This window comes from Lathyrus oleraceus, chromosome 3 (assembly GCF_024323335.1).
Source record: "Lathyrus oleraceus cultivar Zhongwan6 chromosome 3, CAAS_Psat_ZW6_1.0, whole genome shotgun sequence".
NCBI classification, from domain to species: Eukaryota; Viridiplantae; Streptophyta; class Magnoliopsida; order Fabales; family Fabaceae; genus Lathyrus; species Lathyrus oleraceus.
Window position 1 is genome coordinate 213,304,033 of NC_066581.1, and position 66,123 is coordinate 213,370,155.

Sequence of the window (66,123 nt, forward strand, 5' to 3'; positions counted from 1 at the left end):
TTTTGTCTGTTGGTGTAAGCCCTAAAGGCCAATATTTTTGGTACTTGTATCGAATTATTTTTAATAATAAAAGGCTTTTTCTTTATTATGTTTGTTTAATAAACTCCCTAGAATAGCTAGTCCTTTTAATGTATCAAGTGTAACTTAATCATGAGATCCCATTAAACATAAGGACATTATTCTTACAGTATTCGTAGTCGAGCTTTATTGTGAAGTGGGATAACATTAAAGCATTAAGACTATTATGTATATAGACTGATGATCACATCTCATGTATCATGGATAAGGAGTTATCAAGTCTTAAACACAAGTATGAATATTGAGAGTAATATGTATACTAGATTGACTCGCTATGAGAATACTATTAGAATGTTATACTAAGTGTCATAAGTTATCTCATGGTGATAATGGTGTATTGTTATGCCCAAAAGTGCTTATTTGAGCTATCATATGTGGGCATCTTTCACTCTTTTTCCTTGCTAAAACTGTCAAAACCACATTTGTTTTACATGGAATGCATTACATTGATAAACAAGCTTGGTGCCTTTGATTTGTGTGTTATTGTGCAGGAAAGACATGAACTAATTTAAAATAAAGACACAAGAAAATTGGCAAAGGAACCAAAGAATACAAGCATTTCATCAGCCTGCTCGCTAGGCGAGGCTGTGGCGAAGCATTGGTTCGCTAGGCGAGTTCCAGGCGAACAGCTCCAGTAAATTGTCAAATTAATTCGCTAGGCGAGCTGAAGGCGAAGGTGGTAGCGAGTTCATTCTGTTTTGGTGAAAAAACGCAGTCAGCACTCACTCGCTAGGCGAAGCTCTAGCGAGTCCCCAGCGAGCATTCCAGTAGCAAACCTCTCAACCTCGCTGGGGCGAAGGTTGAAGCGTGTCCTTCGCTAGGCGAAGGTATGTTCGCTAGGCGAACATGACAGTTCAGCAGGCCCTGTTTTCTCTCTGGCGCAGGGGCCTTTTGTGCCCATTTTAGACCCTCGCTAGGCGAGCCATTCTGCTCGCCTAGCGAACATGACAGACCAGCTGAGGTCTATAAGTAGCAGGTGCCACTTTTGAGCACCATACCTCATTTTTACCAACTTTTTCCACTTTTGTACTTTCTTCTAGATATTTTTGCAGCATTGTTCTTGGGATCTTTATGCCCTAGTTTCATTTCTCTTCATCTTAGAACCATCTTCTACAAAAAGAAGGTGGATTCCCATCCAACTTCGATTATCCGACTAGGATGTTGATCAACCTTCTTTCCTTACTTGCCGACCAAGCTACCATGAAAATGAGTAGCTAAGTCATCCATTTGTCAAGGTTAGATGTAGGTGATTACTAGCTTTGTGTGTAAATGTAAGGATCCTCATATGTAAACTCTTTAACGGTAAATATATGATGAAAACTTTGTTTCTATTTAAAACTCTTTGTGTTGGTTTATGATCGAGAGATGTTTACCGACTCTTGACCTAGGTTTTCATCCAAACTTGTTTGTTAGCTAGAGATAGTAACGAATGATTTTGTTCACCATAAGGTTGAACCAAAAGTTGTCATTTTGATAGATTGTGTTCGAGAGAAACAATGGATCAAAATGGCAAAACTCACAATAGTGTTCGAGAGAAACATATTGAGAGGACTTTGTGAAATGATTTATCATCTAAAGGAGTTTATAAGATTGTTGACCGAGCAAATACATGCAAAGTGATCATTGAAACCTAACTTTGACAATATTTCTCATTTAATCAAACCATAACTTTTACCGAAACTTATTACTTTTTATGCAAGATAACTTGATTAAAACCAAACCCTATTGTTACATTGAGCTACGATTAATACAACCATCGAACGGCGGTGATATCTTACAATCCCTGTGGATACGATAACAAAAACCCGACACGAAAAATACATTTCAACAAAATGGCGCCGTTGCCGGGGATTGTAAATTGATATTGCAAGCATCGCAATGGTTGTTTAAGTTTTAGCTTGTGAATTTTTGACTTGTGCTTGTAATTTGTTTGGTTTAGTGTGCAGCTTACGTTTTATGCGAGGGCAAATCCCTGTGGACCAACTTCTTTTTGATCCTGAGATCGAGAGAACCGCAAGGAGGCTCAATAGCAAAACGAGACGTAGGAGGCAACAGGCTAGACAACGCCAAGAGCAAGGAGAAAGTTCTTCAACCACAAATCCACACCCATTCATACCAAACATGGAGCCACAACCACCACCACCTATTTCTACTCCATGTATCAATAGTCCAAGGAACACCGCTCAGTTTGTCAACCACACAGGAAGGCAAGCTGAGATGAAGACGGGAACTCTGAATTTATTATATGGGAGTCCATTCACCGGAATGGACCATGAAGACCCATTTGCTTTTCTCACAAAATTTTATGAGATAGCATTGGCTGCCGGAGTGGATCAGGCTCAGGAGCTTCCGTTGTTCAGACGATTATTTCCCCACGCTTTGCTCGGTAAAGCAAAGGATTGGTATCTCGATCAAACACCAGCCGTAATGACAGACTGGAACGTGTTAGAAGAGAAATTCATTGAAAGATTTTTCTCCCATAACCGATTCATGGAATCAAAGACGGCCATCTCGGTGTTTTCTCAAGGAACCAGTGAATCTTTGAATGAAGCGTGGGAGAGATTCAAGTCCATGCTTAGGAAATGTAAAGGGCATGGATTTGATGAATTAACTCAAATCCATATCTTCAGAAATGGACTTCAACCAAACTGCAAGACGTTGTTGGATGCCACCTCGGGTGGCTCGTTGATGTCAAAAAGTGCCGAAGAAGCCACCAACATTATCAATCGAATGGCTTTGAATGATCTTCAGAGTCAAAGTCGTGGAAATTCTTTGAAGAAGGCGGGAGTGCTTGAGTTAGGGACGAATGATGCCATCCTTGCCCAAAACAAGCTCATCTCACAACAAGTGGAACTCTTAACGCAACAAATCAAAGAGTTAAGAGAACCGTCAAAAGCTAAACAAATAGCTTGTTGTGAACTTTGTAAAGGTGAACATGACACCGGATTTTGTCCACCTCCCGGTTTTGACGAAGTAAACTACATGGCCAATCAACGGGACTATCAACCGAGACAACAACAACCTTATCAACCGCACCCTCAACAACAACAACAACAACAATTCCAAGGGAACCAAGGGTTCCAACCTAGAAGCAACTATTATCATAACCAAGGTTATGGAGGTGGTTCTTCTAGCCGTCAAAACCCTCCCCAAAATCCGTATCAATCTCAACAACCGCCGGTCGTCAATTCTAAATTGGAAGAGACATTGACGCAATTCATGCAAATGTCAATGGCCAATCAAAAGAGTAATGACGCGGCCATAAAAAATCTTGAAACTCAAGTTGGGCAACTTGCCAAGCAACTCGCTGAACAACAAACCGGTCCTTCTTTTTCGGCTAATACGCAAACAAATCCTAAGGAGCATTGTAAGGCGATTATGACGAGAAGTGGGAGGGAGTTGGGTAGTGAGAATGAAAAAAGAGTTGAGAGTGAACAAAGAGAGAAAGAGAAAGAAATTGAGGAGGAAATAGTGGAGGAAAATGTTGATGGTGAAATAGGAGTGTGGAGTGATGAGGAAGTAGTTGAAAAGAATAAAAATAATGGTGAAGTTGAAAAAGAAAAAGGTGTGGAGATTGAGGAAAATAAGAGTGATGAGGTAATAAGGGAGGTAGTGAAGAAGCCTAGATGGAAAAGTGCTAGAATTGCAAAGGGAAAGGAGGTAGTGAGCGCTACTCCGGTCCAAAATCTTCCTTATCCTCATGCTCCTTCCAAAAGGGAGAATGAACGGCATTACGCCCGGTTCATGGATATTTTTAAACAGTTGCAAATCAACATTCCGTTTGCTGAAGCCTTGGAACAAATGCCAAAGTATGCCAAATTCATGAAGGACATACTAACCAAAAAGCGGAGGTATACGGAACCGGAGACCATCGTCCTTGATGCGAGCTGTAGTGCCATTATTCAAAGGACGCTTCCTAAGAAAGAGGTTGATCCGGGAAGAGTTACATTGCCGGTTAAAATTGGTGACGTTTATGTCGGGAAGGGACTTATTGACTTGGGGTCGAGCATTAATCTTATACCTTTGTCAATTATCAAGAGGCTTGGCAACATCGAGATTAAGTCCATCCGAATGACGTTGCAATTGGCGGATAAGTCGACGACCCATCCTCATGGCGTAGCCCAAGATGTGTTGGTGAAGGTCGACAAATTCTTTTTCCCGGTGGATTTTATTGTAATTGATATGGAGGAAGATGATGATGCTCCGCTCATATTGGGCCGACCATTCATGAAGACCGCAAGAATGATGATAGATGTTGATGACGGTTTAATGAAGGTGCGGGTTCAAAATGAGGAGGTCACATTTGATCTATTCGAGGCGATGAAGCATTCCAAGGATAGAAATGATAGCTTTCGCATCGATGTGATCGAAGACGCTATTATAGAGGTTTCAAAGCATATTCATGAGATATCTCCTATGGAGTTAGCTCTTGACGACTCATTGGAGTTTTTCACTGTTGAAGAGGAGCTAGCTCTTGAGGAATGCTTAAAGGAACTTGATAGTTTGGAAGACCTACAACCGTGGGAAGTAGAGGAAGAAAACTTGAAGAAGGAGGTCATTGACGAGAAAGCGCCAATTGAATTAAAAGAGTTACCTTCGACTTTGAAATATGTGTTTCTAGATGAGACCGAGGCAAAGCCGGTCATCATAAGCGACCTCTTGACAAAAGAAGAAGAAGCCCGTCTAATCATTGTGCTAAAAACCAATCAAGAAGCTATGGGTTGGACTCTTTCCGATCTAAAAGGAATAAGTCCATCCTATTGTATGCACAAGATTTTGATGGAGGAGGATTTCAAGCCGGTAGCTCAACCACAACGCCGTTTAAATCCTACCATGAAAGAGGTTGTTCGAAAGGAAGTTGTGAAGCTATTGGATGCGGGAATGACTTACCCGATCTCGGATAGTCCATGGGTTAGTCCTGTGCACGTGGTTCCGAAGAAGGGTGGAATGACCGTAATCCGAAATGACAAAGACGAATTGATCCCGACTAAAGTTGCCACGGGGTGGAGAATGTGTATAGATTATAGACGGTTGAATACCGCGACTCGTAAGGACCATTTCCCACTCCCATTTATGGATCAAATGCTTGAAAGACTATCGGGCCAACAATACTATTGTTTTTTGGATGGCTACTCCGGGTACAACCAAATTGCGGTTGACCCGGTTGATCATGAGAAGACGGCTTTCACGTGTCCGTTTGGAGTGTTCGCATACAGAAAAATGCCCTTTGGGCTGTGCAATGCACCGGCGACCTTTCAACGATGTATCCAAGCCATTTTTGCCGATCTGATAGAGAAAACAATGGAAGTCTTCATGGATGACTTCTCGGTATTTGGTGGGACGTTTAGTCTATGCTTGGCAAATTTGAAGACGGTGTTGGAAAGGTGTGTGAAGACCAATTTGGTGCTAAATTGGGAAAAGTGTCACTTCATGGTGACCGAGGGGATCGTGCTAGGCCACAAAGTCTCTAAAAGGGGGCTTGAAGTGGATAGAGCTAAGGTTGAAGTAATTGAAAAATTACCCCCTCCGGTGAATGTGAAGGGCATCCGTAGCTTTTTGGGGCACGCGGGGTTCTACCGGCGCTTCATCAAGGACTTCTCAAAGGTGGCTAAACCTTTGAGCAATTTGCTCGCCAAAGTCCAGGTATTTCTCTTCACCGAAGATTGTTTGCAAGCTTTTGAGGTTTTAAAAGAAAAATTGGTTACCGCTCCAATAATAGTCGCTCCCGATTGGAATGAAAATTTTGAACTAATGTGTGACGCGAGTGACTATGCTGTTGGAGCGGTACTTGGCCAAAGAAAAGACAAAACTTTTCATGCGATACATTATGCGAGTAAGGTTCTTAACGAGGCTCAAATAAATTATGCCACAACGGAAAAAGAACTACTCGCAATAGTGTATGCGCTAGAAAAGTTTAGGTCTTATCTTATAGGGTCTAAAGTCGTTGTGTATACCGACCACGCGGCGATTAAGTATCTGCTAACCAAGCCGGATTCGAAGCAAAGGCTCATCCGTTGGATCCTCTTGTTACAAGAATTCGATGTCGAAATCAAAGACAAGAAGGGGTCGGAAAACTTGGTAGCGGATCATTTATCCCGTTTAGTGAATGTCGAGGTTACCGCATCTGAAAAGGAAATCCGGGAAGAATTTCCTGATGAAAAACTGTTTAAGGTTCAAGTTAGGCCGTGGTTTGCAGACTTTGCAAACCACAAGGCTAGTGGTTTTGTGCCCGCCGACCTAACTTCGAACCAAAAGAGGAAGTTCCTTTCGGATGCGAAGTATTATGTTTGGGATGACCCATACTTGTTTAAGTTGGGTAGCGATAACCTGTTAAGGAGATGCGTAACTGGTGATGAAGCCCGGAGCATCCTTTGGCATTGTCACAACTCGCCTTATGGCGGACATTATAATGGGGTTAGAACGGCCACTAAAATTCTTCAATCGGGATTTTATTGGCCAACTATTTTCAAAGACGCACATATCCATGCGCAAAGTTGTGACAGCTGCCAAAGAAGCGGTGGGATAGGTAAGAGAGATGAGATGCCTCTCCAAAATATCCAAGAAGTGGAAGTGTTTGATTGTTGGGGCATAGATTTCGTAGGACCTTTCCCACCCTCTTATGGGAATGAGTACATGCTTGTTGCTGTTGATTATGTCTCTAAGTGGGTTGAGGCGATTGCCTCACCTCGGGCGGATGCCAAAACGGTGATAAATTTTTTAAAGAAAAACATATTTTCCCGTTTTGGAACTCCCCGAGTGTTGATAAGTGACGGAGGGTCACACTTTTGCAATGCACCTTTGGAAACAATTCTAAAGCATTATGGTGTATCGCATAGGGTGACAACTCCGTACCACCCTCAGGCTAACGGGCAAGCGGAGGTCTCTAGTCGAGAGATTAAGAGAATCCTAGAAAAAACCGTGTCTAATTCTAAAAAAGAGTGGTCCCAAAAATTGGACGAAGCATTATGGGCCTACCGTACGGCCTTTAAAGCTCCAATTGGCCTAACTCCCTTTCAATTGGTATTTGGTAAAACTTGCCATTTGCCGGTTGAATTGGAACACAAGGCCTTGTGGGCCCTAAAGTTTTTAAATTTTGAACATGAGTTGGCCGGTAACAAAAGGAAAGTACAACTACTTGAGTTGGAGGAGATGCGCAATGCCGCATACCACTCAAGTTGGTTGTACAAGGAAAAAGCAAAGAAGTATCACGACAAGAAGATCCGTAACAAAGAATTTGTGCCCGGACAATTGGTCCTATTGTTCAACTCCCGGTTGAAATTGTTTCCCGGGAAGTTGAAATCAAAATGGTCCGGGCCATTTCGGGTGAAAGAAGTAAAAGAGTACGGGGCCATTGTCATTGAAGACATGGACAAGAAAGATAGTTGGACCGTGAATGGCCAACGATTGAAGGTGTATCTCGGCGGTCATGTGGATCGCGAGAGTTGTGCTCAGCCGCTCGATGCTCCTCTGTGAGCATCGCACCGTCGAGCTTAGCCGACGTTAAACAAGCGCTAGTTGGGAGGCACCCCAACATTGTAAGTATTTACTGCTTTATGTTTTATGTTGTATGGAGTATATTGTGCTAAACCCATGCTGGATGACTTGCAAGTGCTGCATTTGCCAATGCACTTGCTGTCATGCTCGCTTGCAGCTCGCTAGGCGAGGCAGTAGCGAGCATGCTCGCTAGCTGCTCGCTAGGCGAGGCAGCAGCGAGCGCTGCAGTACTGTTTACTATTTAAATCTCAGCAGGGCCATTTTGCCCCAAACCTTCAAAAAAAAATTCTGAACGGCTCTGCTGAGGATTTTGTGCTAGGCTTCTCAAACTCTCTCATTTGCATCCTTATCACCGACACTTGCTCGTTTCGGTCGATTGCGAACTCTTCGCACTTCACATTTCCGAATCCGTGTACCTAAGGTTTGCCCTACTACATTTTTCTTTTTGTTTGAACTCTTAATTTCCAAATGTGAATGGCAAATAGGATGAGTGTGGTATGGGAACATTGAGGTTGCATGTGGTATTTTGGAGTTTGCAAATTTTTGGAGATTTAGGTTTTCAAATTGGGGATTTAGTGTTACTTTAGGTTTTGCATGCAATTAGGCAATCCCCAATAGCATAGAACGATTAATTTTCATGAGAAATCATTAGGTTCTGATGTGGGAACCATTAGAGTACGGGTATTGGGGGAAACATCTTTGAAAATGCAGAAAACCCCAAAACCCGTAAGGTTCGCTAGCACTCGCTAGGCGAACCTGGGGCGAGCGTTCGCTGCCACTTCGCTAGGCGAAGCAGCAGCGAGCAAGGCAGTATTTTAAATTATACTTTGTTGGCTAATCTGTTGTTTGGTGTGTGCTGTTTCTTCGTATATTTTGCAGATGGAGTCTAGGTCTGGAGCTGGTAAGAAAAGAAAGGGAGCAGCTACTTCCCGGACCGTGCCTATTCAATTCGATACCGACAAGTTTGTCGGTCCAAAACAGGTTGCACGGTACATCGCTCTGGAGAAGCGAAAGATACTTCCAGAGAAGCGATTTCTGATCAACCCACAGGGCACTTACAGAACTTTCGCCGGGTTGATAGACGCCAAGAAGTGGGATAGGTTGATAAGTCCCATAGAGCATTACGACATTGCGACAGTGCGGGAGTTTTATGCTAACGCACTGCCCGACGACGACGAGCCCTTTACTTGGGTTTCTAGAGTTGCCAGACGTGCAATTCCATTCGACCGGGATGCTATCAACCGAATCCTAGGGGAACCGCTCCAGCTGGGAGCTGACCAGAGAGACCAATACCACACCGACCTCAGGCTTCACCGAGATGTCCCTGCCATTACCGCCGACCTGCTTTTACCTGGGAAATCGGTTGAGCCGAACCCATCTGGGGTTCCAGTGAGGTATCACCGGGAGGACATGACTCCCATGGCTCAGCTGATACTGCTCTTGGTTTTGACCAACATCCAGCCTAAATCACACACCTCTACTGTGCCGATCCCAGTGGCACATTTGGTCCATTCCATCCTCACAAATGTTGAGATAGATGTGGCGAGGATAATCGCCAATGAGCTGAAGACGGTGGTCGAGAGCGGGCTTAAGTCGGGGGCTCGTGTTAATTGTCCCCTGGCTTTCCCGTGTTTGATTATGAGCTTATGTGTTCAGGCAAGGGTGAGACTTCCGTCTCGTGGGCAGGTGAGGATCCCGGCACCTATCGATGATAGGTATGTGGCTAAGTATTGTAGACCTGTTCGCTGTGAATTTTGGCGAACAACCTCTGGTTTACCAAAACTTGTAGAATTGGGTCACTTGCAGGATCAACCACACAAATCCTAGGACATGTGCAAAATCTAGATGGTCTTGAAGATGCCTAGACTCACTTTCATGTATTTCATTTCTGTTCTCTAAGTGTTTTACGTCGAAATATGTTGATTACAATGTTAAGTGGATGTAAATTTAACAAGATAAAGTAAATGGCGGAAAATAACTGACGAAATGTAAAGTGTCGAAAAGGATAAAGTGCAGAAAGATAAATGACTGGAAAACATAAAAGAGATTTGTAAAGAACTTTGAACTTTATAAAATAAACTTTGAAGGAATTGGTGTTTGTTTACACATACATTTTCCAAATATGACTCTTTTCTCTCACACGGGTACTTTGAGTGTTTTCAGGAATTTTGTATAAGTAATTCTTCACACCCTTTTTTAGATAATAACTACCCTATATATACACAAATAACATAACTGTTATTAACGACTAAATCCTAAAACTATGACACATGGCTCTCCTCCTTTCGCCAGATGCTTCCACGCGTCTTCTGCCAAACGTCACAACCTTTTAAATTCAAATTTACTTTTAAGTCGAAATGACGTCTTCCTTCAGGATTTTTGTCGAATTATCAACATACTGCAATGTTCTCCCTATCTGTCAAAAGTGCTTTTCCTAGGTGCAAACATCTTTGTCGAAATGACGAAACTTCCATTTTGTCGAAGTGTCGAACCATACTTATTAATCAAATCGTTTCAACCCATGTCATCATTTGTCGAAAAAATCATTTCTTACACCAAATCTCATGGCGTCGAAAACGCACGTATACAAGTTGCCCCCCAGCAAAGACGTTTCGACCGTTGTTCTGGAGAAACAGTCATTTGTTGTCAATCAGTGTTTTGATGCCATGTCATTTAATCTTCATTAAATGCAAGTCTGATAATCTCAATTCCCAATGCAGGTTCATCATTACACTTTCTCCACAATGTCACGTCTAGCCCACGTTCACAATCTACTTCCATCATTTCCTCACATCATGGTTTCTTTTCAACTTCCACCTCTTTATCATTTCCATCAGAAATGGCCACGTGTCCCACTAACACCATTACCATCTAAAACGTTTCAACATCTTCTTCCTATAAATACCCATAAACCTTTTCTTTAAACCCTTTTACGTTTCAGATTTCCTTCTTTCATACCCATTTCTCAAGCTTTTCACATTTTCTGAGAAATCTTCTTCAGTTTTTTCCAGCAATGGCGCCTCAAAAACCCTTAAGCAGTAAACACTCCAAGAAGAAACAAGACTCATCTTTTCCTCCTGTGCATGATTTAAAAGGGCCAATGACCATTGGAAATCAACAGTATGTTCCGGAACCTCCAAATGAAAAGGAAAAAGACTGCATCTATAAATCTCAGGTACTAATCCCTGTTCTTATTTCTGGAAATTATCACGCTATGTTAGGTCCCCTTCCAAATCCAGAGATTAAACCAGAGCGTTTAAGAGAATTTTTTCCATCTTACTTTCACACAAAACCCATAGGCGCTGGAAGAAAACCTCAGCCTAAAGAGAAAGTTGTAGAACAAAAAGATTCATCGAGTTCGACGGATATTGGAGAGTTGGACTTAACCTATTTGAATTTTCCCAGGATATTTAGAACCTGCCCATGGTCGAAAGATCCTTCTGACTACGTATCTTGGTTAGATAAAGTCAAAAAAGTTAAAGGGTCTTTTTGGAAAGAAGTAGGCATTTTCGACCTTATCCAGTTGTCGAGAGTAGGACCCAATATCTGCCCAAATATGCTTTTGGCTTCTCTCTACTTTTGGGATAGTACTTACAACACCTTTCACCTTCCTTGTGGGATGGTTACGCCTACCCTTTTCGACGCAGCAGCCATTGTTGGTCTTCACCCCAATGGTATAGATTTCGACCCTACTGTCTTAAGTGAAGATACCATTGCTTTCGAGACTAGCCTTGCACCCTACTCCTTATTCATGTCCTATTACCATGATAAGAGTACCACTGAAGTTTTAGATGTCGAACATATAGCCTTTTTGACACTATGGCTGTCCAAATATGTGTTCTGTTCTCGCTCTCTTCAAGTTGCCAAGAGATTTATCACCATAGCCAATCAGCTTCATGCAGGCACGAAACTATGTTTGAGCGAAATGATTCTGGCGAATCTCTATGAATCTCTGAGCGAGAGCGTACATTTCTTAAAGAACACCAAATCCCAAGGGAAAATCAACTTATCAGGACCTTTTTGGCTCTTGCAACTATGGCTCAATGCCACCTTTGAAGCTAGTCTTCCTGTAGCACCAGAAATAGATGAAGAAGAAGTAAACAATAGGACTGTCGAATGGCCAAGATTAGTGCTACTAACGCCAACTGATGAAGGAATCAGCCTTCGACAAGCTTTTAAAAGCTATGTTATGATGTTTGCTAAAAGTCATCAATTTACTTCGACCATGGCACCTTTTGCTGATAGAAAAATCGGACCTAAGTGGTTTACCCAACAACTGCCCTTGGAGATGCAAAAGGACGAAAACACATTTCTGAATGTTTGGGAATCGTTCTTGACCCCTAGGCTCCTTTTTTCTTATCGTAACACCACTAAAAACCAAATTGCTTTGATAGTTTATCAACCCAACCTTGTTTCTAGACAATTTGGTCTAATCCAAATCAAACCTCAACCTATATTCCCCAAAAAGGGGTCCATCATCTTTTATAACTCCCTTCACACTGAAGACGAAGGCAAAGAGCTGTCGAAGAAACTAGCTGATGCTTCTCTCGACATTCGACCAGTTATTTTTCGACCATCATTCTTATGCACTCCTGAGTTTGATGAATGGTGGAAGGATTATTATTCCAACAAATTTTTTGACGTAGCTGCTTTTGCTACACATTTGACAAATGCTTTCGCTTTTGTGCAGGATCGGACCAAAAAAGGTATTCCACGACATATTAAGGAAATACAGAAATTTCAAAAATATTTTGAAACTGCGTATAGACCTGATGATCTTAGTCGAACCATATGCGAAGCAGCGGCCGAATTAAAACGTAAATTGACAGAGAAGTTTAAAAAACTGTCATTGCCTTCCAATCTTTCACCAGAGGCGCGCTATGACCTGGCTTTCAATTGTCATCCACCAAAGTTTCCTCCTTTGCCAACTGCTGACTTTGGGGTGGCGTTTGGTTTTCCACTTCCAGACTGGTTCCTTTGTGGGGATTTTATGAAAATTCTTCGTCAAAAGTATCAAAAACCTGCTGAGCGTGTGGTTCCGACTAAGTATCATCTGGGCGAATATCCAGGACACCTTCATATTGGAATAGAACACGTTCGCGTGGAAGATACCATTCTTGAAGGTGTTCACAGAAAAATATGATTTTTCTTTCTGTTATTCTAACTGTCTTATCATGTATCTCTTATATTTGTTTCTGAATTTTCTTTCTTTCCTTAGCCGTGAAGATCCCTGCTAAGAAAGCTGCTGTCGAAGCGTCGCCCAGTACTGCTAAGAAGCCTTCGACAAAGGTACAACACTTTTTTTTCTTATTATTTTCCTTCCATTATTCAAAACTAACTGGCTTTGGCCTGTATGACTAGGTAAGTCGAAAACCCTCAACAATCCAAAAGAAGAAGAGTGAAGAGGAGAGAAAAGAGGATAAAGTCCCTAGTGAAGAGTCTGGTGATGAATCTCCAAGTTAATCCCTCCCCCTCAGAAGAAAAAGAAACTCACGAAGGTCTCTTCCCAAAGGTCCATTGTTAACCCAATCAGGAAGGATTCTGCCAGTACTTCTCCTGCCAAGCCTCAGTCGAAAGATATGGGGAGTGGGAAATCCGGTTTTAATACTGAAATTCCTGAGGTAATTTTTTTTTTATTTCGACAGCATATGTTTACCTTTCCTACATCTTTTCTTCTAAATCTTAGAATTTATTTTTAGGAACAAGTGGCTGTCGAAAAAACGCCTGAGAAAATTTTGGAGGAAACAGCCCCAGAGGAAGATGTCCCCACAAGTGACCATGATATGCAAACCGTAGAAGAATTCGACACTACAGTGGGTGACGCCTCTGAAGATGAATCTCCTCCTCATCCAGGATTGCATGTTGCACCTCAGGGTGATGATATTGAAATGGAGGTTGTAGTCGAAGATGATCCTGAAGATGGAGCTGCCAGAGATGGGGACAACCAGTCGAAACGAACAGAGGTTGAGCGTATTTCGACGCGAAACACTCCACCTGCTTCTGACCGGGCCCAAGGGAGTGGCAAATCAACTGGTTCGACCAGTTTCTCTCGCGAGGAGCTTGAAAATCTCAAAGTGCAAAGACCTTTGGAGTATCTGAAAGCCATGCTTAGCACCCGTTTTAATTTTCAGGATTCTTCGCAGAGTAGTTCGACCACTTCTGGGGCAACTTCTGAAGCACCATCACTTGGCAGCCTCCTGACCAAGATCAAAACGAAAATCCTTGATGTCGATTTGTTTAAAGTCTTGGAAGAGAATTCCCTTGCTCAAATTGGTCTTAAGAAAATCTTGAAGCAAGTGAATGTTTTGGAAACTTCTGCTGAGATTGGAAGTTTCGTGATGGAGTTGATGACTCTCATTGACTTGGCCACTGCAGATCTCCATCGTCAAAGGGATCTTACCGCTCAAATCTCCTCCAAGTCTGAAACTCAAACTGCTGAATGGGATGCCGTTTCGACTTCGACTGACAAAGTTTCAAAATTGCAAAAGCTCTCTGAAACGTATGTTGAAGAAGTTGCTGCTTGCAATGACAATATTCAAAAATGGAAAACACAGATAGCAGCACTTCAAGAAAAGATCTCTCAAGAGGAGAAACGTAAGGCATCCATTCAGCAACCCAAGCAGAGCGAGATTGACGAAGAATTGAGGGTGGGTATTCGACATGCAGAGAAAGCCCATCAACTTAGTCAGGAGATTGAGACTCTCTCTACTCACAAAAGTCTTTGTGATCATCGACTCCAACTCCAGAGGCAGAAGTTCGCCACTTTGAAGGAAACTTTTGCCAATTTTAATTTTTAGTCGAATTTATTTAGCAACTCTCAGCCCTTTGAGGCTTTCTTTGTAATAACTTTTGAATGCCATTTTTATTTGGCCCATCTTATCACAATTATGTTTTGCACTTATTCTGTTACTACTTTTACTTCCTGCAATATAGGCTTATATTTTTTCAAATACTTGCCATTTATTCTTAGGATTCTCTTATCCTTCTCTATTTCTTCTATTTCATACGCGCCGTTTGAAAATGTTCTCAAGACCTGGAAAGGTCCCTCCCATTTAGGAGACCACTTTCCCATTAATTTATCCTTTCGATCCATAGGAAGGATTACTTTCCACACAAGATCACCTATTAAGAAGGTCTTGAATCTTACTTTCTTGTTGTAAAATCTTTCGACTCTCTCCTTTTGTCTTCTTATTAGGTCTAGCGCGCGCAGCCTTTCTTCGTCTAAATCAACTAGTTCGTCCATCATCATACTCCAATATGTATCTGATGGGATTTCATGATGCCTTTGCACTCTGACTGACTGCAGATATATTTCGACTGGCAAAACTGCATCGTGTCCGTAAGTCAACTTGAATGGAGTCGAATTCGTTGCCTCTTTGGGGGACGTTCGACAAGCCCACAAGGCTTGATCCAAAGTCTTATGCCAATTTCTAGGCTTTTTCCCCACATGCTTCTTAATCAAGTTTATCACTACCTTGTTGGCTGCTTCAACTTGCCCATTTGCTTGAGCGTAGTAAGGTGTCGAAGTAAGGAGCTTAAAACCTGTTTCTTGTGCAAACTTCTGCATGTTTTTACCGGTGAACACAGATCCTTGATCTGTTGTTATTGTCTCAGGTATCCCAAATCTGTAGATTATGTATTTTTGGATAAAGTCTATGACTGCTTCTTGATCCACATTCGCCAATGGTATGGCTTCGGTCCATTTTGTGAAATAGTCTATCCCAACCAAAATGTACCTTTGCCCTTTTGAGGAAGCTGGTCGAATCTCCCCGATCAAGTCCAACGCCCATCCTCTGAATGGCCAAGGTTTTATAATTGAGTGCAACTCACTTGCAGGGACATGAGGTATGCCTGCATGTACTTGACATTCCTGACAACCTTTTGCGAATTCGACACAATCTTTCAGCATTGTTGGCCAATACATTCCTTGTCGAAATAAAAGCCACTTCATTTTGTGACCTGCTTGGTGCGCGCCACACGCTCCACTGTGTACATTCGACAAGGCTATGTAGGCTTCGTCCTCACTCAGGCATTTCAACAAAACTCCTTCTGCAGTCTTTTTGAACAATTCATTTCCCAAAAGTACGTAACTCAAAGCTCTGTATTTTACCTTTCTTTCCGCTTTCTGATTTGGGTCTTGTAGATAATCCTTGACAGGCTTTCTCCAGTCTGTTATTCCTGAATCATCTATGTTGAATATCTCGAAGTTTTCTTCGTCACCGTATCCTAATCTTATTGACTCTAGATCTGATGGGGACAACTTGGTGGACACGACTCTTCCTCTGACTTCAATGGCTTCTTCTAACTTTTCCTTCGACACTTTGTATCCGGACGCTAGTTGAGCAAGATCATTCGCTTCTTGATTCTTCAACCTGGGAATGTGCCTGAAGACGACGTTGTCGAATGCTTTGAGAAGTCTATTGGCTATTACAAAGTACATGATTAAATTTTCTTTCACGCACTTATACTCTTTCGTCAACTGCTTTATTACCAGTTCGGAATCACCCATTATTTCGACTCTCGTTGCCCCCAATTTCAACAAGATTTCAAGTCCAGCGATCAAAGCTTCGTATTCTGCTTCATTATTTGAACACAGACTTTCAACTTTGTACTTGAATTTTGTTGGAATTTTTTCAGGAGAAATAATCAACATCCCAACGCCCGTTCCGTTTTTATGACTGGAACCGTCGAAGTACAGTTTCCAAGGTTCCAGTTCGACGTATTCCACGTCTTCGTTTATAGAGTGGTCCGCTATGAAATCAGCGACCACTTGTCCTTTCACTGCTTTTAAAGGCAGATATTTCAAGGAGTATTCTGTTAAAGCTAAAGCCCACTTTCCAATTCGACTATGTAAAATAGATTTAGATAACATATACTTTATTACGTCGAAATGGGAAGAAATATATACATCGACAGGTTTTATATAATGCTTTAGTTTGATACAAGAGAAATATACACACAGGCATAACTTTTCTATAATGCTATATCTAGTTTCGGCATCGTTCAGGACTCTACTGAGATAATAAATGGCCCTTTCGACGCCATTCTCATCTTCTTGACACAACATACTTCCTAATGTTTTGTCTGATGCCGAAATGTACAATCTCATATTTCTTTTTCTGCAAGGAGACATCAGGATTGGGGGATTAGCCAGGTACTCCTTGATTTTGTCGAAAGCCGCTTGCTGTTCTTGCCCCCATGCGAAGTCTTCTTTCTTTAGTCGAAGTAGAGGAGAGAAAGCTTGTGTCTTCCCACTGAGGTTGGAGATGAATCTTCTGAGAAAGTTGATTTTCCCTAGCAGAGACTGCAACCCCTTTTTGGTTGATGGCGCTTTCGCTTCCATTATGGCCTTGGCTTTATTTTCGTTTATTTCGATCCCCTTCTTATGGACCACAAAGCCTAAGAAATCACCCGCCTGCACACCAAAAGCACATTTAAGTGGGTTCATTTTCAAACCAAACTTCCTCATCCTTTCAAAGGATTGTCGAAGATGATCTATATGATTTTTTCCTGAAACAGACTTAATCACAATGTCGTCAATATACACTTGCATGAAAGTTTCGATGAAATCATGAAAGATGGAATTCATGGCACGTTGGTAAGTCGCTCCAGCGTTCTTTAAACCAAAAGGCATTACTACCCATTCGTACGTTCCTATGGCTCCAGGACAACGGAAAGCCGTTTTAGGAACGTCTTCTTCAGCGATAAAAATTTGGTTATAGCCAGAGTATCCGTCTAGCATACTTAAGTACTCATGGCCGGCTGCAGAATCTATGAGCATTTCTGCCACTGGCATAGGATATTCATCCTTTGGGGTAGCCGAGTTTAAGTCTCGAAAATCAATACATACCCTAAGTTTGCCATTTTTCTTAATTACTGGAACAATATTTGCAATCCATTCGACATACCTGGTTGTGCGGATGAACTTGCATCTTAGAAGTCTTTCGACCTCTTCTTTTATTTTCGACAGGATTTCTGGTGCGAAGCGTCTCGGAGTCTGCTTTACTGGCTTCTTCCCTTCCATTATTGGCAACTGCATTTCGACCAGACTTCTGTCAAGACCAGGCATTTCGTCATAATCCCATGCGAAGCAATCTTTGAATTCTTTCAGCAACTGGACTATTTCGACCTTGAACTGGGGGTCCATTTTTGCGCTTATGTACGTTGGTCTATGTTCTGCCCCCGCTCCTATGTTTATCTCTTCTAAAGGATCCTGCGCCACCATCTTCTCGTTAGTTGACACTGGATCTTTTTCGAACCCCAGAGGTTCGTCGTCGTAAATGGCGTCAAGCTTTTGGTGTTGCCATCCGCCCATTTGGTTGGTGACATGATCTTCCGCAACGTCTTCTTGAGGACATTGTTTGTTGGAGTTCTCTTGGTTGGCTTCGACAGCCATATTTTTTACCTCAGCCTCAAGGGCCTCTTTTAGTTTGTTTTCGGCCATGTAAGCCGTAATCTTTTCGATCGCTGATTGTTCACTCGTCATCGTCAAATTCACTACCCCATCCCGTCGGCGCTATATGAGTGGTTCCCCATATGTAAGTTTCGCCAATCACTTCTTTATCCCACTGGAAACCATGCGTTGGATGTAGGTACATGGAGCAATAGGCATTGTCTGTCGTCTTCAAGTCGAATTCTGCCGGGCTGCAGGGAGGTATATGAGCCAGGTTTTTGTCGAAGCTTTGGCTGTTGACAGTGTTTACCTCGGTCATGAAGTAGCTTTGGTCAGCCTCGATGTTTTCGACGATTCCATCTGGCCTCCATATGGCTATCCGCTGGTGCATTGAAGAGGGTACAGCTCCTACGCCGTGAATCCATTCCCTACCAAGCAGCAGGTTGTAGTTGGCTTTCGAAGCGATGACTATGAACATTGTAGGTCTTGTTATGGTTCCTACAGTTAAGTTCACTTGGATGACTCCCATAGTTGTCCCTATCTTCCCTTCGTAATTCGACAGCACCATGTTGTGAGGCTTCGCGTCCGAATCGTCTTTTCCAATCTTCTTCAGCATGTAGTGGGGCATCAAATTCACTGCCGCTCCCCCGTCCACCAGTATCTTATTCACGCCGACATTTTCCACCTTTCCTTTTATAAACAGAGGTTTCAAATGCGCTTTCATGGAGTCGTCTGGTCTTTCGAAAAAAGCGTTCTGCTCTTCGACGCATCCGTTGTTCATCACATAGTAGCAGACGGGCTTGTGTGCCATTGTTTCTTCCTCCATTTCGTCTCCTTCATCCTCAATTTCCATGACTCTATCATAGTCTCTAGGGAGAACAGAGACCACGTTGCAAATCACGTTGAAGGATGCCTCTGAGTCAGAGTTAAAACTGTCGGTTACTTCATCATCTTCCTGCATCTTCTCTTTCGACGCCACCGATTCGACAACTCTGCTAGGATTGATCTGGAGGGGAGTCTCTTTCCTGCTCCTTGTCTGACGATTGTTGCTAGATTCTGCTTCGTTTGGACCATTCATGTTCTTTTTCGCCATCTCTATTTCTGCCCTCTTCTGCCTTTGGAACCTCCTCCATTGGGACCTGGACATGGGATTTTTGCCTTTGTAATTCTCTGATGGGTATGGTCTTGGCTTGTGTTTTTCCATTTCCTTCTTGCCCTCCATCGACGCGCCTCTCTGAACCTCGAACTTTCCCCATTTCTTCTGCCCCTGGGCGTCCCTAATGGGTTGAACCCATTTGTCGTCCGTCGCTTTGTCAGATGGTTTATAGGTGTTCTGGCGTCTCTCTCCGTGCCTCCACTGGTGGTGATCACTTCTCCTTGGGTCATATCTCACTGTTCCCCAATTCTCTTTCCTTTTGGTCTTATCCACCGCTTCCAGGTTGGTTGCTGCCTTCCTGTCGAAGACTGCGCTGCAGCGTGGGCACAACATCACTTCGGTTTTCATCCTTTGGCACCTCTTGATGAATTCCATTAAGTTTTCCTCCTCTCTAGGGTACGCCAGCCTTTGGTACTCTTTCTGACGACGCTCTTCGCCCTCTTCGACCTGGTCCTTCTGAGATATTTCTACCATATTTACCCCAACATTTTGTTCGTCGGCGATGCTTAATTCGTTCATCTTCCTGATGAGCCTCTCTTCTTCGCCTTCGACGCCTTTTGGTGTCTGGTCGAACTCTTTCTCTGGGCAACAGCACCAAGATATGGTCCTGGGACCATGTTTGCAACAGCATTTGTTCCAATTCCTTCTGGGGTCTTCCATTGTCCTACGCAGAATCCCACTGATCATGGGCTTCGAAGGACCGTTAGCGGCTTCCGCTTTGATTTTTGTGACCTCTTCACTGAAAGGCCCCATGGTGTTGACGCAGTTGGCGATATCACCTTTCTTTGCTTTGTTAGAATCAAGGCCTTCAGCAGCCTTGTTTTCAATCGCTGGGTCTTCAGTAACCCTCCCCTTCGTATTAGGGGCATGCTCAATTGCGTCGACTGTCTCCTCATTGTTTTCTGAAGAGGCATCTCCCCAACCGCTTGGTTGGATTGTGTTGATGTCGATCTGAGAGCTTGCCGGCGCGTTGTACTTCACAAGAAAATCATATTTCCCACTTGGCTGTCCCAAGCGGTCCCAATTCTCCTCTTGTCGAAACTCCACATTCTCGACAGCATTGTCACCGTCCTTCTTGTCGAAACCTTCAGTAGTTTCTATTCTTTTCTGGCTTGCGAGATCATCAGTAATCTCGACCATGTTGACATTTGCGTCGAAGCTTCCAGGGGCTTCCACCATTTCCAAATTGCCATCAGGAGCAACTTCGGCCTCCACCATGTTTACGACGGATGGTTCAGCGTAGTGGGCTTCGACTGCTTGCATAGGATTCGAGTCGATCTTCATCTGTTGTTTTGGTTTGTCACCAAACTTCAGCCTTCCGTCCCGGATAGCATTTTGAACGAGATCCCTGAAAAGGAAACAACGAGACGTCTTATGGCCCAGAAAATTATGGTATTTACAAAAACCTCTCTTTTTCTGTTGTTCCATAGGCGGTTCTTTAGCGCCTGGTGGTTTTATTAATTGACCATCTTTAACCAACAGATCGAAGATTTCGTCACATTTGGTAATGTCGAACGTATAAGTCCTTTTGGGGAACTTATCGTTGGTTTCGACTGGGTTTCCGTTCGACGGAGTTAGTACTTTGCACGAATAAGGTGGCCCTTGTTTTAGTTCTGCTAGGTCGATTTCTTGTTCGTCGAAGCTACTTGGTTCGTGTTCGTCGAACTCATCATCTTGGCGAACCCCTACGTAGGCTACCCTCTCTTTTTTATTCTTATTTGCCCTGAATTTTTCGTCCCTTAACCTTTCGACCTGTCTCACTCTATCCGCTAATTGTGCCATATCCCTCAGATACTGGGTATCTAGTTTCTTCCTTATAGAATAGTCTAGTCCCCCTGCGGCCATTTCGACCAACTCATGTTCTGGCACTGGGGTGAAACATCTAGCCTTTAGCAATCTGAACCTATTTAAATAATCATCTATTGGTTCGGAGTGTTTTCTCTTGACACTGGCTAATTCTTTCAGACTTATTTTTGTTTGTCCCATGTAGAATTGTTCATGGAACAGCCTTTCTAATTGGGTCCACGTGTATACTGAGTTTGCAGGCAAAGATGTAAACCAAGTAAACGCGTTTTTTGTTAAGGAACTAGGGAAATATTTTATTTTCAAATTTTCGTTACGGGCTATCTCCCCTGCCTCGATCAGGTAACGTGCCACATGTTCTATAGTGGACTCACTAGTGTCCCCTGAGAACTTTGTGAACTTAGGGACTTTCCACCTTGGTGGCAATTCTTCTTGCAGAATATATTCTGATAGTGGGGATGCGTAACTAGGCCTTTGTAAACCCATGTTCATCCCATTTTGTGCCATTATCGTTTCGACCATGGCTGCCAAATTATTTTCGACAGGCGGATTATTATACCGCATCCGTTGTTGCAATACAGCATCCGCGTCCTGGCCTCTCTGGATTACTATCCTTCTAGGCTCTTGTGGAATGGGGATTTCGACACGAGGTTGTTCGACTACATCCTCTCGGTTTCTGACGTTCGTTTGAGGATTGTCTAACGGTATCTGGTTTATCGTAGGTTCTTCTTGGATCGCTACCGCTGGGTTATGAACCACTTGTTCTCTGTGTCGAGTTTGAGGGACTCCAAAGAAATCAGCAATGCGCGTCATTTGCGCCGCCAACGCTTAGTTTGTTTGAGTGGTGTTCTGTATCAGTGGATTAAACACCGCTCCCATTTGTTGCGTCAACATTTGGACCATATCATGATTACTCTCGTCCATCTGCTGTCTAATCACTTGCGCCGAATTATTTGTTATCGGCGGCACGTAAAGTGGTTGTTGATTCAGTCTACTCACGTTTCCACCATATCCTGACCCTTGTAAGGGTGAAGACACGTTGGCCATCGAGTCTGAATATATTAACGGGGAGTTATGTAAATTTGCCATCACCGAAGTTGGCATTCCGAAGGGTTGTTCCCTACCAGGCGGAGGCATGGTGAAATTCGTTACAAAAGGCCTAGAAGTGTTTCCCACAGGGGGGTGTCCCAATGGGCATTTGTTGTGCCCTGAAGGACGAACTAGGCGCGTTTTGTGACATCGAAACCGCTGGTATCGACCCCGCTGACGAAGGTACAGCCTCTGACACAGGGACCGATCCTATATTGCCTTCTGTCGAAGGGACAGGGTTAGATACTGGGATGGATTCGTTAGGATTATTTGGCTGGTTCGCCATTTTCCTTACTCTTGTTCTTTTAGGTATTTCTACTTCGGATACGGCTAATTTACCGCTTCTCAGTCTCATACAAATGAAGGACAGATTTTGACTAGCGATTATCTAACTTTCTAAATTTTTGCACAGTCCCACTGGGCGTGCCAATTTGTTCGCTGTGAATTTTGGCGAACAACCTCTGGTTTACCAAAACTTGTAGAATTGGGTCACTTGCAGGATCAACCACACAAATCCTAGGACATGTGCAAATCTAGATGGTCTTGAAGATGCCTAGACTCACTTTCATGTATTTCATTTCTGTTCTCTAAGTGTTTTACGTCGAAATATGTTGATTACAATGTTAAGTGGATGTAAATTTAACAAGATAAAGTAAATGGCGGAAAATAACTGACGAAATGTAAAGTGTCGAAAAGGATAAAGTGCAGAAAGATAAATGACTGGAAAACATAAAAGAGATTTGTAAAGAACTTTGAACTTTATAAAATAAACTTTGAAGGAATTGGTGTTTGTTTACACATACATTTTCCAAATATGACTCTTTTCTCTCACACGGGTACTTTGAGTGTTTTCAGGAATTTTGTATAAGTAATTCTTCACACCCTTTTTTAGATAATAACTACCCTATATATACACAAATAACATAACTGTTATTAACGACTAAATCCTAAAACTATGACACATGGCTCTCCTCCTTTCGCCAGATGCTTCCACGCGTCTTCTGCCAAACGTCACAACCTTTTAAATTCAAATTTACTTTTAAGTCGAAATGACGTCTTCCTTCAGGATTTTTGTCGAATTATCAACATACTGCAATGTTCTCCCTATCTGTCAAAAGTGCTTTTCCTAGGTGCAAACATCTTTGTCGAAATGACGAAACTTCCATTTTGTCGAAGTGTCGAACCATACTTATTAATCAAATCGTTTCAACCCATGTCATCATTTGTCGAAAAAATCATTTCTTACACCAAATCTCATGGCGTCGAAAACGCACGTATACAAGTTGCCCCCCAGCAAAGACGTTTCGACCGTTGTTCTGGAGAAACAGTCATTTGTTGTCAATCAGTGTTTTGATGCCATGTCATTTAATCTTCATTAAATGCAAGTCTGATAATCTCAATTCCCAATGCAGGTTCATCATTACACTTTCTCCACAATGTCACGTCTAGCCCACGTTCACAATCTACTTCCATCATTTCCTCACATCATGGTTTCTTTTCAACTTCCACCTCTTTATCATTTCCATCAGAAATGGCCACGTGTCCCACTAACACCATTACCATCTAAAACGTTTCAACATCTTCTTCCTATAAATACCCATAAACCTTTTCTTTAAACCCTTTTACGTTTCAGATTTCCTTTTTTCATACCCATTTCTCAAGCTTTTCACATTTTCTGAGAAATCTTCTTCAGTTTTTTCCAGCAATGGCGCCTCAAAAACCCTTAAGCAGTAAACACTCCAAGAAGAAACAAGACTCATCTTTTCCTCCTGTGCATGATTTAAAAGGGCCAATGACCATTGGAAATCAACAGTATGTTCCGGAACCTCCAAATGAAAAGGAAAAAGACTGCATCTATAAATCTCAGGTACTAATCCCTGTTCTTATTTCTGGAAATTATCACGCTATGTTAGGTCCCCTTCCAAATCCAGAGATTAAACCAGAGCGTTTAAGAGAATTTTTTCCATCTTACTTTCACACAAAACCCATAGGCGCTGGAAGAAAACCTCAGCCTAAAGAGAAAGTTGTAGAACAAAAAGATTCATCGAGTTCGACGGATATTGGAGAGTTGGACTTAACCTATTTGAATTTTCCCAGGATATTTAGAACCTGCCCATGGTCGAAAGATCCTTCTGACTACGTATCTTGGTTAGATAAAGTCGAAAAAGTTAAAGGGTCTTTTTGGAAAGAAGTAGGCATTTTCGACCTTATCCAGTTGTCGAGAGTAGGACCCAATATCTGCCCAAATATGCTTTTGGCTTCTCTCTACTTTTGGGATAGTACTTACAACACCTTTCACCTTCCTTGTGGGATGGTTACGCCTACCCTTTTCGACGCAGCAGCCATTGTTGGTCTTCACCCCAATGGTATAGATTTCGACCCTACTGTCTTAAGTGAAGATACCATTGCTTTCGAGACTAGCCTTGCACCCTACTCCTTATTCATGTCCTATTACCATGATAAGAGTACCACTGAAGTTTTAGATGTCGAACATATAGCCTTTTTGACACTATGGCTGTCCAAATATGTGTTCTGTTCTCGCTCTCTTCAAGTTGCCAAGAGATTTATCACCATAGCCAATCAGCTTCATGCAGGCACGAAACTATGTTTGAGCGAAATGATTCTGGCGAATCTCTATGAATCTCTGAGCGAGAGCGTACATTTCTTAAAGAACACCAAATCCCAAGGGAAAATCAACTTATCAGGACCTTTTTGGCTCTTGCAACTATGGCTCAATGCCACCTTTGAAGCTAGTCTTCCTGTAGCACCAGAAATAGATGAAGAAGAAGTAAACAATAGGACTGTCGAATGGCCAAGATTAGTGCTACTAACGCCAACTGATGAAGGAATCAGCCTTCGACAAGCTTTTAAAAGCTATGTTATGATGTTTGCTAAAAGTCATCAATTTACTTCGACCATGGCACCTTTTGCTGATAGAAAAATCGGACCTAAGTGGTTTACCCAACAACTGCCCTTGGAGATGCAAAAGGACGAAAACACATTTCTGAATGTTTGGGAATCGTTCTTGACCCCTAGGCTCCTTTTTTCTTATCGTAACACCACTAAAAACCAAATTGCTTTGATAGTTTATCAACCCAACCTTGTTTCTAGACAATTTGGTCTAATCCAAATCAAACCTCAACCTATATTCCCCCAAAAGGGGTCCATCATCTTTTATAACTCCCTTCACACTGAAGACGAAGGCAAAGAGCTGTCGAAGAAACTAGCTGATGCTTCTCTCGACATTCGACCAGTTATTTTTCGACCATCATTCTTATGCACTCCTGAGTTTGATGAATGGTGGAAGGATTATTATTCCAACAAATTTTTTGACGTAGCTGCTTTTGCTACACATTTGACAAATGCTTTCGCTTTTGTGCAGGATCGGACCAAAAAAGGTATTCCACGACATATTAAGGAAATACAGAAATTTCAAAAATATTTTGAAACTGCGTATAGACCTGATGATCTTAGTCGAACCATATGCGAAGCAGCGGCCGAATTAAAACGTAAATTGACAGAGAAGTTTAAAAAACTGTCATTGCCTTCCAATCTTTCACCAGAGGCGCGCTATGACCTGGCTTTCAATTGTCATCCACCAAAGTTTCCTCCTTTGCCAACTGCTGACTTTGGGGTGGCGTTTGGTTTTCCACTTCCAGACTGGTTCCTTTGTGGGGATTTTATGAAAATTCTTCGTCAAAAGTATCAAAAACCTGCTGAGCGTGTGGTTCCGACTAAGTATCATCTGGGCGAATATCCAGGACACCTTCATATTGGAATAGAACACGTTCGCGTGGAAGATACCATTCTTGAAGGTGTTCACAGAAAAATATGATTTTTCTTTCTGTTATTCTAACTGTCTTATCATGTATCTCTTATATTTGTTTCTGAATTTTCTTTCTTTCCTTAGCCGTGAAGATCCCTGCTAAGAAAGCTGCTGTCGAAGCGTCGCCCAGTACTGCTAAGAAGCCTTCGACAAAGGTACAACACTTTTTTTTCTTATTATTTTCCTTCCATTATTCAAAACTAACTGGCTTTGGCCTGTATGACTAGGTAAGTCGAAAACCCTCAACAATCCAAAAGAAGAAGAGTGAAGAGGAGAGAAAAGAGGATAAAGTCCCTAGTGAAGAGTCTGGTGATGAATCTCCAGAGTTAATCCCTCCCCCTCAGAAGAAAAAGAAACTCACGAAGGTCTCTTCCCAAAGGTCCATTGTTAACCCAATCAGGAAGGATTCTGCCAGTACTTCTCCTGCCAAGCCTCAGTCGAAAGATATGGGGAGTGGGAAATCCGGTTTTAATACTGAAATTCCTGAGGTAATTTTTTTTTTATTTCGACAGCATATGTTTACCTTTCCTACATCTTTTCTTCTAAATCTTAGAATTTATTTTTAGGAACAAGTGGCTGTCGAAAAAACGCCTGAGAAAATTTTGGAGGAAACAGCCCCAGAGGAAGATGTCCCCACAAGTGACCATGATATGCAAACCGTAGAAGAATTCGACACTACAGTGGGTGACGCCTCTGAAGATGAATCTCCTCCTCATCCAGGATTGCATGTTGCACCTCAGGGTGATGATATTGAAATGGAGGTTGTAGTCGAAGATGATCCTGAAGATGGAGCTGCCAGAGATGGGGACAACCAGTCGAAACGAACAGAGGTTGAGCGTATTTCGACGCGAAACACTCCACCTGCTTCTGACCGGGCCCAAGGGAGTGGCAAATCAACTGGTTCGACCAGTTTCTCTCGCGAGGAGCTTGAAAATCTCAAAGTGCAAAGACCTTTGGAGTATCTGAAAGCCATGCTTAGCACCCGTTTTAATTTTCAGGATTCTTCGCAGAGTAGTTCGACCACTTCTGGGGCAACTTCTGAAGCACCATCACTTGGCAGCCTCCTGACCAAGATCAAAACGAAAATCCTTGATGTCGATTTGTTTAAAGTCTTGGAAGAGAATTCCCTTGCTCAAATTGGTCTTAAGAAAATCTTGAAGCAAGTGAATGTTTTGGAAACTTCTGCTGAGATTGGAAGTTTCGTGATGGAGTTGATGACTCTCATTGACTTGGCCACTGCAGATCTCCATCGTCAAAGGGATCTTACCGCTCAAATCTCCTCCAAGTCTGAAACTCAAACTGCTGAATGGGATGCCGTTTCGACTTCGACTGACAAAGTTTCAAAATTGCAAAAGCTCTCTGAAACGTATGTTGAAGAAGTTGCTGCTTGCAATGACAATATTCAAAAATGGAAAACACAGATAGCAGCACTTCAAGAAAAGATCTCTCAAGAGGAGAAACGTAAGGCATCCATTCAGCAACCCAAGCAGAGCGAGATTGACGAAGAATTGAGGGTGGGTATTCGACATGCAGAGAAAGCCCATCAACTTAGTCAGGAGATTGAGACTCTCTCTACTCACAAAAGTCTTTGTGATCATCGACTCCAACTCCAGAGGCAGAAGTTCGCCACTTTGAAGGAAACTTTTGCCAATTTTAATTTTTAGTCGAATTTATTTAGCAACTCTCAGCCCTTTGAGGCTTTCTTTGTAATAACTTTTGAATGCCATTTTTATTTGGCCCATCTTATCACAATTATGTTTTGCACTTATTCTGTTACTACTTTTACTTCCTGCAATATAGGCTTATATTTTTTCAAATACTTGCCATTTATTCTTAGGATTCTCTTATCCTTCTCTATTTCTTCTATTTCATACGCGCCGTTTGAAAATGTTCTCAAGACCTGGAAAGGTCCCTCCCATTTAGGAGACCACTTTCCCATTAATTTATCCTTTCGATCCATAGGAAGGATTACTTTCCACACAAGATCACCTATTAAGAAGGTCTTGAATCTTACTTTCTTGTTGTAAAATCTTTCGACTCTCTCCTTTTGTCTTCTTATTAGGTCTAGCGCGCGCAGCCTTTCTTCGTCTAAATCAACTAGTTCGTCCATCATCATACTCCAATATGTATCTGATGGGATTTCATGATGCCTTTGCACTCTGACTGACTGCAGATATATTTCGACTGGCAAAACTGCATCGTGTCCGTAAGTCAACTTGAATGGAGTCGAATTCGTTGCCTCTTTGGGGGACGTTCGACAAGCCCACAAGGCTTGATCCAAAGTCTTATGCCAATTTCTAGGCTTTTTCCCCACATGCTTCTTAATCAAGTTTATCACTACCTTGTTGGCTGCTTCAACTTGCCCATTTGCTTGAGCGTAGTAAGGTGTCGAAGTAAGGAGCTTAAAACCTGTTTCTTGTGCAAACTTCTGCATGTTTTTACCGGTGAACACAGATCCTTGATCTGTTGTTATTGTCTCAGGTATCCCAAATCTGTAGATTATGTATTTTTGGATAAAGTCTATGACTGCTTCTTGATCCACATTCGCCAATGGTATGGCTTCGGTCCATTTTGTGAAATAGTCTATCCCAACCAAAATGTACCTTTGCCCTTTTGAGGAAGCTGGTCGAATCTCCCCGATCAAGTCCAACGCCCATCCTCTGAATGGCCAAGGTTTTATAATTGAGTGCAACTCACTTGCAGGGACATGAGGTATGCCTGCATGTACTTGACATTCCTGACAACCTTTTGCGAATTCGACACAATCTTTCAGCATTGTTGGCCAATACATTCCTTGTCGAAATAAAAGCCACTTCATTTTGTGACCTGCTTGGTGCGCGCCACACGCTCCACTGTGTACATTCGACAAGGCTATGTAGGCTTCGTCCTCACTCAGGCATTTCAACAAAACTCCTTCTGCAGTCTTTTTGAACAATTCATTTCCCAAAAGTACGTAACTCAAAGCTCTGTATTTTACCTTTCTTTCCGCTTTCTGATTTGGGTTTTGTAGATAATCCTTGACAGGCTTTCTCCAGTCTGTTATTCCTGAATCATCTATGTTGAATATCTCGAAGTTTTCTTCGTCACCGTATCCTAATCTTATTGACTCTAGATCTGATGGGGACAACTTGGTGGACACGACTCTTCCTCTGACTTCAATGGCTTCTTCTAACTTTTCCTTCGACACTTTGTATCCGGACGCTAGTTGAGCAAGATCATTCGCTTCTTGATTCTTCAACCCGGGAATGTGCCTGAAGACGACGTTGTCGAATGCTTTGAGAAGTCTATTGGCTATTACAAAGTACATGATTAAATTTTCTTTCACGCACTTATACTCTTTCGTCAACTGCTTTATTACCAGTTCGGAATCACCCATTATTTCGACTCTCGTTGCCCCCAATTTCAACAAGATTTCAAGTCCAGCGATCAAAGCTTCGTATTCTGCTTCATTATTTGAACACAGACTTTCAACTTTGTACTTGAATTTTGTTGGAATTTTTTCAGGAGAAATAATCAACATCCCAACGCCCGTTCCGTTTTTATGACTGGAACCGTCGAAGTACAGTTTCCAAGGTTCCAGTTCGACGTATTCCACGTCTTCGTTTATAGAGTGGTCCGCTATGAAATCAGCGACCACTTGTCCTTTCACTGCTTTTAAAGGCAGATATTTCAAGGAGTATTCTGTTAAAGCTAAAGCCCACTTTCCAATTCGACTATGTAAAATAGATTTAGATAACATATACTTTATTACGTCGAAATGGGAAGAAATATATACATCGACAGGTTTTATATAATGCTTTAGTTTGATACAAGAGAAATATACACACAGGCATAACTTTTCTATAATGCTATATCTAGTTTCGGCATCGTTCAGGACTCTACTGAGATAATAAATGGCCCTTTCGACGCCATTCTCATCTTCTTGACACAACATACTTCCTAATGTTTTGTCTGATGCCGAAATGTACAATCTCATATTTCTTTTTCTGCAAGGAGACATCAGGATTGGGGGATTAGCCAGGTACTCCTTGATTTTGTCGAAAGCCGCTTGCTGTTCTTGCCCCCATGCGAAGTCTTCTTTCTTTAGTCGAAGTAGAGGAGAGAAAGCTTGTGTCTTCCCACTGAGGTTGGAGATGAATCTTCTGAGAAAGTTGATTTTCCCTAGCAGAGACTGCAACCCCTTTTTGGTTGATGGCGCTTTCGCTTCCATTATGGCCTTGGCTTTATTTTCGTTTATTTCGATCCCCTTCTTATGGACCACAAAGCCTAAGAAATCACCCGCCTGCACACCAAAAGCACATTTAAGTGGGTTCATTTTCAAACCAAACTTCCTCATCCTTTCAAAGGATTGTCGAAGATGATCTATATGATTTTTTCCTGAAACAGACTTAATCACAATGTCGTCAATATACATTTGCATGAAAGTTTCGATGAAATCATGAAAGATGGAATTCATGGCACGTTGGTAAGTCGCTCCAGCATTCTTTAAACCAAAAGGCATTACTACCCATTCGTACGTTCCTATGGCTCCAGGACAACGGAAAGCCGTTTTAGGAACGTCTTCTTCAGCGGTAAAAATTTGGTTATAGCCAGAGTATCCGTCTAGCATACTTAAGTACTCATGGCCGGCTGCAGAATCTATGAGCATTTCTGCCACTGGCATAGGATATTCATCCTTTGGGGTAGCCGAGTTTAAGTCTCGAAAATCAATACATACCCTAAGTTTGCCATTTTTCTTAATTACTGGAACAATATTTGCAATCCATTCGACATACCTGGTTGTGCGGATGAACTTGCATCTTAGAAGTCTTTCGACCTCTTCTTTTATTTTCGACAGGATTTCTGGTGCGAAGCGTCTCGGAGTCTGCTTTACTGGCTTCTTCCCTTCCATTATTGGCAACTGCATTTCGACCAGACTTCTGTCAAGACCAGGCATTTCGTCATAATCCCATGCGAAGCAATCTTTGAATTCTTTCAGCAACTGGACTATTTCGACCTTGAACTGGGGGTCCATTTTTGCGCTTATGTACGTTGGTCTATGTTCTTCCCCCGCTCCTATGTTTATCTCTTCTAAAGGATCCTGCGTCACCATCTTCTCGTTAGTTGACACTGGATCTTTTTCGAACCCCAGAGGTTCGTCGTCGTAAATGGCGTCAAGCTTTTGGTGTTGCCATCCGCCCATTTGGTTGGTGACATGATCTTCCGCAACGTCTTCTTGAGGACATTGTTTGTTGGAGTTCTCTTGGTTGGCTTCGACAGCCATATTTTTTACCTCAGCCTCAAGGGCCTCTTTTAGTTTGTTTTCGGCCATGTAAGCCGTAATCTTTTCGATCGCTGATTGTTCACTCGTCATCGTCAAATTCACTACCCCATCCCGTCGGCGCTATATGAGTGGTTCCCCATATGTAAGTTTCGCCAATCACTTCTTTATCCCACTGGAAACCATGCGTTGGATGTAGGTACATGGAGCAATAGGCATTGTCTGTCGTCTTCAAGTCGAATTCTGCCGGGCTGCAGGGAGGTATATGAGCCAGGTTTTTGTCGAAGCTTTGGCTGTTGACAGTGTTTACCTCGGTCATGAAGTAGCTTTGGTCAGCCTCGATGTTTTCGACGATTCCATCTGGCCTCCATATGGCTATCCGCTGGTGCATTGAAGAGGGTACAACTCCTACGCCGTGAATCCATTCCCTACCAAGCAGCAGGTTGTAGTTGGCTTTCGAAGCGATGACTATGAACATTGTAGGTCTTGTTATGGTTCTACAGTTAAGTTCACTTGGATGACTCCCATAGTTGTCCCTATCTTCCCTTCGTAATTCGACAGCACCATGTTGTGAGGCTTCGCGTCCGAATCGTCTTTTCCAATCTTCTTCAGCATGTAGTGGGGCATCAAATTCACTGCCGCTCCCCCGTCCACCAGTATCTTATTCACGCCGACATTTTCCACCTTTCCTTTTATAAACAGAGGTTTCAAATGCGCTTTCATGGAGTCGTCTGGTCTTTCGAAAAAAGCGTTCTGCTCTTCGACGCATCCGTTGTTCATCACATAGTAGCAGACGGGCTTGTGTGCCATTGTTTCTTCCTCCATTTCATCTCCTTCATCCTCAATTTCCATGACTCTATCATAGTCTCTAGGGAGAACAGAGACCACGTTGCAAATCACGTTGAAGGATGCCTCTGAGTCAGAGTTACCGCTCCAATAATAGTCGCTCCCGATTGGAATGAAAATTTTGAACTAATGTGTGACGCGAGTGACTATGCTGTTGGAGCGGTACTTGGCCAAAGAAAAGACAAAACTTTTCATGCGATACATTATGCGAGTAAGGTTCTTAACGAGGCTCAAATAAATTATGCCACAACGGAAAAAGAACTACTCGCAATAGTGTATGCGCTAGAAAAGTTTAGGTCTTATCTTATAGGGTCTAAAGTCGTTGTGTATACCGACCACGCGGCGATTAAGTATCTGCTAACCAAGCCGGATTCGAAGCAAAGGCTCATCCGTTGGATCCTCTTGTTACAAGAATTCGATGTCGAAATCAAAGACAAGAAGGGGTCGGAAAACTTGGTAGCGGATCATTTATCCCGTTTAGTGAATGTCGAGGTTACCGCATCTGAAAAGGAAATCCGGGAAGAATTTCCTGATGAAAAACTGTTTAAGGTTCAAGTTAGGCCGTGGTTTGCAGACTTTGCAAACCACAAGGCTAGTGGTTTTGTGCCCGCCGACCTAACTTCGAACCAAAAGAGGAAGTTCCTTTCGGATGCAAAGTATTATGTTTGGGATGACCCATACTTGTTTAAGTTGGGTAGCGATAACCTGTTAAGGAGATGCGTAACTGGTGATGAAGCCCGGAGCATCCTTTGGCATTGTCACAACTCGCCTTATGGCGGACATTATAATGGGGTTAGAACGGCCACTAAAATTCTTCAATCGGGATTTTATTGGCCAACTATTTTCAAAGACGCACATATCCATGCGCAAAGTTGTGACAGCTGCCAAAGAAGCGGTGGGATAGGTAAGAGAGATGAGATGCCTCTCCAAAATATCCAAGAAGTGGAAGTGTTTGATTGTTGGGGCATAGATTTCGTAGGACCTTTCCCACCCTCTTATGGGAATGAGTACATGCTTGTTGCTGTTGATTATGTCTCTAAGTGGGTTGAGGCGATTGCCTCACCTCGGGCGGATGCCAAAACGGTGATAAATTTTTTAAAGAAAAACATATTTTCCCGTTTTGGAACCCCCGAGTGTTGATAAGTGACGGAGGGTCACACTTTTGCAATGCACCTTTGGAAACAATTCTAAAGCATTATGGTGTATCGCATAGGGTGACAACTCCGTACCACCCTCAGGCTAACGGGCAAGCGGAGGTCTCTAGTCGAGAGATTAAGAGAATCCTAGAAAAAACCGTGTCTAATTCTAAAAAAGAGTGGTCCCAAAAATTGGACGAAGCATTATGGGCCTACCGTACGGCCTTTAAAGCTCCAATTGGCCTAACTCCCTTTCAATTGGTATTTGGTAAAACTTGCCATTTGCCGGTTGAATTGGAACACAAGGCCTTGTGGGCCCTAAAGTTTTTAAATTTTGAACATGAGTTGGCCGGTAACAAAAGGAAAGTACAACTACTTGAGTTGGAGGAGATGCGCAATGCCGCATACCACTCAAGTTGGTTGTACAAGGAAAAAGCAAAGAAGTATCACGACAAGAAGATCCGTAACAAAGAATTTGTGCCCGGACAATTGGTCCTATTGTTCAACTCCCGGTTGAAATTGTTTCCCGGGAAGTTGAAATCAAAATGGTCCGGGCCATTTCGGGTGAAAGAAGTAAAAGAGTACGGGGCCATTGTCATTGAAGACATGGACAAGAAAGATAGTTGGACCGTGAATGGCCAACGATTGAAGGTGTATCTCGGCGGTCATGTGGATCGCGAGAGTTGTGCTCAGCCGCTCGATGCTCCTCTGTGAGCATCGCACCGTCGAGCTTAGCCGACGTTAAACAAGCGCTAGTTGGGAGGCACCCCAACATTGTAAGTATTTACTGCTTTATGTTTTATGTTGTATGGAGTATATTGTGCTAAACCCATGCTGGATGACTTGCAAGTGCTGCATTTGCCAATGCACTTGCTGTCATGCTCGCTTGCAGCTCGCTAGGCGAGGCAGTAGCGAGCATGCTCGCTAGCTGCTCGCTAGGCGAGGCAGCAGCGAGCGCTGCAGTACTGTTTACTATTTAAATCTCAGCAGGGCCATTTTGCCCCAAACCTTCAAAAAAAATTCTGAACGGCTCTGCTGAGGATTTTGTGCTAGGCTTCTCAAACTCTCTCATTTGCATCCTTATTACCGACACTTGCTCGTTTCGGTCGATTGCGAACTCTTCGCACTTCACATTTCCGAATCCGTGTACCTAAGGTTTGCCCTACTACATTTTTCTTTTTGTTTGAACTCTTAATTTCCAAATGTGAATGGCAAATAGGATGAGTGTGGTATGGGAACATTGAGGTTGCATGTGGTATTTTGGAGTTTGCAAATTTTTGGAGATTTAGGTTTTCAAATTGGGGATTTAGTGTTACTTTAGGTTTTGCATGCAATTAGGCAATCCCCAATAGCATAGAACGATTAATTTTCATGAGAAATCATTAGGTTCTGATGTGGGAACCATTAGAGTACGGGTATTGGGGGAAACATCTTTGAAAATGCAGAAAACCCCAAAACCCGTAAGGTTCGCTAGCACTCGCTAGGCGAACCTGGGGCGAGCGTTCGCTGCCACTTCGCTAGGCGAAGCAGCAGCGAGCAAGGCAGTATTTTAAATTATACTTTGTTGGCTAATCTGTTGTTTGGTGTGTGCTGTTTCTTCGTATATTTTGCAGATGGAGTCTAGGTCTGGAGCTGGTAAGAAAAGAAAGGGAGCAGCTACTTCCCGGACCGTGCCTATTCAATTCGATACCGACAAGTTTGTCGGTCCAAAACAGGTTGCACGGTACATCGCTCTGGAGAAGCGAAAGATACTTCCAGAGAAGCGATTTCTGATCAACCCACAGGGCACTTACAGAACTTTCGCCGGGTTGATAGACGCCAAGAAGTGGGATAGGTTGATAAGTCCCATAGAGCATTACGACATTGCGACAGTGCGGGAGTTTTATGCTAACGCACTGCCCGACGACGACGAGCCCTTTACTTGGGTTTCTAGAGTTGCCAGACGTGCAATTCCATTCGACCGGGATGCTATCAACCGAATCCTAGGGGAACCGCTCCAGCTGGGAGCTGACCAGAGAGACCAATACCACACCGACCTCAGGCTTCACCGAGATGTCCCTGCCATTACCGCCGACCTGCTTTTACCTGGGAAATCGGTTGAGCCGAACCCATCTGGGGTTCCAGTGAGGTATCACCGGGAGGACATGACTCCCATGGCTCAGCTGATACTGCTCTTGGTTTTGACCAACATCCAGCCTAAATCACACACCTCTACTGTGCCGATCCCAGTGGCACATTTGGTCCATTCCATCCTCACAAATGTTGAGATAGATGTGGCGAGGATAATCGCCAATGAGCTGAAGACGGTGGTCGAGAGCGGGCTTAAGTCGGGGGCTCGTGTTAATTGTCCCCTGGCTTTCCCGTGTTTGATTATGAGCTTATGTGTTCAGGCAAGGGTGAGACTTCCGTCTCGTGGGCAGGTGAGGATCCCGGCACCTATCGATGATAGGTATGTGGCTAAGTATTGTAGACCTGTTCGCTGTGAATTTTGGCGAACAACCTCTGGTTTACCAAAACTTGTAGAATTGGGTCACTTGCAGGATCAACCACACAAATCCTAGGACATGTGCAAAATCTAGATGGTCTTGAAGATGCCTAGACTCACTTTCATGTATTTCATTTCTGTTCTCTAAGTGTTTTACGTCGAAATATGTTGATTACAATGTTAAGTGGATGTAAATTTAACAAGATAAAGTAAATGGCGGAAAATAACTGACGAAATGTAAAGTGTCGAAAAGGATAAAGTGCAGAAAGATAAATGACTGGAAAACATAAAAGAGATTTGTAAAGAACTTTGAACTTTATAAAATAAACTTTGAAGGAATTGGTGTTTGTTTACACATACATTTTCCAAATATGACTCTTTTCTCTCACACGGGTACTTTGAGTGTTTTCAGGAATTTTGTATAAGTAATTCTTCACACCCTTTTTTAGATAATAACTACCCTATATATACACAAATAACATAACTGTTATTAACGACTAAATCCTAAAACTATGACACATGGCTCTCCTCCTTTCGCCAGATGCTTCCACGCGTCTTCTGCCAAACGTCACAACCTTTTAAATTCAAATTTACTTTTAAGTCGAAATGACGTCTTCCTTCAGGATTTTTGTCGAATTATCAACATACTGCAATGTTCTCCCTATCTGTCAAAAGTGCTTTTCCTAGGTGCAAACATCTTTGTCGAAATGACGAAACTTCCATTTTGTCGAAGTGTCGAACCATACTTATTAATCAAATCGTTTCAACCCATGTCATCATTTGTCGAAAAAATCATTTCTTACACCAAATCTCATGGCGTCGAAAACGCACGTATACAAGTTGCCCCCCAGCAAAGACGTTTCGACCGTTGTTCTGGAGAAACAGTCATTTGTTGTCAATCAGTGTTTTGATGCCATGTCATTTAATCTTCATTAAATGCAAGTCTGATAATCTCAATTCCCAATGCAGGTTCATCATTACACTTTCTCCATAATGTCACGTCTAGCCCACGTTCACAATCTACTTCCATCATTTCCTCACATCATGGTTTCTTTTCAACTTCCACCTCTTTATCATTTCCATCAGAAATGGCCACGTGTCCCACTAACACCATTACCATCTAAAACGTTTCAACATCTTCTTCCTATAAATACCCATAAACCTTTTCTTTAAACCCTTTTACGTTTCAGATTTCCTTCTTTCATACCCATTTCTCAAGCTTTTCACATTTTCTGAGAAATCTTCTTCAGTTTTTTCCAGCAATGGCGCCTCAAAAACCCTTAAGCAGTAAACACTCCAAGAAGAAACAAGACTCATCTTTTCCTCCTGTGCATGATTTAAAAGGGCCAATGACCATTGGAAATCAACAGTATGTTCCGGAACCTCCAAATGAAAAGGAAAAAGACTGCATCTATAAATCTCAGGTACTAATCCCTGTTCTTATTTCTGGAAATTATCACGCTATGTTAGGTCCCCTTCCAAATCCAGAGATTAAACCAGAGCGTTTAAGAGAATTTTTTCCATCTTACTTTCACACAAAACCCATAGGCGCTGGAAGAAAACCTCAGCCTAAAGAGAAAGTTGTAGAACAAAAAGATTCATCGAGTTCGACGGATATTGGAGAGTTGGACTTAACCTATTTGAATTTTCCCAGGATATTTAGAACCTGCCCATGGTCGAAAGATCCTTCTGACTACGTATCTTGGTTAGATAAAGTCAAAAAAGTTAAAGGGTCTTTTTGGAAAGAAGTAGGCATTTTCGACCTTATCCAGTTGTCGAGAGTAGGACCCAATATCTGCCCAAATATGCTTTTGGCTTCTCTCTACTTTTGGGATAGTACTTACAACACCTTTCACCTTCCTTGTGGGATGGTTACGCCTACCCTTTTCGACGCAGCAGCCATTGTTGGTCTTCACCCCAATGGTATAGATTTCGACCCTACTGTCTTAAGTGAAGATACCATTGCTTTCGAGACTAGCCTTGCACCCTACTCCTTATTCATGTCCTATTACCATGATAAGAGTACCACTGAAGTTTTAGATGTCGAACATATAGCCTTTTTGACACTATGGCTGTCCAAATATGTGTTCTGTTCTCGCTCTCTTCAAGTTGCCAAGAGATTTATCACCATAGCCAATCAGCTTCATGCAGGCACGAAACTATGTTTGAGCGAAATGATTCTGGCGAATCTCTATGAATCTCTGAGCGAGAGCGTACATTTCTTAAAGAACACCAAATCCCAAGGGAAAATCAACTTATCAGGACCTTTTTGGCTCTTGCAACTATGGCTCAATGCCACCTTTGAAGCTAGTCTTCCTGTAGCACCAGAAATAGATGAAGAAGAAGTAAACAATAGGACTGTCGAATGGCCAAGATTAGTGCTACTAACGCCAACTGATGAAGGAATCAGCCTTCGACAAGCTTTTAAAAGCTATGTTATGATGTTTGCTAAAAGTCATCAATTTACTTCGACCATGGCACCTTTTGCTGATAGAAAAATCGGACCTAAGTGGTTTACCCAACAACTGCCCTTGGAGATGCAAAAGGACGAAAACACATTTCTGAATGTTTGGGAATCGTTCTTGACCCCTAGGCTCCTTTTTTCTTATCGTAACACCACTAAAAACCAAATTGCTTTGATAGTTTATCAACCCAACCTTGTTTCTAGACAATTTGGTCTAATCCAAATCAAACCTCAACCTATATTCCCCCAAAAGGGGTCCATCATCTTTTATAACTCCCTTCACACTGAAGACGAAGGCAAAGAGCTGTCGAAGAAACTAGCTGATGCTTCTCTCGACATTCGACCAGTTATTTTTCGACCATCATTCTTATGCACTCCTGAGTTTGATGAATGGTGGAAGGATTATTATTCCAACAAATTTTTTGACGTAGCTGCTTTTGCTACACATTTGACAAATGCTTTCGCTTTTGTGCAGGATCGGACCAAAAAAGGTATTCCACGACATATTAAGGAAATACAGAAATTTCAAAAATATTTTGAAACTGCGTATAGACCTGATGATCTTAGTCGAACCATATGCGAAGCAGCGGCCGAATTAAAACGTAAATTGACAGAGAAGTTTAAAAAACTGTCATTGCCTTCCAATCTTTCACCAGAGGCGCGCTATGACCTGGCTTTCAATTGTCATCCACCAAAGTTTCCTCCTTTGCCAACTGCTGACTTTGGGGTGGCGTTTGGTTTTCCACTTCCAGACTGGTTCCTTTGTGGGGATTTTATGAAAATTCTTCGTCAAAAGTATCAAAAACCTGCTGAGCGTGTGGTTCCGACTAAGTATCATCTGGGCGAATATCCAGGACACCTTCATATTGGAATAGAACACGTTCGCGTGGAAGATACCATTCTTGAAGGTGTTCACAGAAAAATATGATTTTTCTTTCTGTTATTCTAACTGTCTTATCATGTATCTCTTATATTTGTTTCTGAATTTTCTTTCTTTCCTTAGCCGTGAAGATCCCTGCTAAGAAAGCTGTTGTCGAAGCGTCGCCCAGTACTGCTAAGAAGCCTTCGACAAAGGTACAACACTTTTTTTCTTATTATTTTCCTTCCATTATTCAAAACTAACTGGCTTTGGCCTGTATGACTAGGTAAGTCGAAAACCCTCAACAATCCAAAAGAAGAAGAGTGAAGAGGAGAGAAAAGAGGATAAAGTCCCTAGTGAAGAGTCTGGTGATGAATCTCCAAAGTTAATCCCTCCCCCTCAGAAGAAAAAGAAACTCACGAAGGTCTCTTCCCAAAGGTCCATTGTTAACCCAATCAGGAAGGATTCTGCCAGTACTTCTCCTGCCAAGCCTCAGTCGAAAGATATGGGGAGTGGGAAATCCGGTTTTAATACTGAAATTCCTGAGGTAATTTTTTTTTATTTCGACAGCATATGTTTACCTTTCCTACATCTTTTCTTCTAAATCTTAGAATTTATTTTTAGGAACAAGTGGCTGTCGAAAAAACGCCTGAGAAAATTTTGGAGGAAACAGCCCCAGAGGAAGATGTCCCCACAAGTGACCATGATATGCAAACCGTAGAAGAATTCGACACTACAGTGGGTGACGCCTCTGAAGATGAATCTCCTCCTCATCCAGGATTGCATGTTGCACCTCAGGGTGATGATATTGAAATGGAGGTTGTAGTCGAAGATGATCCTGAAGATGGAGCTGCCAGAGATGGGGACAACCAGTCGAAACGAACAGAGGTTGAGCGTATTTCGACGCGAAACACTCCACCTGCTTCTGACCGGGCCCAAGGGAGTGGCAAATCAACTGGTTCGACCAGTTTCTCTCGCGAGGAGCTTGAAAATCTCAAAGTGCAAAGACCTTTGGAGTATCTGAAAGCCATGCTTAGCACCCGTTTTAATTTTCAGGATTCTTCGCAGAGTAGTTCGACCACTTCTGGGGCAACTTCTGAAGCACCATCACTTGGCAGCCTCCTGACCAAGATCAAAACGAAAATCCTTGATGTCGATTTGTTTAAAGTCTTGGAAGAGAATTCCCTTGCTCAAATTGGTCTTAAGAAAATCTTGAAGCAAGTGAATGTTTTGGAAACTTCTGCTGAGATTGGAAGTTTCGTGATGGAGTTGATGACTCTCATTGACTTGGCCACTGCAGATCTCCATCGTCAAAGGGATCTTACCGCTCAAATCTCCTCCAAGTCTGAAACTCAAACTGCTGAATGGGATGCCGTTTCGACTTCGACTGACAAAGTTTCAAAATTGCAAAAGCTCTCTGAAACGTATGTTGAAGAAGTTGCTGCTTGCAATGACAATATTCAAAAATGGAAAACACAGATAGCAGCACTTCAAGAAAAGATCTCTCAAGAGGAGAAACGTAAGGCATCCATTCAGCAACCCAAGCAGAGCGAGATTGACGAAGAATTGAGGGTGGGTATTCGACATGCAGAGAAAGCCCATCAACTTAGTCAGGAGATTGAGACTCTCTCTACTCACAAAAGTCTTTGTGATCATCGACTCCAACTCCAGAGGCAGAAGTTCGCCACTTTGAAGGAAACTTTTGCCAATTTTAATTTTTAGTCGAATTTATTTAGCAACTCTCAGCCCTTTGAGGCTTTCTTTGTAATAACTTTTGAATGCCATTTTTATTTGGCCCATCTTATCACAATTATGTTTTGCACTTATTCTGTTACTACTTTTACTTCCTGCAATATAGGCTTATATTTTTTCAAATACTTGCCATTTATTCTTAGGATTCTCTTATCCTTCTCTATTTCTTCTATTTCATACGCGCCGTTTGAAAATGTTCTCAAGACCTGGAAAGGTCCCTCCCATTTAGGAGACCACTTTCCCATTAATTTATCCTTTCGATCCATAGGAAGGATTACTTTCCACACAAGATCACCTATTAAGAAGGTCTTGAATCTTACTTTCTTGTTGTAAAATCTTTCGACTCTCTCCTTTTGTCTTCTTATTAGGTCTAGCGCGCGCAGCCTTTCTTCGTCTAAATCAACTAGTTCGTCCATCATCATACTCCAATATGTATCTGATGGGATTTCATGATGCCTTTGCACTCTGACTGACTGCAGATATATTTCGACTGGCAAAACTGCATCGTGTCCGTAAGTCAACTTGAATGGAGTCGAATTCGTTGCCTCTTTGGGGGACGTTCGACAAGCCCACAAGGCTTGATCCAAAGTCTTATGCCAATTTCTAGGCTTTTTCCCCACATGCTTCTTAATCAAGTTTATCACTACCTTGTTGGCTGCTTCAACTTGCCCATTTGCTTGAGCGTAGTAAGGTGTCGAAGTAAGGAGCTTAAAACCTGTTTCTTGTGCAAACTTCTGCATGTTTTTACCGGTGAACACAGATCCTTGATCTGTTGTTATTGTCTCAGGTATCCCAAATCTGTAGATTATGTATTTTTGGATAAAGTCTATGACTGCTTCTTGATCCACATTCGCCAATGGTATGGCTTCGGTCCATTTTGTGAAATAGTCTATCCCAACCAAAATGTACCTTTGCCCTTTTGAGGAAGCTGGTCGAATCTCCCCGATCAAGTCCAACGCCCATCCTCTGAATGGCCAAGGTTTTATAATTGAGTGCAACTCACTTGCAGGGACATGAGGTATGCCTGCATGTACTTGACATTCCTGACAACCTTTTGCGAATTCGACACAATCTTTCAGCATTGTTGGCCAATACATTCCTTGTCGAAATAAAAGCCACTTCATTTTGTGACCTGCTTGGTGCGCGCCACACGCTCCACTGTGTACATTCGACAAGGCTATGTAGGCTTCGTCCTCACTCAGGCATTTCAACAAAACTCCTTCTGCAGTCTTTTTGAACAATTCATTTCCCAAAAGTACGTAACTCAAAGCTCTGTATTTTACCTTTCTTTCCGCTTTCTGATTTGGGTCTTGTAGATAATCCTTGACAGGCTTTCTCCAGTCTGTTATTCCTGAATCATCTATGTTGAATATCTCGAAGTTTTCTTCGTCACCGTATCCTAATCTTATTGACTCTAGATCTGATGGGGACAACTTGGTGGACACGACTCTTCCTCTGACTTCAATGGCTTCTTCTAACTTTTCCTTCGACACTTTGTATCCGGACGCTAGTTGAGCAAGATCATTCGCTTCTTGATTCTTCAACCTGGGAATGTGCCTGAAGACGACGTTGTCGAATGCTTTGAGAAGTCTATTGGCTATTACAAAGTACATGATTAAATTTTCTTTCACGCACTTATACTCTTTCGTCAACTGCTTTATTACCAGTTCGGAATCACCCATTATTTCGACTCTCGTTGCCCCCAATTTCAACAAGATTTCAAGTCCAGCGATCAAAGCTTCGTATTCTGCTTCATTATTTGAACACAGACTTTCAACTTTGTACTTGAATTTTGTTGGAATTTTTTCAGGAGAAATAATCAACATCCCAACGCCCGTTCCGTTTTTATGACTGGAACCGTCGAAGTACAGTTTCCAAGGTTCCAGTTCGACGTATTCCACGTCTTCGTTTATAGAGTGGTCCGCTATGAAATCAGCGACCACTTGTCCTTTCACTGCTTTTAAAGGCAGATATTTCAAGGAGTATTCTGTTAAAGCTAAAGCCCACTTTCCAATTCGACTATGTAAAATAGATTTAGATAACATATACTTTATTACGTCGAAATGGGAAGAAATATATACATCGACAGGTTTTATATAATGCTTTAGTTTGATACAAGAGAAATATACACACAGGCATAACTTTTCTATAATGCTATATCTAGTTTCGGCATCGTTCAGGACTCTACTGAGATAATAAATGGCCCTTTCGACGCCATTCTCATCTTCTTGACACAACATACTTCCTAATGTTTTGTCTGATGCCGAAATGTACAATCTCATATTTCTTTTTCTGCAAGGAGACATCAGGATTGGGGGATTAGCCAGGTACTCCTTGATTTTGTCAAAAGCCGCTTGCTGTTCTTGCCCCCATGCGAAGTCTTCTTTCTTTAGTCGAAGTAGAGGAGAGAAAGCTTGTGTCTTCCCACTGAGGTTGGAGATGAATCTTCTGAGAAAGTTGATTTTCCCTAGCAGAGACTGCAACCCCTTTTTGGTTGATGGCGCTTTCGCTTCCATTATGGCCTTGGCTTTATTTTCGTTTATTTCGATCCCCTTCTTATGGACCACAAAGCCTAAGAAATCACCCGCCTGCACACCAAAAGCACATTTAAGTGGGTTCATTTTCAAACCAAACTTCCTCATCCTTTCAAAGGATTGTCGAAGATGATCTATATGATTTTTTCCTGAAACAGACTTAATCACAATGTCGTCAATATACACTTGCATGAAAGTTTCGATGAAATCATGAAAGATGGAATTCATGGCACGTTGGTAAGTCGCTCCAGCGTTCTTTAAACCAAAAGGCATTACTACCCATTCGTACGTTCCTATGGCTCCAGGACAACGGAAAGCCGTTTTAGGAACGTCTTCTTCAGCGATAAAAATTTGGTTATAGCCAGAGTATCCGTCTAGCATACTTAAGTACTCATGGCCGGCTGCAGAATCTATGAGCATTTCTGCCACTGGCATAGGATATTCATCCTTTGGGGTAGCCGAGTTTAAGTCTCGAAAATCAATACATACCCTAAGTTTGCCATTTTTCTTAATTACTGGAACAATATTTGCAATCCATTCGACATACCTGGTTGTGCGGATGAACTTGCATCTTAGAAGTCTTTCGACCTCTTCTTTTATTTTCGACAGGATTTCTGGTGCGAAGCGTCTCGGAGTCTGCTTTACTGGCTTCTTCCCTTCCATTATTGGCAACTGCATTTCGACCAGACTTCTGTCAAGACCAGGCATTTCGTCATAATCCCATGCGAAGCAATCTTTGAATTCTTTCAGCAACTGGACTATTTCGACCTTGAACTGGGGGTCCATTTTTGCGCTTATGTACGTTGGTCTATGTTCTGCCCCCGCTCCTATGTTTATCTCTTCTAAAGGATCCTGCGCCACCATCTTCTCGTTAGTTGACACTGGATCTTTTTCGAACCCCAGAGGTTCGTCGTCGTAAATGGCGTCAAGCTTTTGGTGTTGCCATCCGCCCATTTGGTTGGTGACATGATCTTCCGCAACGTCTTCTTGAGGACATTGTTTGTTGGAGTTCTCTTGGTTGGCTTCGACAGCCATATTTTTTACCTCAGCCTCAAGGGCCTCTTTTAGTTTGTTTTCGGCCATGTAAGCCGTAATCTTTTCGATCGCTGATTGTTCACTCGTCATCGTCAAATTCACTACCCCATCCCGTCGGCGCTATATGAGTGGTTCCCCATATGTAAGTTTCGCCAATCACTTCTTTATCCCACTGGAAACCATGCGTTGGATGTAGGTACATGGAGCAATAGGCATTGTCTGTCGTCTTCAAGTCGAATTCTGCCGGGCTGCAGGGAGGTATATGAGCCAGGTTTTTGTCGAAGCTTTGGCTGTTGACAGTGTTTACCTCGGTCATGAAGTAGCTTTGGTCAGCCTCGATGTTTTCGACGATTCCATCTGGCCTCCATATGGCTATCCGCTGGTGCATTGAAGAGGGTACAGCTCCTACGCCGTGAATCCATTCCCTACCAAGCAGCAGGTTGTAGTTGGCTTTCGAAGCGATGACTATGAACATTGTAGGTCTTATTATGGTTCCTACAGTTAAGTTCACTTGGATGACTCCCATAGTTGTCCCTATCTTCCCTTCGTAATTCGACAGCACCATGTTGTGAGGCTTCGCGTCCGAATCGTCTTTTCCAATCTTCTTCAGCATGTAGTGGGGCATCAAATTCACTGCCGCTCCCCCGTCCACCAGTATCTTATTCACGCCGACATTTTCCACCTTTCCTTTTATAAACAGAGGTTTCAAATGCGCTTTCATGGAGTCGTCTGGTCTTTCGAAAAAAGCGTTCTGCTCTTCGACGCATCCGTTGTTCATCACATAGTAGCAGACGGGCTTGTGTGCCATTGTTTCTTCCTCCATTTCGTCTCCTTCATCCTCAATTTCCATGACTCTATCATAGTCTCTAGGGAGAACAGAGACCACGTTGCAAATCACGTTGAAGGGTGCCTCTGAGTCAGAGTTAAAACTGTCGGTTACTTCATCATCTTCCTGCATCTTCTCTTTCGACGCCACCGATTCGACAACTCTGCTAGGATTGATCTGGAGGGGAGTCTCTTTCCTGCTCCTTGTCTGACGATTGTTGCTAGATTCTGCTTCGTTTGGACCATTCATGTTCTTTTTCGCCATCTCTATTTCTGCCCTCTTCTGCCTTTGGAACCTCCTCCATTGGGACCTGGACATGGGATTTTTGCCTTTGTAATTCTCTGATGGGTATGGTCTTGGCTTGTGTTTTTCCATTTCCTTCTTGCCCTCCATCGACGCGCCTCTCTGAACCTCGAACTTTCCCCATTTCTTCTGCCCCTGGGCGTCCCTAATGGGTTGAACCCATTTGTCGTCCGTCGCTTTGTCAGATGGTTTATAGGTGTTCTGGCGTCTCTCTCCGTGCCTCCACTGGTGGTGATCACTTCTCCTTGGGTCATATCTCACTGTTCCCCAATTCTCTTTCCTTTTGGTCTTATCCACCGCTTCCAGGTTGGTTGCTGCCTTCCTGTCGAAGACTGCGCTGCAGCGTGGGCACAACATCACTTCGGTTTTCATCCTTTGGCACCTCTTGATGAATTCCATTAAGTTTTCCTCCTCTCTAGGGTACGCCAGCCTTTGGTACTCTTTCTGACGACGCTCTTCGCCCTCTTCGACCTGGTCCTTCTGAGATATTTCTACCATATTTACCCCAACATTTTGTTCGTCGGCGATGCTTAATTCGTTCATCTTCCTGATGAGCCTCTCTTCTTCGCCTTCGACGCCTTTTGGTGTCTGGTCGAACTCTTTCTCTGGGCAACAGCACCAAGATATGGTCCTGGGACCATGTTCGCAACAGCATTTGTTCCAATTCCTTCTGGGGTCTTCCATTGTCCTACGCAGAATCCCACTGATCATGGGCTTCGAAGGACCGTTAGCGGCTTCCGCTTTGATTTTTGTGACCTCTTCACTGAAAGGCCCCATGGTGTTGACGCAGTTGGCGATATCACCTTTCTTTGCTTTGTTAGAATCAAGGCCTTCAGCAGCCTTGTTTTCAATCGCTGGGTCTTCAGTAACCCTCCCCTTCGTATTAGGGGCATGCTCAATTGCGTCGACTGTCTCCTCATTGTTTTCTGAAGAGGCATCTCCCCAACCGCTTGGTTGGATTGTGTTGATGTCGATCTGAGAGCTTGCCGGCGCGTTGTACTTCACAAGAAAATCATATTTCCCACTTGGCTGTCCCAAGCGGTCCCAATTCTCCTCTTGTCGAAACTCCACATTCTCGACAGCATTGTCACCGTCCTTCTTGTCGAAACCTTCAGTAGTTTCTATTCTTTTCTGGCTTGCGAGATCATCAGTAATCTCGACCATGTTGACATTTGCGTCGAAGCTTCCAGGGGCTTCCACCATTTCCAAATTGCCATCAGGAGCAACTTCGGCCTCCACCATGTTTACGACGGATGGTTCAGCGTAGTGGGCTTCGACTGCTTGCATAGGATTCGAGTCGATCTTCATCTGTTGTTTTGGTTTGTCACCAAACTTCAGCCTTCCGTCCCGGATAGCATTTTGAACGAGATCCCTGAAAAGGAAACAACGAGACGTCTTATGGCCCAGAAAATTATGGTATTTACAAAAACCTCTCTTTTTCTGTTGTTCCATAGGCGGTTCTTTAGCGCCTGGTGGTTTTATTAATTGACCATCTTTAACCAACAGATCGAAGATTTCGTCACATTTGGTAATGTCGAACGTATAAGTCCTTTTGGGGAACTTATCGTTGGTTTCGACTGGGTTTCCGTTCGACGGAGTTAGTACTTTGCACGAATAAGGTGGCCCTTGTTTTAGTTCTGCTAGGTCGATTTCTTGTTCGTCGAAGCTACTTGGTTCGTGTTCGTCGAACTCATCATCTTGGCGAACCCCTACGTAGGCTACCCTCTCTTTTTTATTCTTATTTGCCCTGAATTTTTCGTCCCTTAACCTTTCGACCTGTCTCACTCTATCCGCTAATTGTGCCATATCCCTCAGATACTGGGTATCTAGTTTCTTCCTTATAGAATAGTCTAGTCCCCCTGCGGCCATTTCGACCAACTCATGTTCTGGCACTGGGGTGAAACATCTAGCCTTTAGCAATCTGAACCTATTTAAATAATCATCTATTGGTTCGGAGTGTTTTCTCTTGACACTGGCTAATTCTTTCAGACTTATTTTTGTTTGTCCCATGTAGAATTGTTCATGGAACAGCCTTTCTAATTGGGTCCACGTGTATACTGAGTTTGCAGGCAAAGATGTAAACCAAGTAAACGCGTTTTTTGTTAAGGAACTAGGGAAATATTTTATTTTCAAATTTTCGTTACGGGCTATCTCCCCTGCCTCGATCAGGTAACGTGCCACATGTTCTATAGTGGACTCACTAGTGTCCCCTGAGAACTTTGTGAACTTAGGGACTTTCCACCTTGGTGGCAATTCTTCTTGCAGAATATATTCTGATAGTGGGGATGCGTAACTAGGCCTTTGTAAACCCATGTTCATCCCATTTTGTGCCATTATCGTTTCGACCATGGCTGCCAAATTATTTTCGACAGGCGGATTATTATACCGCATCCGTTGTTGCAATACAGCATCCGCGTCCTGGCCTCTCTGGATTACTATCCTTCTAGGCTCTTGTGGAATGGGGATTTCGACACGAGGTTGTTCGACTACATCCTCTCGGTTTCTGACGTTCGTTTGAGGATTGTCTAACGGTATCTGGTTTATCGTAGGTTCTTCTTGGATCGCTACCGCTGGGTTATGAACCACTTGTTCTCTGTGTCGAGTTTGAGGGACTCCAAAGAAATCAGCAATGCGCGTCATTTGCGCCGCCAACGCTTAGTTTGTTTGAGTGGTGTTCTGTATCAGTGGATTAAACACCGCTCCCATTTGTTGCGTCAACATTTGGACCATATCATGATTACTCTCGTCCATCTGCTGTCTAATCACTTGCGCCGAATTATTTGTTATCGGCGGCACGTAAAGTGGTTGTTGATTCAGTCTACTCACGTTTCCACCATATCCTGACCCTTGTAAGGGTGAAGACACGTTGGCCATCGAGTCTGAATATATTAACGGGGAGTTATGTAAATTTGCCATCACCGAAGTTGGCATTCCGAAGGGTTGTTCCCTACCAGGCGGAGGCATGGTGAAATTCGTTACAAAAGGCCTAGAAGTGTTTCCCACAGGGGGGTGTCCCAATGGGCATTTGTTGTGCCCTGAAGGACGAACTAGGCGCGTTTTGTGACATCGAAACCGCTGGTATCGACCCCGCTGACGAAGGTACAGCCTCTGACACAGGGACCGATCCTATATTGCCTTCTGTCGAAGGGACAGGGTTAGATACTGGGATGGATTCGTTAGGATTATTTGGCTGGTTCGCCATTTTCCTTACTCTTGTTCTTTTAGGTATTTCTACTTCGGATACGGCTAATTTACCGCTTCTCAGTCTCATACAAATGAAGGACAGATTTTGACTAGCGATTATCTAACTTTCTAAATTTTTGCACAGTCCCACTGGGCGTGCCAATTTGTTCGCTGTGAATTTTGGCGAACAACCTCTGGTTTACCAAAACTTGTAGAATTGGGTCACTTGCAGGATCAACCACACAAATCCTAGGACATGTGCAAAATCTAGATGGTCTTGAAGATGCCTAGACTCACTTTCATGTATTTCATTTCTGTTCTCTAAGTGTTTTACGTCGAAATATGTTGATTACAATGTTAAGTGGATGTAAATTTAACAAGATAAAGTAAATGGCGGAAAATAACTGACGAAATGTAAAGTGTCGAAAAGGATAAAGTGCAGAAAGATAAATGACTGGAAAACATAAAAGAGATTTGTAAAGAACTTTGAACTTTATAAAATAAACTTTGAAGGAATTGGTGTTTGTTTACACATACATTTTCCAAATATGACTCTTTTCTCTCACACGGGTACTTTGAGTGTTTTCAGGAATTTTGTATAAGTAATTCTTCACACCCTTTTTTAGATAATAACTACCCTATATATACACAAATAACATAACTGTTATTAACGACTAAATCCTAAAACTATGACACATGGCTCTCCTCCTTTCGCCAGATGCTTCCACGCGTCTTCTGCCAAACGTCACAACCTTTTAAATTCAAATTTACTTTTAAGTCGAAATGACGTCTTCCTTCAGGATTTTTGTCGAATTATCAACATACTGCAATGTTCTCCCTATCTGTCAAAAGTGCTTTTCCTAGGTGCAAACATCTTTGTCGAAATGACGAAACTTCCATTTTGTCGAAGTGTCGAACCATACTTATTAATCAAATCGTTTCAACCCATGTCATCATTTGTCGAAAAAATCATTTCTTACACCAAATCTCATGGCGTCGAAAACGCACGTATACAAGTTGCCCCCCAGCAAAGACGTTTCGACCGTTGTTCTGGAGAAACAGTCATTTGTTGTCAATCAGTGTTTTGATGCCATGTCATTTAATCTTCATTAAATGCAAGTCTGATAATCTCAATTCCCAATGCAGGTTCATCATTACACTTTCTCCACAATGTCACGTCTAGCCCACGTTCACAATCTACTTCCATCATTTCCTCACATCATGGTTTCTTTTCAACTTCCACCTCTTTATCATTTCCATCAGAAATGGCCACGTGTCCCACTAACACCATTACCATCTAAAACGTTTCAACATCTTCTTCCTATAAATACCCATAAACCTTTTCTTTAAACCCTTTTACGTTTCAGATTTCCTTTTTTCATACCCATTTCTCAAGCTTTTCACATTTTCTGAGAAATCTTCTTCAGTTTTTTCCAGCAATGGCGCCTCAAAAACCCTTAAGCAGTAAACACTCCAAGAAGAAACAAGACTCATCTTTTCCTCCTGTGCATGATTTAAAAGGGCCAATGACCATTGGAAATCAACAGTATGTTCCGGAACCTCCAAATGAAAAGGAAAAAGACTGCATCTATAAATCTCAGGTACTAATCCCTGTTCTTATTTCTGGAAATTATCACGCTATGTTAGGTCCCCTTCCAAATCCAGAGATTAAACCAGAGCGTTTAAGAGAATTTTTTCCATCTTACTTTCACACAAAACCCATAGGCGCTGGAAGAAAACCTCAGCCTAAAGAGAAAGTTGTAGAACAAAAAGATTCATCGAGTTCGACGGATATTGGAGAGTTGGACTTAACCTATTTGAATTTTCCCAGGATATTTAGAACCTGCCCATGGTCGAAAGATCCTTCTGACTACGTATCTTGGTTAGATAAAGTCGAAAAAGTTAAAGGGTCTTTTTGGAAAGAAGTAGGCATTTTCGACCTTATCCAGTTGTCGAGAGTAGGACCCAATATCTGCCCAAATATGCTTTTGGCTTCTCTCTACTTTTGGGATAGTACTTACAACACCTTTCACCTTCCTTGTGGGATGGTTACGCCTACCCTTTTCGACGCAGCAGCCATTGTTGGTCTTCACCCCAATGGTATAGATTTCGACCCTACTGTCTTAAGTGAAGATACCATTGCTTTCGAGACTAGCCTTGCACCCTACTCCTTATTCATGTCCTATTACCATGATAAGAGTACCACTGAAGTTTTAGATGTCGAACATATAGCCTTTTTGACACTATGGCTGTCCAAATATGTGTTCTGTTCTCGCTCTCTTCAAGTTGCCAAGAGATTTATCACCATAGCCAATCAGCTTCATGCAGGCACGAAACTATGTTTGAGCGAAATGATTCTGGCGAATCTCTATGAATCTCTGAGCGAGAGCGTACATTTCTTAAAGAACACCAAATCCCAAGGGAAAATCAACTTATCAGGACCTTTTTGGCTCTTGCAACTATGGCTCAATGCCACCTTTGAAGCTAGTCTTCCTGTAGCACCAGAAATAGATGAAGAAGAAGTAAACAATAGGACTGTCGAATGGCCAAGATTAGTGCTACTAACGCCAACTGATGAAGGAATCAGCCTTCGACAAGCTTTTAAAAGCTATGTTATGATGTTTGCTAAAAGTCATCAATTTACTTCGACCATGGCACCTTTTGCTGATAGAAAAATCGGACCTAAGTGGTTTACCCAACAACTGCCCTTGGAGATGCAAAAGGACGAAAACACATTTCTGAATGTTTGGGAATCGTTCTTGACCCCTAGGCTCCTTTTTTCTTATCGTAACACCACTAAAAACCAAATTGCTTTGATAGTTTATCAACCCAACCTTGTTTCTAGACAATTTGGTCTAATCCAAATCAAACCTCAACCTATATTCCCCCAAAAGGGGTCCATCATCTTTTATAACTCCCTTCACACTGAAGACGAAGGCAAAGAGCTGTCGAAGAAACTAGCTGATGCTTCTCTCGACATTCGACCAGTTATTTTTCGACCATCATTCTTATGCACTCCTGAGTTTGATGAATGGTGGAAGGATTATTATTCCAACAAATTTTTTGACGTAGCTGCTTTTGCTACACATTTGACAAATGCTTTCGCTTTTGTGCAGGATCGGACCAAAAAAGGTATTCCACGACATATTAAGGAAATACAGAAATTTCAAAAATATTTTGAAACTGCGTATAGACCTGATGATCTTAGTCGAACCATATGCGAAGCAGCGGCCGAATTAAAACGTAAATTGACAGAGAAGTTTAAAAAACTGTCATTGCCTTCCAATCTTTCACCAGAGGCGCGCTATGACCTGGCTTTCAATTGTCATCCACCAAAGTTTCCTCCTTTGCCAACTGCTGACTTTGGGGTGGCGTTTGGTTTTCCACTTCCAGACTGGTTCCTTTGTGGGGATTTTATGAAAATTCTTCGTCAAAAGTATCAAAAACCTGCTGAGCGTGTGGTTCCGACTAAGTATCATCTGGGCGAATATCCAGGACACCTTCATATTGGAATAGAACACGTTCGCGTGGAAGATACCATTCTTGAAGGTGTTCACAGAAAAATATGATTTTTCTTTCTGTTATTCTAACTGTCTTATCATGTATCTCTTATATTTGTTTCTGAATTTTCTTTCTTTCCTTAGCCGTGAAGATCCCTGCTAAGAAAGCTGCTGTCGAAGCGTCGCCCAGTACTGCTAAGAAGCCTTCGACAAAGGTACAACACTTTTTTTTCTTATTATTTTCCTTCCATTATTCAAAACTAACTGGCTTTGGCCTGTATGACTAGGTAAGTCGAAAACCCTCAACAATCCAAAAGAAGAAGAGTGAAGAGGAGAGAAAAGAGGATAAAGTCCCTAGTGAAGAGTCTGGTGATGAATCTCCAGAGTTAATCCCTCCCCCTCAGAAGAAAAAGAAACTCACGAAGGTCTCTTCCCAAAGGTCCATTGTTAACCCAATCAGGAAGGATTCTGCCAGTACTTCTCCTGCCAAGCCTCAGTCGAAAGATATGGGGAGTGGGAAATCCGGTTTTAATACTGAAATTCCTGAGGTAATTTTTTTTTTATTTCGACAGCATATGTTTACCTTTCCTACATCTTTTCTTCTAAATCTTAGAATTTATTTTTAGGAACAAGTGGCTGTCGAAAAAACGCCTGAGAAAATTTTGGAGGAAACAGCCCCAGAGGAAGATGTCCCCACAAGTGACCATGATATGCAAACCGTAGAAGAATTCGACACTACAGTGGGTGACGCCTCTGAAGATGAATCTCCTCCTCATCCAGGATTGCATGTTGCACCTCAGGGTGATGATATTGAAATGGAGGTTGTAGTCGAAGATGATCCTGAAGATGGAGCTGCCAGAGATGGGGACAACCAGTCGAAACGAACAGAGGTTGAGCGTATTTCGACGCGAAACACTCCACCTGCTTCTGACCGGGCCCAAGGGAGTGGCAAATCAACTGGTTCGACCAGTTTCTCTCGCGAGGAGCTTGAAAATCTCAAAGTGCAAAGACCTTTGGAGTATCTGAAAGCCATGCTTAGCACCCGTTTTAATTTTCAGGATTCTTCGCAGAGTAGTTCGACCACTTCTGGGGCAACTTCTGAAGCACCATCACTTGGCAGCCTCCTGACCAAGATCAAAACGAAAATCCTTGATGTCGATTTGTTTAAAGTCTTGGAAGAGAATTCCCTTGCTCAAATTGGTCTTAAGAAAATCTTGAAGCAAGTGAATGTTTTGGAAACTTCTGCTGAGATTGGAAGTTTCGTGATGGAGTTGATGACTCTCATTGACTTGGCCACTGCAGATCTCCATCGTCAAAGGGATCTTACCGCTCAAATCTCCTCCAAGTCTGAAACTCAAACTGCTGAATGGGATGCCGTTTCGACTTCGACTGACAAAGTTTCAAAATTGCAAAAGCTCTCTGAAACGTATGTTGAAGAAGTTGCTGCTTGCAATGACAATATTCAAAAATGGAAAACACAGATAGCAGCACTTCAAGAAAAGATCTCTCAAGAGGAGAAACGTAAGGCATCCATTCAGCAACCCAAGCAGAGCGAGATTGACGAAGAATTGAGGGTGGGTATTCGACATGCAGAGAAAGCCCATCAACTTAGTCAGGAGATTGAGACTCTCTCTACTCACAAAAGTCTTTGTGATCATCGACTCCAACTCCAGAGGCAGAAGTTCGCCACTTTGAAGGAAACTTTTGCCAATTTTAATTTTTAGTCGAATTTATTTAGCAACTCTCAGCCCTTTGAGGCTTTCTTTGTAATAACTTTTGAATGCCATTTTTATTTGGCCCATCTTATCACAATTATGTTTTGCACTTATTCTGTTACTACTTTTACTTCCTGCAATATAGGCTTATATTTTTTCAAATACTTGCCATTTATTCTTAGGATTCTCTTATCCTTCTCTATTTCTTCTATTTCATACGCGCCGTTTGAAAATGTTCTCAAGACCTGGAAAGGTCCCTCCCATTTAGGAGACCACTTTCCCATTAATTTATCCTTTCGATCCATAGGAAGGATTACTTTCCACACAAGATCACCTATTAAGAAGGTCTTGAATCTTACTTTCTTGTTGTAAAATCTTTCGACTCTCTCCTTTTGTCTTCTTATTAGGTCTAGCGCGCGCAGCCTTTCTTCGTCTAAATCAACTAGTTCGTCCATCATCATACTCCAATATGTATCTGATGGGATTTCATGATGCCTTTGCACTCTGACTGACTGCAGATATATTTCGACTGGCAAAACTGCATCGTGTCCGTAAGTCAACTTGAATGGAGTCGAATTCGTTGCCTCTTTGGGGGACGTTCGACAAGCCCACAAGGCTTGATCCAAAGTCTTATGCCAATTTCTAGGCTTTTTCCCCACATGCTTCTTAATCAAGTTTATCACTACCTTGTTGGCTGCTTCAACTTGCCCATTTGCTTGAGCGTAGTAAGGTGTCGAAGTAAGGAGCTTAAAACCTGTTTCTTGTGCAAACTTCTGCATGTTTTTACCGGTGAACACAGATCCTTGATCTGTTGTTATTGTCTCAGGTATCCCAAATCTGTAGATTATGTATTTTTGGATAAAGTCTATGACTGCTTCTTGATCCACATTCGCCAATGGTATGGCTTCGGTCCATTTTGTGAAATAGTCTATCCCAACCAAAATGTACCTTTGCCCTTTTGAGGAAGCTGGTCGAATCTCCCCGATCAAGTCCAACGCCCATCCTCTGAATGGCCAAGGTTTTATAATTGAGTGCAACTCACTTGCAGGGACATGAGGTATGCCTGCATGTACTTGACATTCCTGACAACCTTTTGCGAATTCGACACAATCTTTCAGCATTGTTGGCCAATACATTCCTTGTCGAAATAAAAGCCACTTCATTTTGTGACCTGCTTGGTGCGCGCCACACGCTCCACTGTGTACATTCGACAAGGCTATGTAGGCTTCGTCCTCACTCAGGCATTTCAACAAAACTCCTTCTGCAGTCTTTTTGAACAATTCATTTCCCAAAAGTACGTAACTCAAAGCTCTGTATTTTACCTTTCTTTCCGCTTTCTGATTTGGGTTTTGTAGATAATCCTTGACAGGCTTTCTCCAGTCTGTTATTCCTGAATCATCTATGTTGAATATCTCGAAGTTTTCTTCGTCACCGTATCCTAATCTTATTGACTCTAGATCTGATGGGGACAACTTGGTGGACACGACTCTTCCTCTGACTTCAATGGCTTCTTCTAACTTTTCCTTCGACACTTTGTATCCGGACGCTAGTTGAGCAAGATCATTCGCTTCTTGATTCTTCAACCTGGGAATGTGCCTGAAGACGACGTTGTCGAATGCTTTGAGAAGTCTATTGGCTATTACAAAGTACATGATTAAATTTTCTTTCACGCACTTATACTCTTTCGTCAACTGCTTTATTACCAGTTCGGAATCACCCATTATTTCGACTCTCGTTGCCCCCAATTTCAACAAGATTTCAAGTCCAGCGATCAAAGCTTCGTATTCTGCTTCATTATTTGAACACAGACTTTCAACTTTGTACTTGAATTTTGTTGGAATTTTTTCAGGAGAAATAATCAACATCCCAACGCCCGTTCCGTTTTTATGACTGGAACCGTCGAAGTACAGTTTCCAAGGTTCCAGTTCGACGTATTCCACGTCTTCGTTTATAGAGTGGTCCGCTATGAAATCAGCGACCACTTGTCCTTTCACTGCTTTTAAAGGCAGATATTTCAAGGAGTATTCTGTTAAAGCTAAAGCCCACTTTCCAATTCGACTATGTAAAATAGATTTAGATAACATATACTTTATTACGTCGAAATGGGAAGAAATATATACATCGACAGGTTTTATATAATGCTTTAGTTTGATACAAGAGAAATATACACACAGGCATAACTTTTCTATAATGCTATATCTAGTTTCGGCATCGTTCAGGACTCTACTGAGATAATAAATGGCCCTTTCGACGCCATTCTCATCTTCTTGACACAACATACTTCCTAATGTTTTGTCTGATGCCGAAATGTACAATCTCATATTTCTTTTTCTGCAAGGAGACATCAGGATTGGGGGATTAGCCAGGTACTCCTTGATTTTGTCGAAAGCCGCTTGCTGTTCTTGCCCCCATGCGAAGTCTTCTTTCTTTAGTCGAAGTAGAGGAGAGAAAGCTTGTGTCTTCCCACTGAGGTTGGAGATGAATCTTCTGAGAAAGTTGATTTTCCCTAGCAGAGACTGCAACCCCTTTTTGGTTGATGGCGCTTTCGCTTCCATTATGGCCTTGGCTTTATTTTCGTTTATTTCGATCCCCTTCTTATGGACCACAAAGCCTAAGAAATCACCCGCCTGCACACCAAAAGCACATTTAAGTGGGTTCATTTTCAAACCAAACTTCCTCATCCTTTCAAAGGATTGTCGAAGATGATCTATATGATTTTTTCCTGAAACAGACTTAATCACAATGTCGTCAATATACACTTGCATGAAAGTTTCGATGAAATCATGAAAGATGGAATTCATGGCACGTTGGTAAGTCGCTCCAGCGTTCTTTAAACCAAAAGGCATTACTACCCATTCGTACGTTCCTATGGCTCCAGGACAACGGAAAGCCGTTTTAGGAACGTCTTCTTCAGCAATAAAAATTTGGTTATAGCCAGAGTATCCGTCTAGCATACTTAAGTACTCATGGCCGGCTGCAGAATCTATGAGCATTTCTGCCACTGGCATAGGATATTCATCCTTTGGGGTAGCCGAGTTTAAGTCTCGAAAATCAATACATACCCTAAGTTTGCCATTTTTCTTAATTACTGGAACAATATTTGCAATCCATTCGACATACCTGGTTGTGCGGATGAACTTGCATCTTAGAAGTCTTTCGAACTCTTCTTTTATTTTCGACAGGATTTCTGGTGCGAAGCGTCTCGGAGTCTGCTTTACTGGCTTCTTCCCTTCCATTATTGGCAACTGCATTTCGACCAGACTTCTGTCAAGACCAGGCATTTCGTCATAATCCCATGCGAAGCAATCTTTGAATTCTTTCAGCAACTGGACTATTTCGACCTTGAACTGGGGGTCCATTTTTGCGCTTATGTACGTTGGTCTATGTTCTGCCCCCGCTCCTATGTTTATCTCTTCTAAAGGATCCTGCGCCACCATCTTCTCGTTAGTTGACACTGGATCTTTTTCGAACCCCAGAGGTTCGTCGTCGTAAATGGCGTCAAGCTTTTGGTGTTGCCATCCGCCCATTTGGTTGGTGACATGATCTTCCGCAACGTCTTCTTGAGGACATTGTTTGTTGGAGTTCTCTTGGTTGGCTTCGACAGCCATATTTTTTACCTCAGCCTCAAGGGCCTCTTTTAGTTTGTTTTCGGCCATGTAAGCCGTAATCTTTTCGATCGCTGATTGTTCACTCGTCATCGTCAAATTCACTACCCCATCCCGTCGGCGCTATATGAGTGGTTCCCCATATGTAAGTTTCGCCAATCACTTCTTTATCCCACTGGAAACCATGCGTTGGATGTAGGTACATGGAGCAATAGGCATTGTCTGTCGTCTTCAAGTCGAATTCTGCCGGGCTGCAGGGAGGTATATGAGCCAGGTTTTTGTCGAAGCTTTGGCTGTTGACAGTGTTTACCTCGGTCATGAAGTAGCTTTGGTCAGCCTCGATGTTTTCGACGATTCCATCTGGCCTCCATATGGCTATCCGCTGGTGCATTGAAGAGGGTACAGCTCCTACGCCGTGAATCCATTCCCTACCAAGCAGCAGGTTGTAGTTGGCTTTCGAAGCGATGACTATGAACATTGTAGGTCTTGTTATGGTTCCTACAGTTAAGTTCACTTGGATGACTCCCATAGTTGTCCCTATCTTCCCTTCGTAATTCGACAGCACCATGTTGTGAGGCTTCGCGTCCGAATCGTCTTTTCCAATCTTCTTCAGCATGTAGTGGGGCATCAAATTCACTGCCGCTCCCCCGTCCACCAGTATCTTATTCACGCCGACATTTTCCACCTTTCCTTTTATAAACAGAGGTTTCAAATGCGCTTTCATGGAGTCGTCTGGTCTTTCGAAAAAAGCGTTCTGCTCTTCGACGCATCCGTTGTTCATCACATAGTAGCAGACGGGCTTGTGTGCCATTGTTTCTTCCTCCATTTCATCTCCTTCATCCTCAATTTCCATGACTCTATCATAGTCTCTAGGGAGAACAGAGACCACGTTGCAAATCACGTTGAAGGATGCCTCTGAGTCAGAGTTACCGCTCCAATAATAGTCGCTCCCGATTGGAATGAAAATTTTGAACTAATGTGAGACGCGAGTGACTATGCTGTTGGAGCGGTACTTGGCCAAAGAAAAGACAAAACTTTTCATGCGATACATTATGCGAGTAAGGTTCTTAACGAGGCTCAAATAAATTATGCCACAACGGAAAAAGAACTACTCGCAATAGTGTATGCGCTAGAAAAGTTTAGGTCTTATCTTATAGGGTCTAAAGTCGTTGTGTATACCGACCACGCGGCGATTAAGTATCTGCTAACCAAGCCGGATTCGAAGCAAAGGCTCATCCGTTGGATCCTCTTGTTACAAGAATTCGATGTCGAAATCAAAGACAAGAAGGGGTCGGAAAACTTGGTAGCGGATCATTTATCCCGTTTAGTGAATGTCGAGGTTACCGCATCTGAAAAGGAAATCCGGGAAGAATTTCCTGATGAAAAACTGTTTAAGGTTCAAGTTAGGCCGTGGTTTGCAGACTTTGCAAACCACAAGGCTAGTGGTTTTGTGCCCGCCGACCTAACTTCGAACCAAAAGAGGAAGTTCCTTTCGGATGCAAAGTATTATGTTTGGGATGACCCATACTTGTTTAAGTTGGGTAGCGATAACCTGTTAAGGAGATGCGTAACTGGTGATGAAGCCCGGAGCATCCTTTGTCATTGTCACAACTCGCCTTATGGCGGACATTATAATGGGGTTAGAACGGCCACTAAAATTCTTCAATCGGGATTTTATTGGCCAACTATTTTCAAAGACGCACATATCCATGCGCAAAGTTGTGACAGCTGCCAAAGAAGCGGTGGGATAGGTAAGAGAGATGAGATGCCTCTCCAAAATATCCAAGAAGTGGAAGTGTTTGATTGTTGGGGCATAGATTTCGTAGGACCTTTCCCACCCTCTTATGGGAATGAGTACATGCTTGTTGCTGTTGATTATGTCTCTAAGTGGGTTGAGGCGATTGCCTCACCTCGGGCGGATGCCAAAACGGTGATAAATTTTTTAAAGAAAAACATATTTTCCCGTTTTGGAACCCCCGAGTGTTGATAATTGGTGTGATTGTTTGTTTTTGGGTGGGGGGTTTTGGGAGTGACGGAGGGTCACACTTTTGCAATGCACCTTTGGAAACAATTCTAAAGCATTATGGTGTATCGCATAGGGTGACAACTCCGTACCACCCTCAGGCTAACGGGCAAGCGGAGGTCTCTAGTCGAGAGATTAAGAGAATCCTAGAAAAAACCGTGTCTAATTCTAAAAAAGAGTGGTCCCAAAAATTGGACGAAGCATTATGGGCCTACCGTACGGCCTTTAAAGCTCCAATTGGCCTAACTCCCTTTCAATTGGTATTTGGTAAAACTTGCCATTTGCCGGTTGAATTGGAACACAAGGCCTTGTGGGCCCTAAAGTTTTTAAATTTTGAACATGAGTTGGCCGGTAACAAAAGGAAAGTACAACTACTTGAGTTGGAGGAGATGCGCAATGCCGCATACCACTCAAGTTGGTTGTACAAGGAAAAAGCAAAGAAGTATCACGACAAGAAGATCCGTAACAAAGAATTTGTGCCCGGACAATTGGTCCTATTGTTCAACTCCCGGTTGAAATTGTTTCCCGGGAAGTTGAAATCAAAATGGTCCGGGCCATTTCGGGTGAAAGAAGTAAAAGAGTACGGGGCCATTGTCATTGAAGACATGGACAAGAAAGATAGTTGGACCGTGAATGGCCAACGATTGAAGGTGTATCTCGGCGGTCATGTGGATCGCGAGAGTTGTGCTCAGCCGCTCGATGCTCCTCTGTGAGCATCGCACCGTCGAGCTTAGCCGACGTTAAACAAGCGCTAGTTGGGAGGCACCCCAACATTGTAAGTATTTACTGCTTTATGTTTTATGTTGTATGGAGTATATTGTGCTAAACCCATGCTGGATGACTTGCAAGTGCTGCATTTGCCAATGCACTTGCTGTCATGCTCGCTTGCAGCTCGCTAGGCGAGGCAGTAGCGAGCATGCTCGCTAGCTGCTCGCTAGGCGAGGCAGCAGCGAGTGCTGCAGTACTGTTTACTATTTAAATCTCAGCAGGGCCATTTTGCCCCAAACCTTCAAAAAAAATTTCTGAACGGCTCTGCTGAGGATTTTGTGCTAGGCTTCTCAAACTCTCTCATTTGCATCCTTATCACCGACACTTGCTCGTTTCGGTCGATTGCGAACTCTTCGCACTTCACATTTCCGAATCCGTGTACCTAAGGTTTGCCCTACTACATTTTTCTTTTTGTTTGAACTCTTAATTTCCAAATGTGAATGGCAAATAGGATGAGTGTGGTATGGGAACATTGAGGTTGCATGTGGTATTTTGGAGTTTGCAAATTTTTGGAGATTTAGGTTTTCAAATTGGGGATTTAGTGTTACTTTAGGTTTTGCATGCAATTAGGCAATCCCCAATAGCATAGAACGATTAATTTTCATGAGAAATCATTAGGTTCTGATGTGGGAACCATTAGAGTACGGGTATTGGGGGAAACATCTTTGAAAATGCAGAAAACCCCAAAACCCGTAAGGTTCGCTAGCACTCGCTAGGCGAACCTGGGGCGAGCGTTCGCTGCCACTTCGCTAGGCGAAGCAGCAGCGAGCAAGGCAGTATTTTAAATTATACTTTGTTGGCTAATCTGTTGTTTGGTGTGTGCTGTTTCTTGTATATTTTGCAGATGGAGTCTAGGTCTGGAGCTGGTAAGAAAAGAAAGGGAGCAGCTACTTCCCGGACCGTGCCTATTCAATTCGATACCGACAAGTTTGTCGGTCCAAAACAGGCTGCACGGTACATCGCTCTGGAGAAGCGAAAGATACTTCCAGAGAAGCGATTTCTGATCAACCCACAGGGCACTTACAGAACTTTCGCCGGGTTGATAGACGCCAAGAAGTGGGATAGGTTGATAAGTCCCATAGAGCATTACGACATTGCGACAGTGTGGGAGTTTTATGCTAACGCACTGCCCGACGACGACGAGCCCTTTACTTGGGTTTCTAGAGTTGCCGGGCGTGCAATTCCATTCGACCGGGATGCTATCAACCGAATCCTAGGGAACCGCTCCAGCTGGGAGCTGACCAGAGAGACCAATACCACACCGACCTCAGGCTTCACCGAGATGTCCCTGCCATTACCGCCGACCTGCTTTTACCTGGGAAATCGGTTGAGCCGAACCCATCTGGGGTTCCAGTGAGGTATCACCGGGAGGACATGACTCCCATGGCTCAGCTGATACTGCTCTTGGTTTTGACCAACATCCAGCCTAAATCACACACCTCTACTGTGCCGATCCCAGTGGCACATTTGGTCCATTCCATCCTCACAAATGTTGAGATAGATGTGGCGAGGATAATCGCCAATGAGCTGAAGACGGTGGTCGAGAGCGGGCTTAAGTCGGGGGCTCGTGTTAATTGTCCCCTGGCTTTCCCGTGTTTGATTATGAGCTTATGTGTTCAGGCAAGGGTGAGACTTCCGTCTCGTGGGCAGGTGAGGATCCCGGCACCTATCGATGATAGGTATGTGGCTAAGTATTGTAGACCTAAGACTACCGGTGGCAGTGCAGCCTCGGGAAGTACTCGGGCTTCTGATGGTCTAGTGCTTCTACTCCCGGGCTTGATCCCTACCTACGAGCGGTGTGTGACTACAGTTTTGAGTGGATGGCGGCATCCCAGAGAGCTATGATTGATATGCACAACAGTATGCAGAGGTTGGAACTGCAAGGTAATGACCCCTCGGTGCTCCAGCATTGTTGGCGCGTGAGCAGTTTATGCTTAACGCTAATTGGCCTGTGGACAGGCCAGTCTATGGTGAGGGGGGTGGGCGATGAAGCTGATGATGCTGATGATGATGATGAGGCTACCGGTTCTGAGGCCGGTAGCGAGGAGGAGTCCTGAGCCCTTAGTGGGTTAAGTTTTTGTATTTTTCAGTTTTTATGTTATTTCTATTTGTATCTTCGGATTTTGTATTTTGACCATGGTGTTGTACTATTGGGGTGTTTTGTCCCCCATGAACAAATTTATATTTTATGTTAATGTTATTTATTTATGTTTTTAATTTTGTGTGTTTAATAAATTTTGGTTGATTGAGTGGCAAACCCTTCTAGATTGGTTGCTCCTCAAGAAGTACCCAATGAAGGTGCATCCGAGCTTGGATGGCAATGATAAGAATAAACAAGTGAATGAAGCTAAGGTACATGGTTACCGTCGGCTAGAATTTAGAATGCATTAGGAACTTTACTCTTTTTGGTAAATTGAATATTGTCTTTTTGCAACATAATTGAATGAATGCTTCATCTAGAACTTAAAACCACAAATTGTGAGGAAACCTCCATTGTTCACTTAAATGCTGGATTCTAATAAGTTTTGTTGATTCATGTGATTCATTATTTGTCTTTTATTATTGTGAAATTGTGGAAGCAATTAGAAATGATCAAGGCACTTGTTTTCTTTCGAGCACAACTACATCCAAAAACAACTTACCTGTGAGCAGAGAGAGTATTTGTTAACCCCTTTGAGCCTAAACAGTTGAATCTCGGCTTGAAATAAAGCGAGATCTCAAAATTTTTTTTTTTTTTTTTACAACCCGGAAAATCTTGTTTATTGTTCTTTTGCCGTAAAAAGTTAAGAGCATTCACTTAGGGTGTGGAAGAAATAAGTTGGGGAGAACGAAAAAGAATTGGTAAGTACCACAACTCTTGAAAAAGAAAAGAAAAACCGAGCAAGCATAGAAAAATATATGTATAGAAAATATAGAAAAGAAACATCTATTTTGTATATTTGATGTGAAAGAAAGAACAAAAATAGAAAAAAAATGAAAATGAGTGCTTGCTTGGAAGAAAAATAGTGAAAAATAAAAATTGAGTTGTGGAATTGGTGTTGTGAAGGTTTCAATAAGAAACAAATGAAACAAAGTCGAGTAGTGTGAATAATACTGTGAATGTCTCTTTTGCATCGGCACTTTCGTTTCAATGGCCTTAGAAATGACCCTTGTTTGTTAACCTAACCAAGCTTCAACCGAAAAGCCCTTAGTGATCTTTATGCTTCCACAGTACCATTTTTAATTGTTAGACATTGTATGAATCTATTTGATATCTTCATTATTTGTTAGTGAGTGAGATTAGTCCCGCGGTTGCAAACGCGCAAAATCTTCATTCCTTATTCGAAGAGGAGAGATAGGATGATTCATTCAGAATAGTATTGTTGTAGATAGATAAATATTTTGCATTGCTATTTAAGTTTTAGTTCTTATGTATTATTTTATTCGAACCGTTGGGAACTTGTATTTGCTGATTTCGCTTGTGTTTGAGCCGTTTATCCAACTTCGGAGAAACCAGTTTCTTAAAGCAAATCCTCTTGTCCTTCAAGAGGCATACTTTGCTTGAGGACAAGCAAGAATCTAGTTGGGGAGAGTTGTTAGATGCCCAAAAGTGCTTATTTGAGCTATCATATGTGGGCATCTTTCACTCTTTTTCCTTGCTAAAACTGTCAAAACCACATTTGTTTTACATGGAATGCATTACATTGATAAACAAGCTTGGTGCCTTTGATTTGTGTGTTATTGTGCAGGAAAGACATGAACTAATTGAAAATAAAGACACAAGAAATTGGCAAAGAACCAAAGAATACAAGCATTTCATCAGCCTGCTCGCTAGGCGAGGCTGTGGCGAAGCATTGGTTCGCTAGGCGAGTTCCAGGCGAACAGCTCCAGTAAATTGTCAAATTAATTCGCTAGGCGAGCTGAAGGCGAAGGTGGTAGCGAGTTCATTCTGTTTTGGTGAAAACGCAGCCAACACTCACTCGCTAGGCGAAGCTCTAGCGAGTCCCCAGCGAGCATTCCAGTAGCAAAACCTCTCAACCTCGCTGGGGCGAAGGTTGAAGCGTGTCCTTCGCTAGGCGAAGGTATGTTCGCTAGGCGAACATGACAGTTCAACAGGCCCTGTTTTCTCTGGGCGCAGGGGCCTTTTGTGCCCATTTTAGACCCTCGCTAGGCGAGCCATTCTGCTCGCCTAGCGAACATGACAGACCAGCTGAGGTCTATAAGTAGCAGGTGCCACTTTTGAGCACCATACCTCATTTTTACCAACTTTTTCCACTTTTGTACTTTCTTCTAGATATTTTGCAGCATTGTTCTTGGGATCTTTATGCCCTAGTTTTCATTTCTCTTCATCTTAGAACCATCTTCTACAAAAAGAAGGTGGATTCCCATCCAACTTCGATTATCCGACTAGGATGTTGATCAACCTTCTTTCCTTACTTGCCGACCAAGCTACCATGAAATGAGTAGCTAAGTCATCCATTTGTCAAGGTTAGATGTAGGTGATTACTAGCTTTGTGTGTAAATGTAAGGATCCTCATATGTAAACTCTTTAACGGTAAATATATGATGAAAACTTTGTTTCTATTTAAACTCTTTGTGTTGGTTTATGATCGAGAGATGTTTACCGACTCTTGACCTAGGTTTTCATCCAAACTTGTTTGTTAGCTAGAGATAGTAACGAATGATTTTGTTCACCATAAGGTTGAACCAAAAGTTGTCATTTTGATAGATTGTGTTCGAGAGAAACAATGGATCAAAATGGCAAAACTCATAATATGTGTTCGAGAGAAACATATTGAGAGGACTTTGTGAAATGATTTATCATCTAAAGGAGTTTATAAGATTGTTGACCGAGCAAATACATGCAAAGTGATCATTGAAACCTAACTTTGACAATATTTCTCATTTAATCAAACCATAACTTTTACCGAAACTTATTACTTTTTATGCAAGATAACTTGATTAAAACCAAAACCCTATTGTTACATTGAGCTACGATTAATACAACCATCGAACGGCGGTGATATCTTACAATCCCTGTGGATACGATAACAAAAACCCGACACGAAAAATACATTTCAACATGTATACCACCCTTTGACCTGAAACCACTAGTACCCTAGATGTAGAGTCAAGTGCCTTATTGCTGATCAAACATTGTCCGTAACTGGATGACCATAAAGACAGTTGATGGGTACTCCACGAAGCATGATGAGGGACATGAGTGACCTAGATGGAATTTGCCCATCCTGCGTAACAGGATAAATGTCTACAGGCCCAATATGGACTGGACAAGATGACACGGTCTATGCCTTGTGTTCAATATAGACATAAGGGCAAAAGGATAATTATACACATAAGTATTATCATAAAAGGATTTCAGATCACATGACATTTTCGTGTCTTGGGTAGCAGTGATGTGTTGCTAGATATCGCTCACTATTTATTATGTTAAATACATGATTTATATAATTGCTAATGTCGCGAAACCTATAGGGTCACACATAAAAGAATGAATTGATGAGAGATAGAGTAACTAAGAAACAACGTAAGGTACGGTGCACTTAAGTGAATTGTAGAACATCGTAAGGTACGGTGTACTTAAGTAGAATAAAAAATGTAAGGTACCACACACTTAAGTGATTTTGGCATATCATAAGATATGGGCCACATACACTAAGTGGGATTTTCAGCTTGCAGCCCACAAGTGGTTCTATAAATAGAACCCTTGTGTAGAAGCATTTGAGTAGTTGGATTTCGTTTCTCTCTCTCTCTCTCACTCAAAGCCTTCATTCGTAGCAGCTAACACTGAGATTGAAGGAATTCGTTCGTGTGGGACTGAGTAGAGGTGTTATCATCATTCAACATTCGTGATCGCTCCGGTGATCTGTATCAAAGTTTTCAATCGCCAAGAGGTAACGTTCTATCACTGATCATGCCCATTCATAAGGATCACTAAAGGAGAAATTTTAAAATTCGCTGCGTTTTTGGATAGCTATTCTCCTTCATGG

The 66,123-nt window shown here is 42.5% G+C and overlaps 3 protein-coding genes across 3 annotated transcripts; all 3 read left to right on the top strand.

Moving 5' to 3' along the window:
• Positions 1–12,769: 12,769 nt before the first annotated feature.
• Positions 12,770–14,446, top strand: LOC127126393 (uncharacterized). Its single transcript, XM_051055315.1, has 3 exons — positions 12,770–12,861; positions 12,934–13,193; positions 13,272–14,446. Exons 2-3 carry the CDS (start codon positions 13,152–13,154, stop codon positions 14,367–14,369), a joined length of 1,140 nt encoding a protein of 379 aa, XP_050911272.1. The 5' UTR covers positions 12,770–12,861; positions 12,934–13,151; the 3' UTR covers positions 14,370–14,446.
• Positions 14,447–24,993: 10,547 nt separating this feature from the next.
• Positions 24,994–27,580, top strand: LOC127130488 (uncharacterized). The gene is made up of 4 exons (XM_051059489.1): positions 24,994–25,411; positions 25,924–25,994; positions 26,067–26,327; positions 26,406–27,580. The coding sequence occupies exons 1-4, from the start codon at positions 24,994–24,996 to the stop codon at positions 27,501–27,503; spliced, it is 1,848 nt and encodes a 615-aa protein (XP_050915446.1). The 3' UTR covers positions 27,504–27,580.
• Positions 27,581–38,539: 10,959 nt separating this feature from the next.
• LOC127126392 (uncharacterized) lies at positions 38,540–53,823 on the top strand. Its single transcript, XM_051055314.1, has 4 exons — positions 38,540–38,938; positions 39,034–39,104; positions 52,310–52,570; positions 52,649–53,823. Exons 1-4 carry the CDS (start codon positions 38,806–38,808, stop codon positions 53,744–53,746), a joined length of 1,563 nt encoding a protein of 520 aa, XP_050911271.1. The 5' UTR covers positions 38,540–38,805; the 3' UTR covers positions 53,747–53,823.
• The last annotated feature ends 12,300 nt before the right edge of the window (positions 53,824–66,123 follow it).

What these genes read in the sequence shown, in the direction of transcription:
- LOC127126393 (XM_051055315.1), top strand. Translation starts at nt 13,152, where the DNA reads ATGGGGAGTGGGAAATCCGGTTTTAATACTGAAATTCCTGAG. An exon ending in TTAATACTGAAATTCCTGAG is followed by an intron (nt 13,194 to 13,271) that starts GTAATTTTTTTT and finishes ATTTATTTTTAG; the next exon opens with GAACAAGTGGCTGTCGAAAA.
- LOC127130488 (XM_051059489.1), top strand. Translation starts at nt 24,994, where the DNA reads ATGCAAAAGGACGAAAACACATTTCTGAATGTTTGGGAATCGTTCTTG. An exon ending in GCAGGATCGGACCAAAAAAG is followed by an intron (nt 25,412 to 25,923) that starts GTATTCCACGAC and finishes TTCTTTCCTTAG; the next exon opens with CCGTGAAGATCCCTGCTAAG. An exon ending in TTAATACTGAAATTCCTGAG is followed by an intron (nt 26,328 to 26,405) that starts GTAATTTTTTTT and finishes ATTTATTTTTAG; the next exon opens with GAACAAGTGGCTGTCGAAAA.
- LOC127126392 (XM_051055314.1), top strand. Translation starts at nt 38,806, where the DNA reads ATGAAAATTCTTCGTCAAAAGTATCAAAAACCTGCTGAGCGTGTGGTT. An exon ending in CTAAGAAGCCTTCGACAAAG is followed by an intron (nt 39,105 to 52,309) that starts GTACAACACTTT and finishes CTGTATGACTAG; the next exon opens with GTAAGTCGAAAACCCTCAAC. An exon ending in TTAATACTGAAATTCCTGAG is followed by an intron (nt 52,571 to 52,648) that starts GTAATTTTTTTT and finishes ATTTATTTTTAG; the next exon opens with GAACAAGTGGCTGTCGAAAA.